Here is a 72,089-nt window from a genome sequence, read left to right as displayed (position 1 = left end):
CTGTTATTTGGAGGTTGGAGTTCTCCCTTTTGAAATGGCCTAGAGATATCATGATCTTTCCTGGTTAGAGCAAGACAAGACGTGGACAAAAGAACCATAAAGACCTTCATCGTGTAAGAATTAGGAAAAAGATGGTCAAGAGAGGAAAAGAGGAATGGAAAGAAACTTTCTTGATCTGATCTTGGGATGAAGCAATTTACCTTAATATCAGTTACTTCTCTTCCTAGTTAATTTGATGTTTAGGTTTCCAGTTGGTGTGTAGTTTCTAAAGCTTGAAAGAGCCCTTTTTAATTGGGGGATGTGAACCGAAGGTTCTAGTCCTTGAAGTTTGCTGCCACCTGGAGAGTGAGGTGGACCTGGCATAGTCCCTTCCAAGGGGATCGAAGGTCAGTCTTGGTTCTTAGTGATTCCAAATCAGAAGAGTAGGAGGAAACTGGAAACATTAGTTTGGAGAGTCATGCCAGATATTAGAGAAACCCAGAAGTGTTCAGGGTCCCGTACAGTTTACAGGTGTATAACAAAACCTCAAAGGCAGTTAGCAGAATCAGAATCTAATATCTACAGATATGCAAACATCATTCTTCTCTCTACAATCACCTCCATTTTTTTAATCAAAGATAATGACAGTAAAACGAATTTGTTTGTCTTAAAGTTGGCCTCATTATTTGCATAACTGCAGCAAGAATAGTGATTAACCATAGAAGCTCTTTTTAAGACTGTTTTGCCTGAACTTTTCATAAGGAATCTGAGATTGAGCTCTTAAAAGCCTCTGAGGCCAGGAAGCCAAGCCAAGATTTTTCCAGCAAAACATATAGTTTGAGTAAATTCCTCTCTTCTAGATGTATGCCCAAATTTTCTGAGGTTCCTGAGCCTGCCAGGAGGTGACCTTCCTTCCTTGTCTGGTAAGGCTGTGGGAACCATATAAGCAAGGTACCAAGCCAATTTTTCCAAGAGGCTTTATTGGTTCCTTAAAGTCAACCTTAGTTCCTCAAAACTGTCTGGTCATGTCTGAGTCTATGTATATCTCTCTCAAATATTACATTCCAGGGCCGGCCCCGTGGCTTGGTGGTTAAGTGAGCGCACTCCACTGCTGGCGACCCGGGTTCGGATCCTGGGCTCGCACCGACATGCTGCTTCTCCGGCCATGCTGAGGCTGCGTCCCACATACAGCAACTAGAAGGATGTGCAGCTATGACACACAACTATCTACTGGGGCTTTGGGGGGAAAAATAAATAAATAAAATCCTTAAAAAAAATATTACATTCCAATCAAAGCCTTGTTAATGTAACCAGCGTTTTCAGTTGTGTCCTGTTACAAGGAGAACAGATTCTTATTGAACTTATGCAAATAACTAACTCTATTTCCATGAAAAGAATACTCAAGAGTTCCAAATTCTGGTGGGATCAGGTAGGGAGAAAAAGTAAATGTTCCATCTTTGTTTACAAAGGTACACTTTTACCAAGTTGCTGTAAGTCATAGATAGCTTAAAAGAAAAGGCTTCTTTAAATCTGGAAAAATAAAACACTAAGAAACCAGCAAAGTTTCAAACAAAAGGTCATAAAAAATTATAATTATCCTCTTCAATTCATTCAATCCCATGTAATTAATACTTCTTATGTTTGAATCAGGTTTTTCATGAGTACTGGAAAATCTTACCCAGTTCAGTTTTATGATCTTAAAGTTATCATACATCTGTATTTGTCAAAGTCCTTTCCATGAATCTCCTTGAAGATGAAACGATTTGCAGGAATGCTTTTGCAAGTGCATCAGAATAAAACAATAACCTATAAATTATAAAAGACTTAAAAATGGCCATGGTTAACAATCTGATGAAAGTTCATTATAATGCAATTGACAAAGAAATATGGTTACTTCTGTGACATACAACATTTTAAGATAATATCTAAAATTATGACTGATAACATTATACCAGGACAAATCAGAATTTTAGGAATTTCATACAATTTGTGGGACACATTAACATATATGTATAGAAATATAAGGTAAAGAAGATTTAATATTATTTATAATTTGACTATGCTTCCCACGTCATTTAACATATCAAATAAACCAAATTAGTTTACCATTTCTCTTTTTATAAGGAGAGAAAAAAACAATTTCAAATGTTTCAATGGGCCCTCTGGAAAGTCCTAAAGTTTGTTTAAGGTCAAGAAAACTCTATTTAGAATCTTATTTTGGGGAAGATTATCAAAAATATCAAAAAGTTTAAAAACACTTGCCCAAATAAGATCATAGTTCACTGTGAAACAATACTTAGTTAACCATTTAACCAAAGTTACAATTAAGAACTTCACTGGCAAGTGCAGAAACTTACATAGTCTTAAAAACAAAAAAACAACTTAGCTTTTTTAATAGAGAAGAATCAGTTTTCTTAAGTAATCAAAGACCCGATAAAGACAACAGGAAACAGAAAGTTTTTTAAAGTCTTTAAAGGCACACATCTACGTGTACAAACAGAATGGAAGAGGAGACGACAGCAACAGCATTTTGGAAACTGGAAGATGGACAGAACAATGGCCATTGCTTTTTGAGCAGAGAAAATAACAGACAATGCACAGAGAGGAGGGAGTCACCAGAGACATGGATTCAAGGTTGAGGCAGTAGAAAACTCTCTGAATTTAGAGCTACCAGGTACCTGTGAAAGTGGGGTGCAGATGTCCCCCACGTATGCACATGGTGAGTGCAGCTCTCCCCTCTGAGATGCACCCTGAAGCCAAATTGCCCACACATGCTCTGCCTCTGCCAGTCCTAGAACTGGATTGAATCCGGGGAATCTGATCACCTGATTACAACAGAGCATCAGAAGGCACTTGGCAGCACCAACATCATGTGATTTCTGTCCAGAGATCTGAGTGTCAAAAGAAGTTCCCTGAAGTTCAAGGAAATGGCTGCAGTGACAGTGACTCTTGAAGAAGCCAATGCCTGATCACCTAGCTAGTGGTCATGATGGTGGACAAGGTTGTCCCTGCCCTTATATTACTGACCATCAGTGGTCCACTTTTCCCATAAAGTATCTTATTTTCAGGAATGCAATTTTGTAAATCAATTGTTGCACATAGTAAAACTAAGCAAAGAAATATACAGTAATTAATAAGAATAAAAGTGTAGCAATCCTTCAGAAAATACCACGTGTTGACAATGATACAGAATAGCCAGAAATCTCTTACTCTGCTGGTAGGAGGGAAAATTTGTACTACTACCTTGCACAACTTTTTGGAGTATCTGCTAAAGTTGACATATGCAACCCCTGGGGGCCGGCCCCATGGCTTAGCGGTTAAGTGCGCGCGCTCTGCTACTGGCGGCCCGGGTTCGGATCCCTGGGGCGCAGCGATGCACGGCGTTTCCAGCCATGCTGAAGCCACATCCCACATACAGAAACTAGAAGGATGTGCAACTATGACATACAACTATCTACTGGGGCTTTGGGGAAAACAAAAAAAGGAGGAGGATTGGCAATAGATGTTAGCTCAGAGCCGGCCTTCCTCAGCAAAAAGAGGAGGATTAGCATGGATGTTAGCTCAGGGCTGATCTTCCTCACAAAAAAATACATAAATAAAGCATTGTTAAAAAAAAAAAAAAACACTTCTGGGGCCAAATTCAGGCTATGAGCTGAAGATCTCTGACCCAGAAAACTCTGTCACTGACATCTCAGAAACCCTCCTGTTCTGTGCTCCTCAGGTATAGTCTTGAAGCAACCACAAAGAAAAACTAATTACCCTGGTAAATTATATGGACATAATATGAATGATATGGATATAATAGTTATTATATGGATATAATGGGGACTATACGGATGTAATATGGATCATATGGTTATAATGGGAATTATATGGTTATAGTATGGATTATACAGATATAAAAAGTAGAAGTGCATCCTTTGAATGATGGTATGTACAATAGTCTCCCTACTTATCATCTGCTTAACTTTAATTTATCCTTTCTTAATGTAAATATTATTTCTCCAGAGAGAATCTCCTAAACCTTCAATCTTGTAATCTATGCAGAAATAGAAGTATAATGATGTACACATGAAATTTTATACAATGTTATAAACCAATGTTACTACAATAAAAAAAAAACACTTCAATCTAAATTGGGTTTCCCTGTTACACTTTCTCAAAACACCTTACTTTTCCTGAATGAACGTATCAAATTTACATCACAAGATAGTCAATTGCATGAATGTTTCCCTACTGTCTGCTTGCTCACCATTTGGTGGAGAGCATTTCTTTACTCACCATTGTATCCCCACTGGGGATATGCCTGGTACATACCAGGCACCTGATGTAGATTTATTGCATGAAGGATTAACACCGACCCCATCAGGGAAACATCTTTTGTCCTCAGTGAACTTGCTGCCTGGTAGTTCACTTCCAGGATCCTGACCTTCCAGGACATCTGGCTTCTATGGCTGAGAAGGAGGCTCACCAGCATGCCACCGTCCCCCACGTAACTCCTGTGCTAGAGAAAAGACTCAGCTCAAGCCAGTGACATTCAAGACATCCAAGCTTGGCTTGTGTCTGAAACCCACCTGGATTGGGTTTGAAAGACTCATATTTCTGAAACACACACAGACACTTTCTCTGATAGAAATCTACTTCATCCTGGATGCTGGGGGTAGGGTGGAGGGAGAGTTTCAGCACAGGATTAAATTCTATCCCCTGTGCATATTTTACATTCTGATTTTATTTCCTATGAGTGACGAGATCATTATTATGCCCACTAATAGGCCAGCCCTCCTGCAGATTTATTGAAGAATCTGATTTCCAGGTTACCAAGGCAAACTGCATTTTTTGATGTTGGAAAGAATTCCCAAAAGATCATCCTCAAGTTCATAAAACATCAGCAAAAGCAGCTGATTCCACAAAGTAGCCAAACACAGGATGAAACTAATGATTTCCAGAGAAATTGCAGAAGGAGAAAGAAAACTGAAGTCACACAGAGGTAACTTCTCAAGGAGCAAAAGAGAAAAAGACAGGCAGGAGCAGAGAAAGGAAGATTAAGGAGGAAAGGGCTGAGGAGCGCTCCAGAAGTGGACATTATCACGGGGAGGGTATCCACCCAACACGCCACGTCCAGCTCCTTCAGACTCTGTCCCAGGCTCATGTTCAAGTCCAGCTGCAGGTACTGCTCGGTCTGGTTGTGGGCTGGCCGCAGAGGCAGACCTTCCCCGTTAGGATCGCTGGAAGTGAGAGCAGGAACAGGGGTGAGGTTCTCATCCTCAGACACCTGGTTGTGGGGGAAGCCGGGAGGTTTACTTACCCGGTCCGAGCAAAGTTAGCCCTGTATCTCCTCATCTTCCTGCTCAGCACTTTCTCCTCCTCTGTGGCTCCTTCTGAAGGAGATAATTGAAACTGAACACAAAACTCAGGTTCGTTGACCCAACACACAACAAAGACAATCACCAAAAACACCAGGATTGCAGCACGGAAAGAGGTTTATTATCAAAAGGCAGCCAGACAAGGAGATAGGAGTGAAAAACTCCAATCCACCTCCTGAAGGGAAAAAGGTAAGGGATTTTATCTAGGGTTCTAGGCAGGGGAAGGGGAGCATGTGTCCCTGCTGGCTGTTGCCTTTGCATGAGGTTTATCTTGAGTCTCTGGTGTCACCTTCAGCCTATGTTTGGCCTTGTGAGATTGAATCTCTTTTTCCTTGACTGTGTGGACTTTTCTGGTTAGTTTTCATCTTCAGCTTGCATTTGGCCTGTGAGACTGAATCTCCTTTCTTCTTGACCATCTGGGCCTTGACTTCCTAGAAAAAACAATGCACTTATCCAGTAGCTGAGTATGGGCATGCACAGCTGCAGTTAGCAAAGCTTATCTCAATTTTTTTTTCTCTCTTTGTTTTTTTTTTTTTGCTTTAACCCAGGGAAAATTTTAACTCATTCCTTCTTGGTTTCATAATCACCAAATCTGGCTCTCACAATGATTTGCCAGAGGCCCTAGCTCCCTTACATTTGATGAGTCACTTTCACACTCTCCCTCCCTTGGATTCTCCCCAGACTATCAAGCCATAAGCCCATTTTGTACATGCAGATACTGAGGCTCTGAGCAGCTGTGACTTGCCCAAGGAATCCTGGCGTCCAAATGGCAGATGAGGCTGAACACACATCTTCCCTGTCACCCATTCCCAAGAGGCTGCAAGTTCCTTGGGGGAAAGGGACCACTTCTCTCCCACTCTCTCTGGTTGTCTGTCTGTCTGTCTCTCAAATAATTAATTGGTTATTCTACTTCTTTCTTTGAAAAACTAATACCTCTCCAAAGTACAAAATCCAAATTGCAGGAAGTGTGTGTAATGAAAATAAGTTTCCTTCTCCTCTATTCCCCCTAGACACTCATTACCAGCCTCAGAGGCAACCATTTTTGGCAGCTTAGTGAGCGCCCTCTGAAGGCAGCTGAGATATATGCAAGCGTTTAAGCAGACTTTTTTTTTCTTAATTTCTTTTATATTATTTTATTGAAGTCATATTGGCTTACAACATTGTGTAAAGTTCAGGTGTACATTATTATATTTCAGCTTCTGTGTAGACTGCATCCTGTTCACCACCAATAGGCTAGTTTTTATCCATCACCAGGCATATGTGCTCCTTTATCCCTTTAGCTCTCTCCTCATCCCCTTTCCCTCTGGTAACCACCAATCTGTTCTCCTTATCCAGGAGTTTGTTTATCTTCCACATATGAGTGAAATCACATGGTGTTTGTCTTTCTCCGTCTGGCTTACTTCACTTAGCATAAAATTCTCAAGGCCCATCCATGTTGTCACAAATGGCATGATTTTGTCTTTCTTTTATGGCTGAGTAGTTGTCTATCGTATACATATACCACATCTTCTTTATCCAGTTATCCATTGATGGGCATTTTGGTTGCTTCCATGCCTTGCCTCTTGTGAATAATGCTGTGATAAACATAAGGGTGCATATATCTTTTCGAATTAGTGATTTCCATGTTCTTTGGATACATACCCAGAAGTGGAATAGCAGGATCATATGATATTCCTATTTTTAACTTTTTGAGAAATCTCCATACTGTTCTCCATAGTGGCTGCACCAGTTTACGTTCCCACCAGCAGTGTACAAGGGTTCTCTTTTCTCCACATCCTCTCCAACATTTGTTATTTCTTGCTTTATTAATTAAATCCATTCTGACGAGTGTGAGGTGATGTCTCATTGTAGTTTTGATTTGCATTTCCCTAATAATTAGTGATGTTAAACATCTTTTCATGTGCCTGTCGGCCATCTGCATACTTTTTTTGCAAAAATGTCTCTTCCTATCCTCTGCCCATTTTTTGATCAGGTTGTTCATTGTTTTTCTTGTTGAGTTGTATGAGTTCATTATATATTTTAGAAATTAACCTCTTATTAGATATATGATTTTCAAATATTTTCTCCCAGTTGGTGGGTTGTCTTTTTGTCTTATTGATGATTTCCTTTGTTGTGCAGAAGTTTTTTAGTCTTATGTAGTCCCATTTTTTAGTTTTTTCTTTTGTTTCCCTTGCCTGAGTAGACATAGTATTCAAAAAAATAATAAGATTGATGCTACAGAGTATACTGCCTATATATTCATCTAAGGATTTTATGGTTTCAGATCTTACATTCAAGTGTTTAATCCATTTGAGTTACTTTTTTTGTGTGGTGTAAGACGATGGTTTACTTTCATTCTTTTGCGTGTGGCTGTCCAGTTTTCCCAACACCATTTACTGAAGAGACTTTCCTTTCTCCATTTATGTTCTTGGCTCCTTTGTCAAAAATTAGCTATCTATAGATGTTAAGGTTTATTTCTGGGTTCCAAATTCTGTTCCATTGATCTATGTGTCTGTTTTTGTGCCAGTACCATGCTGTTTTGATTACTATAGCTTTGTAGTATATTTTGAACTCAGGGATTGTGATGCCTCCAGCTTTGTTCTTTTTCTCAGAATTGCTTTGGCTATTCGGGGTCTTTTGTTGTTCCATATAAATTTTAAGATTCTTTGTTCTATTTCAGTGAAGAATGTCGTTGGGATTCTGATTGGGATTGCATTGAATCTATAGATTGCTTTAGGTAATATGGTGATTTTAACTATGTTTATTCTTCCAATCCATGAGCATTGAATATTTTTTCATTTCTTTATGTCTTCAATTTCTTTCAATAATGTCTTACAGTTTTCAGTGTATACGTCTTTCACCCCCTTAGTTAAATTTATTCCTAGGTATTTTATTATTTTTGTTGTGACTGTAAAAGGATTGTATGCTTGATTTCTCTTTCTGCTAGTTCATTATTAGTGTACAGAAATGCACCTGATTTTTTATTTTTATTTTTTAATTTAATTTTATTTATTTATTTTTTGTGAGGAAGATCAGCCTTAAGCTGACATCTGTTGCCAATCCTCCTCTTTTTGCTGTGGAAGATTGGCCCTGGGATAACATCCATGCCCATCTTCCTCTACTTCATACAGAACTCCGCTACAGCATTGCTTGACAAATGCTGCACCAGTCTGTCCCCGGGATCCAAACCTCCAAACCCCAGGCTGCCGCAGCTGAGCACACGAACTTAACTGCTATGCCATCAAGGTGGCTCAGAAATGCAACTGTTTTTTGTATGTTGATTTACTGCAACTTTACAATATTTGTTAATTATTTCTAATAGGTTTTTGGTGGATTCTTTAGGATTTTCTATATATAGAGTCATGTCACCTGCAAATAGTGATATTTTTACTTCTTCTTTTCTAATTTGATTCTCTTTTATTTCTTTTTCTTGCCTAATTGCTCAGGCCAAAATCTCCAGTACTATGTTGAATAAGAGTGGAAAGAGTGGGTACCCTTGTCGTCTTCCTGTTCTCAGAGGGATGGCTTTCAGTTTTTCACTACCGAGTATGATGTTGGCTGTGGGTTTGTCATATATGGTCTTTATTATGTTGAGGTACTTTCCTTCTATAGCCATTTTATTGAGAGTTTTTATCATAAAGGATGTTGGATCTATTGATTTGTGGATGTTGAACCACCCTTGCACCCCTGGAATAAATCCCACTTGATTGTGTTGTGTGATCTTTTTAATGTGCTATTGTTTGATTTGCTAATATTTTGTTGAGGATTTTTACATCTTTGTTCATCAGTGATATTGGCCTATAATTTTCCTTTTTTGTGTTGTCTTTGTCTGGTGTTGGTATCAGGGTAATGTCGGCCTTGTAAAATGAGTTAGGAAGTGTCCCATCCTCTTCAATTTATCAAAAGTGTTTCACAAAGATAGATATTAAATGTTCTTTGGATGTTAGGTAGAATTCACCGGAGAAGCCATCTGGTCCTGGATTTTTGGTTTTTGGGAGGTTTTTAATTACTCTTTCAATTTCTTTACTTGTAATCAGTCTATTCAAATTCTCTATTTCTTCTTGATTCAGTTTTTTGAGGTTGTATGATTCTAAGAATTTAACCATTTCTTTTAGATTATCCAGTTTGTTGGTGTATATGTTTTCATGGTCTTTGCTTATAATCCTTTGGATTTCTATCATGTCCGTTGTAATTTCTCCTCTTTTGTTTCTGATTTATTTGAGCCTTCTCTTTTTTTCTTAGTGAATTTTGCTAAAAGTTTGTCTATTCTGTTTATCTTTTCAAAGAATCAGCTCTTAGTTTTATTGATTTTTTAAATTTCTATTTCATTTATTTCTGCTCAGATCTCTATAATTTCTTTCCTTCTGCTGACTTTGGGCCTTGTTTGTTCTTCTTTTTCTGGTTGCTTTCGGTGTACTGCTAAATTGTTTATTTGAGATATTTTCTTGTTTCATAAGGGAGGCTTGTATTGCTATAATTTTCCCTCTTAGAACCACTTTTGCTGCATCTCTTGAGAGTTGGTATGTTGTATTTTCATTTTCATTTGTCTGAAGTATTTTTTGATTTCTCCCTTGATTTCTTCATTGATCCAATGGTTGTTCTGTAGCATGTTTTTTAGTCTCCACATATTGGTGACTTTCCCAGCTTTTTTCTTATAGTTAATTTCTAGTTTCATAGCACTGTGGTCAGAAAAGATGCTTGATATGATTTCAGTCTTCCTAAATTTGTTGAGGCTTGCCTCAGTTTCCCAACATATGGTCTATCTTTGAGAATGTCCCATGTGCACTTGAGAAGAATGTGTATTCCACTGTTTTGGGATCGAATGTTCTATATACATCTATTAAATCCATCTGGTTTAATGTTTCATTTAAGGCCACTGTTTCCTTGTTGACTTTCTGTCTGGACAATCGATCCATTGACATAAGTGGGGTGTTGAGGTCCCCTACTATTATTGTGTTGCAGTCAATTTCTCTTCTCAGGTTAATATTTGCTTTATATACTTTGGTGCTCCTGTGTTAGGTGCATGTATATCCATAAGTGTTATGTTCTCCTGGTGGAATTTCACTTTTATCATTATATACTGCCCCTCTTTGTCTCTCATTGCCTTTTTAAATCTTGAAGTCTACTCAGTCTGATATAAGTATGGTAACACCAGCTTTCTTTGCTTGCCATTTGCTTGGACTATCATCTTCTGTCCCTTCGCTCTGAGCCTGTGTTTGTTTTTAGAGCTGAGATGTGTTTCCTGGAGGCAGCATATTGTTGGATCTTGTTTTTTAATTCATCCAGCTACTCTGTGTCTTTTGATTGGAGAATTCAATCCATTTATGTTTACAATGATTATTGATATATGAGGGCTTAATACTTCCATTTTATCTCTTGTTTTCTAGTTATTCTAAATTTCCGTTGTTTCTCTTCCCTTATATCTCTGACTGTCATTTCAGTTTGGTGGTTTTCTGTGATATTTTTCTCCATTGTCTCTTTACTTATGAATTGTGGCTCTACTCTGATTTTTGGTCTAGTGGTTACCATGAGGTTTGTATAAAAGATCTCACAGATGAGATACTCCATTTTCTGATAGCCTCTTATCACCATTAGCCTAAGTATGTTCCATCCCTTTCCTCCTCCCCTCTGGAGTTGTTGTTATCACAATTATCCTGTCTTGTGTTGTGAATTTGTGACTACATAAAGTATTTATAGTTATTTTTGATGCTTTCCTTCCCTTTATCTTTTATGTTATAATTAAATGTTTGTTAACCTGTTCCAATAGAGAGCTGCAATTTTCTGATTTTGTCTGTCTATTTATCTCCTTGATCAAAGCTTTTTAAACCTTTGTCTTTTTGTTTCAGGTAGGAGGGCTTCTTTCATCATTTCTTGTAAGGGAGGTTTAGCAGTGATGAACTCCCTCAGCTTCTGTTTATCTGGGAAAGCTTTTATTTCTCTATCAGCTCTGAAAGACAGTTTCACTGGATAGAGTATTCTGGGCTGAAAGTTTTTGTCTTTCAGTGTTCTGAATATTTCATTCCACTCTTTCCTAGCCTGTAGGATTTCTGCTGAGAAATCTGCTGAAAGCCTGATAGGGGCCCCTTTATAGATTATTTTCTTCTTCCTTGATGCCCTTAATATTTTTTTCTTTGTCATTAACTTTTGCTGGTTTTACTAGTACATGCCTTGGAGAAGGTATTTTTGCATTTATGTAATTAGGAGTTCTATTGGCTTCATGTACTTGTAAGACCAGTTTCTTCCCCAGGTTTAGGAAGTTTTCAGCTATTATTTCTTTGAGCAAGCTCTCTGCTCCTTTCTTCCCCTCTTCTCTCTCTGGAATACTTATAATCCTTATTTTTCTTTTTTTAATTGAGTTAGATATTTGTTGAAGAATTCCTTCATTTTAAAAAAATCTTAGTTCTCTTTCCTCCTCCACCTGAAGCATTTCGATATTTCTATCCTCTAAATCACTAATTCTTTTCCTCCATAATCTCAGCTCTATTTTTTAAGGATGGTAGATTATTTTTTATCTCATTAATTGTGTTTTTCATATCCAAAATTTCTGTTTTTATTTTTTTTTTAGAGTTTCAATGTCTTTGGTGAAGTATTACTTCTGCTCATTTATTTTTTTCCTGAGATCCTTGAACTGTCTTTCTCAGTTTTCTTGTAACTCATCGAGTTTCTTTATGACAAGTATTTCAAATTCTCTGTCATTTAGATTGTTAATTTCTGTGACCTCAGGATTGGTTTCTGGAGACTTGTCATTTTCCTTCTGCTCTGAAGTGTTATTGTAATTCTTCATGGTGTTTGATGAAGTGATCCTTTGCCATTGCATTTGTGGTAGTATCAGGTCGCAGATTCCACCTGCCACCGCTGGGGGAAGCTGGAGCCATGTTTCTGATCCTGCCCTGTCTGCTGGAAGTTGTAAGGGTAGGGCTGCTCTGCGTTTGTGTGGGTTAGCCACAGCTGCTCGGCAGGTTGCTCTCATGGGGGTGGGGCCTCTGAACCTCTGTGCTCAATGGGCAAGTTGTGTAGGCATGGGCTGGCACTGTGCTTGCTGGTTGTTTGGGTGAGCCACTGTGCTTGGTGTGTGGGGCACCTTTGCGGGGCTGAGCTGCAGGAGCTCAGTGGGGACTGTTCCCTCTGATGGGCCACCAGGGCATGCTGGTCACTCCTACAGGAAAGGTTACCCCTCTGAAGGCATTTGCATGCAGGCTGGGCTGCCCCACCTCCTCCTACAGTCACACTGGATGCTGTGCTTGGTGGGTGGGTCCCCGTTGTGGAGGCTGAGCCACAGCCACAGAGTGGGGAGTGTCCCACTAGCAGGGCCTATGTGGCCTGGTGATAACTCTGGTAGGCTGAGCTACCTCTCAAATGGCGTTTGTGCGCAGGCTGGGCTGCCCCTACCTCCTCTTAGAGTTGAGTTGGCTGCTGTGTGAGGCTCTGTGACCTGGCTCACTGCTTCCAGGGAGGGAGAGGGTGTGCTGACCTAGTTCCACTGTTTCCTGGGTATCCAGTCCATCCACCTTTAGATATATAGCTGCTTGGGTCTTTCAGACATACTGTTGTGCTGTGTGTGTGTCCTCTGCTGGTTAATGAATGCCTGTTTAGTTGTAACTTAGAGGAAGAGAGACAGAGGGAACAAGTCATTGTGGCATGTTGCTGATGTCCTGAGTCAGAATTTTTAGAGTGTGAATCTGGTCACGAGAGAAGATCCCAGTTTCCAGCTGGCCTGATTATTTACATAAATACAGCAAGAATAGCGATTGCCCATATAAGCTCTTTTTTAAAAATTGCTTTGCTGGAACCTTGCAAGCAAGGTACCAGACTAATTTTTCCAATCAATTCTTGAAAGCTGTCTGGTCATCTCTGAGTCTAGGTACATCTCTCTTGAATCTGATAATCTGGTCAAGACTTGGTAATATTAGCCAATATTTCCAATTGTGTCCTTTATAAGGAGAACAGATTCTCATTGAATTTGTGTGGATACATATATTGTCACGGGAAAAACACTGAAGAGTTTCCAAATTCTGGAGGGATCAGGTAGGGAGAAAAATAAATGCTTCAACCTTTGTTACAATGATACACTTTACCAAATTGCTATAAGTTACAGATAGCTTAAAGGAGAGGAGAAAAAGGAATTCTTTACATCTGGAAAACAAAACATTAAAACAATCATTTTTCCATTTGCGTTTTAGAAATTTGTACCCAGTTCAGTGTTATGATTTTAAAGTTATTAAAAATCTATATTCTAGAGTTCTTATCAAAGATTTTTCCAGGAATCTCTTTGAAGATGAAACACATTTGTAAAATCATCAGAGTAAAACAGTAACAATCTGTAAATGATAAACAGCTATTAAAAAGGCACTGGATAAGGATCAGAAGAGGATTCGTTATAGTGTAATTGACAAGGAAATTTGGAAATTTTTGAGACATACGTATTTAGATAATAACTAGAATTACAATTGATATCATTATATCTATCTGACCAAAGTATCAGTAAAACCTTTGAAAGGCAAATACTAAAGGTTACATAGATGTACGCAACACTTAACTCCTCTAAGTTAAGACTCAGTTTTTCTAAGTAAAGAGACCTGATACAAAGCAACACAGGAAATTATTTTGATAAAACACAAAATCTCTGCCCTTTGGGCATATTACTTAAATGGTAAAGAAGCTTTCATAGTCTCATAGCAGAAGCAGATCAATAGCTCAAGAAAATCTAGTCCCTTTAACAGAAAAGAAAGCCAGATTTTAATTTTTCAACAGCTTACTTTTGACAGTAAAACTCATTCATTCCAATTGTAGCTAGTCCTGACCATGCATAAAATTCCTTTCCCAAGATTCCTTTCCATAAACCTCCTAAAACTTTCTTTTTACATTCTAATTTTGTCCTATGTTTTCCTTTTTCTCATTACAAAATAACCAGACTTTCTTTAGGATAAATTGTTTTCTTTTCCCTCAGCAAAATGCATTCCCCTTCCTCATGCTTTCTTTTACTGAAACACATATCTTGCATTCCTTGCATATGGATGTTTCACTTTTTTATTTCCAGTAGCTTTAGTTACATATTTTAGAATTCTTAACTCTTAGAATCTTTAATTCCTAGTGAAAACTACGAATTAAGCAATTGTGGATTGGCAAATTTATAAATATATTTCATAATTTCTAGAAGTATATGCCCTTTTTTTCCCCCAAAGTCCCAGTAGATAGTTGTATGTCATAGCTGCACATCCTTCTAGTTGCTGTACGTGGGACGTGGCATCAGCATGGCCCGAGAAGCGGTGCGTTGGTGCGCGCCAGAGATCCGAACCAAAGACCGCCAGCAGCAGAACGCCCGCACTTAACTGCTAAGCCACGGGGCTGGCCCCTATATGCCCTTTTAAATAGTGCAGTCATTCAGTGTGGCACAAGACCTGGCTACTAACAGACCCGAATTTATCTTTAGTTTCTTGACAATGAGAAGCTGGAATTAGAGAACCATATGTGCAGTAATTAATGTTTTAGTATTAACTTGTTTGGAAAATGATCCAGATATTCAAGTAAATTCCATCACTTAATTTAACTTAGCAAAATTCGAATGTTTCAAAGTTACCAAAAAGAATTTGGAAACTACTTTTTCAGGAACACATGCCATAAAACACAATTATTGCACCCCAAAACACTTATCCCTTTTTCACCTATCTAAAGTGTTTTTACCCAACAATTAATCACAAAAATTTCAAGTGACATTAAAGCAGTTAGCCATCATCTTAAATTATTTTTTTCTGGCTGAAAAATTTTGTAACACAGATACATGAACTTAAAAAACCCAGGTAAATGAAAGTTGTGTGTCTGCATTATGTTCGGTGTTGTTAACTCTAAAGACATGCCTGTTTCAATTAAGGCAACAATCTTAAGCCAGCTTTTATTTGCTAAAGATTAATCCTGGATCATGTAAACTTGATAAGCATTTGGGTTAGTTTCTATTATATTTCTGAGATTTAGGCATACGTAGTTTGTTAAGTGCTTAATGTCAAGTCAATTAAAGAGAGCTTTTTTACAAATTAAGTTTTGATAATACCATCTGGATACCACGCATCTACAACACACGTATAGACACATGTAAACATCTAGACACAACAGAGGACTAATAGCTTTCATTCAAAAACTTTAGCGATGTCTGGCGTATTGTCATACAAAACGCAAAAGAATAGTTGGATCCAAATTGTGTTTCTGGCAGATGGAGCAAGTTAACGGTTATTTGCTCAGATGGCCAAACTTTTTTATTAAAGATGTTTTTCGTCTATAAGGATCCTTTTAGAGCTGTTTTTGGAGTCATTTTGTCCTTTAGAAACTTCTGCATACCAATCAAAGAATGCATTCCGTTGTCTCCCTAGAGGTGTGGAATCCTCTCTTCTAAGAACACCCTTTAAGTTGGACATATTCAAAACAAAGTTTCCCCAGAATGACCATTATAATTCTAAATTATCCAAAGGCTCACCCCTTTTTCCACAAGGGCATTAGAACCGGGCCAATAAGCCAAATGAAACCTATCTTGCCTTTGGATTTCCTAAAATGTCTTAACTATGAGGGACTCTGTTTTCCAACAGCTGTTCCAAAAAAACCCAGCAATCACATGATCGTTTTTCCCTTTTTGAACAGAATGGGTGACTTGTCAAGAAGTTTCAACAGACAGACAGAAACAGAAAGTAAGTTTTCTCCTGGGAGTTTTGGAGTATACTTGTCTATTATCAAAAGTCTAGGATAATTGCTATTTATTTTTTTCTTTCTAGTTGTTTATTTGCTCTGGTTAACTTAGAAATAGTAATTACGGGTTTAGCATTTGAATCCTCTGAGGATCTGATTTTAATGGGGCAGCTTTTCACAGTGGGGAAGAGAGGAATATGGGGCTGGAGGTGAAGCCTGAGACAGAGGAGCTGGGGGAGAAAAAAACGACAGTGCCTGAGATAAAAAAGCCAGGGGAGGGAAACATGAGGCTTCAAGCCATTGTGACTTCTTTCAATTGCTTATTTGCCTTGGTTAAGTTAGAAGTGATATTTCTCAAAGAGGAGATTTTAGAGTCTTGGATATGTTTGGCTGTCTCCAGGTACCAATTAAAATAGGCACATCATTCAGTTTGTTTTATTTTAGTGCCTTTGTTTTCTGATCTAGTTCTCAGAAAAGTAAATTTGGGGAGATCAAAAATTCCCCATATTGGTCTTTGGTGTTCTCAATTATTTTTGGTTCAATCAGTCCATTTAGTTAATAATGTTCAAGAGAAGAGATCATCGTTTTTAAACATAAAACTGATTGAGGTCCCTGAAGGAAGGCTGGCTTTCGATCATTAGATGACTGGGGTCCTATTTCTCAAATTTATCCAAGAACAAAAGAAAATTCCTAACTAGTCTGATTCCAAAAGCAATCTTACCATTTGTGCACTTCTGAAAACAAAATAACTGAGTACTCGACAAGGATGAAGCCTTGACACCAAGGATGAAGATTTGAAGCAGAAATGGCAAGCCTTTCACGATCCTGAATAAAGTTAGAGAGCTCAGAACGCAAGGAGAGTGGAGCTTGGACTCTGAGAAGACTTAAGCTCAGAACGCAAGGAGAGTGGAGCTTGGACTCTGAGAAGACTTACTAAACCAAAAGTAGTTGGTGACTCATGGAAGAGATGATACAAGGGGCTCGGTGTGGGTACCTTGCTCGATTCTGGAGATCTCTGTCTCTCAGCGTCCACCTCCTTTGGATCCCACTTCTGACACCGTCTATAGCCAACTTTAAAATAAAATAGCCAGTTACCTTACCAGCAAAAGGAGTTTATTCAGGAATAGTCAGAGGAATTGCAATTTGGGACAAGTAAGCTACAGCAAAAACAACATACAGGTCCAGACAACAAAGGAAAGGAGCTTGTTTTATAGATAAAAACAAGAGTTGGGAGGAGCTCTTCTAAATGAAAGTTCATTGGCAGAGAGTAAGAGTATGGGGTGGAGACAGCTCCTCGTTGGCTGAGCTGCAGCATTTTCCATTGGCTGGGTTTGTTGCTGGGCAGGAGGAATCTCTTCATTCTCCCTGCTGGGTAGTAAAGTAGTAGCCAATTTCCTGTTGGAGATGTAAGGTACATCTCTTCCTGTTTGGGATAATTGATGAAGAGTGGTAGGGTGTGAGAGCTCCCTCTACAGGCCTTCTTGACTCCAATTTTAGTTGAGGTTTCATTTACTAATTTTCATGTAGTGATGACAAGTATCATCAACTTCAAGCCACTCACCCATGATGACTACATCTTCCTGCTCAGGGCCAACTGGTTCAAGGGGGGCTTTGCGCTCTTCTCCATGGCTCTGGTGCCTGCCTACATTTTCTACAAGTTCCTCAGCACATGGGGCACCCTTCAGGAGGTGAGCTCTAGGCCAGCCAAGGGAAGTGCAGGGGGATCAGGATGGGAGGGTGCCTTCTGAGTTATTCCTTTTGGGGTGAGAGAGGACAGATAGAAGGACACAGACACTAGACCCACCAAACCAGCCAAGTTATTTACCCTCCTGAGTCTCAGATTCCATATTTGTAGCCTGGGGATAATAATATGCTCTTGAAAAGGAAAAAGAGATGCTTAGCACAGTGCCTGGCACATGCTAGATGTTCAACACGTGTTACCTGTTATTATGTTACATGTCATATGCAATAAATGCCCCTACTGCTGTTCCTGCTGTTATTGATGGGAGAAGGTGATGCTCAGCCCTTGAGGACTCTAAGAATGAGTTAGACAGACTGCCTTCATTTGGGCTCATTCCCATGTACCCTTTTAAGGTTTGTCAAGTCCCCAGATGTCTCAATTTTCCCCATCCAAGCTCACAGTGACCTGGTAACTTTGCTTTTACCTGCTTCTTCCATGAACCTGAAGCTGATCAGCCTAAACCAGAGATTTCCAAAACATGTTTTCTTCTTTTACCTGTATGCGTTACGTGAACATATATACTAAGATAAGGATTTGGGAGATAATGCTCTTTATTCTGAAATTATGTCTTTCCTATTCTTTGGTTATTACAATGCCCTTTCTTCTATAAATAATAATGATAATCTTTTCCTCATGTCCTTACTTTGCAAGGTAGGTAGAGATTTCATTGCTTCATTCCTTTATCCACTCACTTCACAGACATTTACTGAGAATCTATATGGGCAACACAGTCTTCTCAGCACCAGACAAAACTTCCTGGGGCTCACATTCTGATGAGGGGAAGATGGATGAATGAGGACATAAGGGAGTGAGCCACACAAGAACTTACAGAAGAGGTTCCAAGGCAGGGCTGTGTCTGCCTTCTCCCCCAGTTCCTTGTGACATGTTTCCTGTGCATGGAATCCCCAAGTCTGGTAGCCTCTTGGCCATTGGGAGCGTACACGTTCTGTGAGCTCATCCTGGACATGGGAACCAGGTCCTGCTTTGAGCATTTTATTGTTCATACTTTGGGAGTGGGGAGGACTTCTACCATCTAGTGATCAGTCATTTATTCCAAATACATTCCCTGAGTCCCTGCCCTGTGTCTACACCCAGGGAGGCTGGCCCTGATCCCCAGGCAGGGCCAGTGCCATCTTCTGTGCTCTTACTGCACTCTGAGCCTGTCCTCTGCAGCGCTTACTCCAATAATGGTTTTAAAATTGCCTGTGTGTTTATTTGTTCAATTGCAGTCGCTTCCATGAGCTGTAAGCTCCCCAGAGCAGAGACTGTGTGGGTCTCCCTCAACTCTGGATCCCCAGGGCCTCTCCCAGTGGTCAGACAGTTGGCTCAGTAAACATTCACTGGATGAATGACTCAAAGTGAATTGAGCAGCTCTACTAACAACAGTGGGGAGTGTTTTGTACGAACTTCATACACTGTCCATGTGGGACTTCAGGGCGAAAAACCAGGTGACCCTTATCTGGGGGTATCTGCTGGACTACTGGGAGGGTGTCCCTGGGCCCAGCTGAGGCCTCCTCCTCTTCTCCATCCTCTCACAGAGACTGGTCTATCACATCATGCTGGAGAATGAGCATCACCTGGTGGCCCAGAGCGATGTGAGGCAGTTCAAGTAGGTGTAGCCTGGACCATTCTGGGTGAGGGCTGTGGGGTGAGCCCTACCTGCTCCCTGCTGTGTGCTGGTTGCCCAGGACAGGACCACACACCACACGCCAGAAAACTCAGAGCAGCTGTGGGCTGTAGCCCATGGGCACGTGGTCTTAGGATCAGAGGAGATGGGCCTGTACTCGCCTTCTACCTGCCTCCACCTGCTTCTCTGCTCCTTGGTCCTGTGTTGCCAAATGCCCAGACTCTCCTAAATTCTATTCTCACTCTGTGAGTTGTCACCAGGGAGTGTCACCCAACTAGGCTGAACTCAGAGCTGTAGTAACACGTTGACCTGAGTCCTACTTCTTTCCCCTAAAAACACTGGGGTGTTTAATTGGGGAGAATGGAGGTAGGTCTCAGTAAGCCCCTGTTTCAGACTTGCTGTGTGACTGTGAGAAGCTCCTTTGCCCTTTCTGGGCTGCAGTGACAATGAGGGAATCAGACTGCATCTGCTCAGGGTCTATGAAGGGAGGGAGTGTATTTTAGTCCTCCTCTGTGCTTTTTGCTGCCCTTCTCAGCTGGCCTATGATCTTCTTGGTCCTTGCCTGCCATGACCCAGGCATAAAGGCCTCATTGTCATGTGTCCCAAGGGTGAATCAGACATGTGGTGTAGCTGAACCAACACCAAACCAATGCCATGGTGCTGCCTTGCAGTGGAATTTGGCTTCTGAGCCTGGGGTCGGGGAACTGTATCCAAGCCCAGGATCCCTGGTGGGACAGGAGGGACTCTGGAAGCCCTTGGAAGTCCTAGTTCTGGCTGACCTTCAGTGTTCACCTTCCACCCACACTTAATGGAGAGGGAGTAAGTGCTTTATCATAAATGATGTTAGATTTCTTTTTCGTGGCCCTTCTTTGACAGCAGAGGTTACCCAGGATAAGCGTGCTCCTGTGTACTCTATATGACAACTTTGATATTTAAAGTGTTGTTATTTTCCGTGAAATGTCAGATATCTGTTTAAGACCATCACATTAACATCTACTCAATGTCTAGTTATTTATCTTCCACCTGTTAGTTGAGCTTCATTCTAGACACAAATGAGACAAAGGAGAAGGGGAACTGACAGCTCTTGCCAAATATGCTGCTGATTAAATGTCCCCAAAAGTTGCCCTAATTCTCAGAGGGGGTTCCTTCCCAGGTGGGAGCCAGTCTCTTCCTGTGTGATCCATTTTGCAGTCCTGACAATGTAAGACTGAAGCATTCTCACCAACGAAGTTATTTCTTAGTAAAGAAGCCCACTGAGCTCATTTCATCTGTTTGTTTATTTCGTGTGAAAGCCAGGGAAGGGAGATGAACAGAGAGGGAGTGTGGTGCAGTGGAAACACCACAGCATTTGGAGTTGCACAGACCTGGGTTTGCAGCTGACTAGCTGGGTGGCCTGGGGAGAGTGGCTTCACCTCCTGGGCTTCAGAGTTCTTTGTCTGAAAAAGCAAGGGTTGGATCAGATAATCAAAGGTCCCATCCAATTAAAAAAATTCCCTGTCTCTATAACAATGTTCTTGTGCTAAATTTACAATGAAGGAAGCACATCACTTACTGTTGGACTTTCCAGAATGACCTAGTGATCAATAACCTGTTGAGCAGAGAAATGTCAGATTTCTGGCTTCCAGAACTTTGATTTTTCTTGACTTTCAGTAGTTCCTCTTTCTCTAGTATTTCTTCGACTGATGCCAGAAACACTTGGTATTTAAAGAAAATCCAGCCTTTTGTTTTGAGGATTTTCATGGTAACATGTCATGCCCTTGTAAGTTCAGGATGCACAGCTCTGCAGATATTCAGCATAGCAATTGCTGCAATAGCAGAAGTCACAGCAACACTGGTGAAGTTGCTTCTGGGGTGTCCGCCCTCATCCCTCTGTTTCTCCACTTCTGTGTAAAAAAGCACTGTTTCAGTGGTGCCCTCTCTGTGTTATGGACTGTTCCAATGTCATGCAGATTTCTACGTCCGGGGTGGATTTATTTTAAAAGCTGTTCTCTTCACGGAAAAACAAGTATAAAGAATAATAAAGAACATTTCCTGTGGCATGTATCTGGTAGTGGATTCTTTCTGCCATGAAGATAAAATGCTATGAATTGTGTAAGGCAAATGGGTTTGCCTGTGATCAGCCCCTAGCTAGTAAAGAAGAGCTTCTGGTCATAGTGGCCCACCTTTCACCGAAATACCTCTTTTTATAACTTGTGGACCAGGAGACTGGAGGGGGTAAATCTGTAATCCTAGCTCTGAGATTGACATATATTTTTATTTATATTGAAAATGGATACCAAGTGATACAAGGCTAGTTATATAGTTTTGCTTTTTCATTTCTAAGGTTTAATTTCAAGGGGATCAGAACCTCCAGTTGGATTTAATGCCAGTCACAATTTACTGCATGTGTGCAGTTTTCTGGGGAGAGAGGTACATTAATACTTAGACTTTAGCGCTAAGTACTGTCATTGTTTGGGGAAGGCGTAAACTTACATCATCCTACTCCTCCTCCTCATCATCATCATTACCATCATCATCATCATCATCATCATCATCATCATCATCATCATTATTGGTGAGGAAGATTCACCCTGAGCTAACATCTGTTGCCAATCTTCTTTTTGTACGTGAGCCATTGCCACACCATGGCTACTGACAGACGAGTGGGGAAGGTCCATGCCTGGGAACCCAACAGGGGCTGCTGAAGTGGAGCATGCTGAACTTAACCACTAGGCCAACCAGGGGTGACCCCTACATTATTATTTTTAATGCAAGTCATCAAATAGACAATGACACTAGTATAAAGGAGGTATTGACAAATAACAATTCAGTCTATGTCTTCAAATATGTAAAGGCTGTCAGGGAGTGGGTGGTGGGCCCAAGGGCTGAATTGGGCCAGTGATAGGCAGTCCAAGAAGACAGTGTGCAAGAAGACTAGACCAGGACAGAGAAAGGGCTGATGCTGGAAGTGGTGAGCTCCCCAGCTCTGGAGATATGCAAGCAGACAGCAGGCAATGTCTCTTGGGGAGTTTGTAGAGGAGACTCAATGTCAGGTGAGCTGGGGGAGGGAGGTTGCACAACCTCTAAAGTCCCTTCTATTTGGAGCTTCTGAGATTCTTTTTGGGCAGCCACGGGCTTAGTCTTGAGCAGCAGCTCTGGGACATGCAAATACACTTATGCCAAAGAGGCCGGGTGGGAGTGGTTTGGCCTGTGGAGTGGAGTTGAGCAGACATCCCACAGAGGGTATTAGCATCCTGATCATTTTGTTTTAACTCGAGAATTGGAGTTAGGGTTTGTTATAATAAATCAAACAAAAGGTGGCCATGTTTCCAGCCTTCTCTTCATGCCTGCTGACATTTAATGAGTAAGTGGCCCTGAGGAAGTGGAGGAGGCTGGGCCAGAAGGGGAATGGGCAGCCTTTCTGGGAGTGATGGGGGATCTGGCTCCATCCTGGCCCCTAGGCTGACAAATGTGGTGGAGAAGCCCCACAGGTGAGCCTCACTCGAGGCAACTGGAGGCTTTTGAATGTCCTACCTTTGGAGAAATATTGCATCATTTCTATCTCCTTCCAAAGTCACTGTTGTGTGCAGGTTCTCTCTAGGCATCAATTTGTTCACCTGTACAATGAGTCAGGAGTTTCTAAAAAAAATTTTCATGAATGGGATTCAAAAAATTTCAGAGTCTTCTGAAACTAAATGCATATTTTGGAGGGCATGAGTTCATGTTTAATTTTTTGGGAGAGAGAATCCATACAATCATCAGATTCTAAAATGTTTAAGACTCACAGATATATATATATATTACCTTTGAGGGCCTCTCTCTTCTGATGATACTTAGTGTCGGTCTCTGTTCTCCACCCAACATAAGTGAGGATGACAACAGAGCTTATTTCTAAATTTCCATCACCCCATATAATGTTTACTTTTCATTTTAAATGGAGTTCTCCTGTCTCCCAGGGAAAATACATTTGCTGGCTTTCTCCAAGCACACCCAGTCTCATGTTCTCTGGTTCATTATGCCAGATACAGGTTCTATCTGGGCTCACTATCAGGAAGCAAAAAGATTACACATACGGTGTATGGGTGTTAGGATGACGAATGGCTTCATGTGTCAGATCTAACTATAGTCTCTTAACAAAGGAGGTTTTCTTATTCTCTCATAACAAATAGGCAATGTGTCAGGGAGAGAGGTGGTCTTCATCAGAAAGAAGATGAAGAAGTGTCCTTGGTTCCGGAGAAAAACTTTCTTCACCTGGACATGCCCAAAAACCAAGGAAGTTTCTGGAGATGCTTAAGTCATCAAAGATTTGAACTCCTTCTAGCTTCCTTTTTGGTATACCATCCATAGCATGTGGTTCTCATGCTTATGGATAAAAAGCGGCTAATCCACCTGCAGACATCTTGCCCACCGTTCAGCCAGGAGGCAGGGAAATAAAGAGAGAGGGCAAAAGGCAGAGACCAGCTGAGTCTGTGTAGCTTTGTTCTGGAGAAGAGTAGAATTTCTAAAACACCATCCGATGTCTGCCTGTATCTCACTGGCCAGATCCGTGTAGCATGGCAACTTCTTTCTGCAAGGGATTCTTGGGGGGCAGTTCAGAGTTTGTAACTGAGTACATTGCTTCTCTGGACAGAATCTGGGTTCTCTTAGGAAGAGGACAAGAAGGATATAGGGAGGATGCTGGTCATTGCCTCCCTTCCTGTGGCTTCCTCACCCTGGATTCCATCATCTGCTGAGAAAGGTGGGGAGGGGTGTTGTAGAAATCACCATTGTCTGAGCAGCCATAGATAAGGGCTTCTCTGTCCCATGGGCTCAGATCATTATTCTATTGGGCTCCAGTTATGGGAACTCAGGACTCAGGTCTTGTAGGTTAAAGACAGACAGACCTGGGGTTGGCATTTCCAGAGATACCTATAGTCTGGCTGAGAGGGTGGATATGTCTGCTGAGCAGAGCATTTCTCCTCATTCCAGGTTCCCTCTCCCCTTCTCTGGCCACACAGGGAACCTTACAATGGAGGAAGCTGATTAAAACAGAATATGGCACTGTGGCCACCAGATGGTACCAACACAGGCTCCCACTGCCAAGCGGAGGCTGAGGGAAGACAGAAGGACTAAGGGTCTTCATCTCTGGACCCAACTCAGAGACTATTTGAGCCCTCAACCAGGGAGTTAAATGTGGTTCTTGTTTGGATGAGACGATCCATTTGGTTTTGTATTGTTATAACTTGGGTGGATTCATTCATTCATTCACTAATTCATTCATTCATTGATCAGAGTCATACCCAGTCCTACTATGTAGGAGGAGGGAACTAGAGAACACAAAGATCAAATAACCAGGTCCTCAAGGAACTCTCAGTCTGACGGAGGACACAAATAGTGTGCTGATCAGGGAACACATATTGAGCACCTACTGCATGCTTATTTAAAGGCCTCCGGTGTCTCCTCTTTGCCTTCAATGTGAATCCAAGTTCCTCATCCTGCCCGTCCTCATCTCAACCCACCTCTCTTCTCCAATCACCCTAGACTAGCTGCAGGTGTGACCTCAAGCACACCCTGTCCCCCTGGGCCTCATCCCTGGGCCTTTCCCTCTCTCTCTGACACTGGAAACATCCTATCTGTTCCTCAAGACGTCACCCCTAAAAAAGCCTTTCCTAACCTTCCCCTGTTACTGCACTTACCTCAATTTGTTGACATAATTTTTCAGGGGGCCAGCAACTTGGGGCAGGAGGCACAACATCTCCAGTGCCTAGACGAGTATCTAGCACATGGCCGGCCCTCAGTGGGTGGTTGCATTACAGAGATGAATGAGACAAGGCCATCTTACAACCTCCCAGGGAAATCATGCACAGAACCCCCCAAGGGACATCAGGGAGGGCTCCCCACAACAGGTGTCCCTTGAGCTGAGTTGTGAGGGAAATTCCAGGCCATGAGATAGCAAAAGCAAGAGCACAGAGGCATGAAGCAGTACAGGCAGTACAAGGGTCTGCAGAAATTTGCAGGGTTCAAATGGACGGGCTGCAGAGGAAAGTAAACCAGAAGATGAGGGCCCTCCTATGCTGGGATAAGGAGGTGGAACTTTTTCCAGGGGCCCTGGGGAGCCAGTTGGAAGTTTTCGATTGGTGCCGTGATGTGATCATACTTGGGTGTTATATAGTGTATCAGTGGGCAATTGCTGGGTAACAAACCACCCCAGATCTTAAAATAACAACCATGTATGTAGCTCATGAGTCTGTGGACCACCTATCTCCCGTCAAGACAAGGCTCAGCTGATGTCGATCAGGCTCACACATGTGTCTCCAGCTGTGGTTCAGCTGGAGCCTGTCCTGGAATGGCTCCCCTCGATGTGGTGTCTCACTCTCCAGCAGGCTAGCCGGGGCTTGCAGACACAGCAGTCATGTGGGCTCAAGACAGCGAGTGGACACGTTCAAGTCATCTTGAGTCCATAGCAGAGAACTGGAACACCATCGCTTTTGCTATATTTTACTGTGAAAGCGAGTCAAGAGGCCAGCCTGGGCTCTGAATGAGTGGACCTGCAGAATCGCGCGGCAAAGGGTGCGTGTACAGAGAGGTGAAAACAGTTGTGGACATTCAGATGCATCACTGTGGCTCTGTAGGGAGGAGAATAGTGGCAGGGAGACTAGATAGGCGTCTTAGACCAGCCCAGATTACAGGCAAAGATAGATTCTTTGCAGAGAAATGCTAGGTGAGTGGTTTCCTGAGCACTTCCGAGGTGCCGGGAACTAGATTAGTTCTGTCTTAGAGGCTGGGGAGACCACCTGGGCCAGAAGGCGTTTAATCTCAGTTTGAAGGAGGAATAAGATTTGAGAAGATCCCACCCAAGCACCCCCTGCGTGGGTAGGATCTAGAGGCTTCAAGAGCCAGGGCACCAGTCTGAATGCTGCTCCTGGATGTGTCAGCTCAGGCTCGGTCACGACTATTTGGGGACATTGTGGGAAGTCTTGTCCTGGGGTGGCAGTCCTGGCTCCATCCCTGAAGCAGCTGTGGATGTATGGCAACTGCCCACAAGACGGCTCAGAGAATCATCAAATGGATGCCTTTGGCCGGAATCGGTTGATGAAGTTAGAGATGAGGACAAGCCCAGGTAAGGATTTTACACACTGTCCTGTGTAGGAAGGAAGGATTGCTTTGCACTTAAGGACTCTGGATCTGCAGCCAGACTGCCGAGGTTCGTATTCATCTCTGTCACCACGGCCGGCTTCACGGGCATGAGACCAGTGCAGTCACATAGAGCCCGGCCCTCAGAAGGCCTCCAGGCTCCACGGTGGCTTTAATGCTCTGCTGTCACCATCCTGAAATTCTTAATTTTTAAAATAGGGAGTTATATTTATTTTGCATAACAAAATTATGCAAATTACACATTTCTGTTTTGCACAATCAATTATGTAGCTAGTCTTGTCTTTCACTCACTAATTGAGTTTTCTTGGGCCTTGTGTTAACCTCACAGGGCTGCTGTGAAGATTATTTGAATTAATATGGAAAGTATTTTATTATGAAGACACATCATAAATATTCAATAACTTTTAGTTACCATTATTAGTATAGAGTTCGAAGATATAATCAACAGGTCACTGAAGCTGATGTCCACTTCCACCTTGTAAAGATCCATCTGGCTGGCCATCTGTCAGTCTGTCCATCTAGTCCCACTGCCAAGCACTTGCTAGGGACCCTGAAAATGAATCTGACCCTGGTCCTGACACCGAGGAGCCCACAGTCTAACAGGAATGCCTTTGGTCACTAGCAACTTTGCCTTAGTTTTTATTCCTGGTGCCAATGTACAGATGAAGCTGATGGCCACAAGGACTGAATGGACAGGGCCACATTCGCTGATCCTTGTTTAATGGTCCACTCCTTCATTCAGCCTCTTGCCTCCTGAACTGACCAGGTGAAGCTCTGGGCAGGGCCTGCAGTTACGAGGGACCAACCTCAGAAGGCTGCCCTTCCCACAGTGCCCTTCTGAAGGGTGAGATGTGGGTTGATCTGCTGGACCCCGTGGGTGTGGGCACAGCTGAGCAGTCCAGGGCAGGACCCAGACCAAGAAGGACTAGTGGGTGGATCCACACCCTGGTCAGGGAGGATCTCTACTGGAGGGTGACTGAGACAACCCATCAGACCTCCTCTCTCAGGAAGTTTGAACTGAAACTGTGCAGAGAAAGCCCGAGGTCAGGAGAGGGGGCAGAGTGTAATGCGAGGTAACAGTGAGCAGAAGCCCTGAGCAAACAGACCCAGAGGACATTGGCAGGACCTGTAGAAGCTGAGGCTCAGAGGGGCTGAGTGGCCATGAATGGGATGTCCAGGTCAGGGGGTGGTGGGGGCCACTGCAGGGAATTGACACAATGACCATGTTGTTATAGCTTCCTCAGGTTCATCTCCCAGACAACATCCATGTCCCCACAAGGCCTGGTCAATGAATTGTATTCCTTCTTGCTTCCTTTATTCTTACCACAATCCCCCGATCACTGAAGAAATCCTAGGTGGGCCTACATTTTCTACAATCTCCGGGAACCTGGCAAACAACTCCTTTACTCACCTGCTTGGGCCTTCAGCCATGCAGGCATGCACGCATTCTGCACACACTCTGTGCAGGGCATTGGAGATGAAGAGACCTGTAGAAAGGGTCTCTGCCTCCAGGAACAGACTGAGCAGATCAGTGGTTCTCCACTCTGCTTGCACACCATCTTCAAACAGGGAGCTTTTAAAAAATCCTGATGCCCAGGCATCTCCCCAGGCAAAAGAAATCAGGATCAGGAGGGGGCCTGGGTTTGGCATTTTTTAGAAGCTGCTCCGGTGATTCCAATGGGCAGGCAGGAGGGAGAACCTCTCATCTAACGGATTTCTTTCAGCCTCTGCAGGTTTTGCTTCTTTAATTCTTCCTTCATTTTCTTATCTCTTTCTTTTTCAAGTTTTTCTCTGCTTTCTTTTTCTGCTTTCCCTGTCTCTCTTTTAGGTCATGACTTGAACTAGATGAGGCATCAGCTTAGGCCTCCATTTCCCCCAAAGACTAGTTAGTCATAATTTTTCAAGGGAAATGTCCATTCATGGAACTTTCAAAGCCCCAGACCTCTCACAGCTGCCCGGAATGTTGAGGAACCCTGTTTGATAGAGTCAATTTCTGTTGGAGGAGGTAGTCAAGAGGATATGACCACTATTGACCCTCAAACTGGACCCGTGCAATCAGAGGCTTCTCACCCCCAATCCTGTTCTTGGCATATACATTCTGCCTACTGTTTCCACAGTGGGAGCTGCTCCAAGGACATAACCTGGAGAAAGTAAGCTTTTGTTGACACCATCTGGACTGAATACATGACTAAACCCGGTTAAGGCCTCTATGCAAATTTTGAAGATTCTGGCAGGCAAGTACAGAGGTCTGCTTGTTTTGGCAGCCATCCAAGACAGGCCTCATAAGTAAGTTCCTTTGCTTATGAAAAGAGCCACCTCCAATCTGGAGTGGTCTGTCTCTTTCTTCAGTCTCTTCTTGCCTTCTACGTTTGGGGGCTGGTTTTAGATTACACCCAGGATGCTCCTCAGGTTATGAACCAACATCTGGTGAGCCAGCCCGGAGACAGAAGAAATGGGCCTTGGGCAAGAGGCATCTGTGGGGAAATCCCAAGCTGGCCGTCGACCAGGTGGGACAGGTGGCCCATATGTTAGCTGCTTGTGGACCAGTGGATGAATGTGGGAATGCCCCCCTGTGCCAGCAGCTCTAATGTGCTTCTTAGCGGAACTGCATGGAGCACACTATGGCAGAGAAGGGAAACGAATGGCTTTTGCAGTGAGCTGGCCTCTCCTGTGGGCAGTTCAGCTGGCCGCTGTTGTCCCAAGAGGGGCTGAAGCTTGAGTTAGCCCGTTGGAAGAGGAGCTGGACTTAGAGAAGGCCGTGCACGTGTCCACTACTCCACTAGCTTCAGGGCTGGCAGACACGGTGGAAGAACCAAACAGTACATTGGAAATCGTAGCCTGCCACTGTGCAAAGCTGGGCGGGCACCAGCTGTCTGAGCGCTGGCGACAGCCTGATTAGGATGCAGAGAGGAAGAATCCCTGGGAAAGTGAGGGGAGCAAAGGGGAGGATGTCGTGGCAATTGACAATGAAACAGACAGAGTGCCTCATGCCATCTGGCCTCTAATACAAAGGAATTAAAAATAGCAATTCCCTAGACTTCTGATAATAGAGAAATATAACCTAAAACCCACAGGAGAAAACTTGCATTCTTTCTCTGACCCCTGAGGTTGTAAATCATATCATGTCTTTGAGATATAAACACCACGGGAGATAACTAAAACACTGCCCACAGAAACTGAAAAAAAGAAAGGAAGGAAAGAAGCTTTTTAAAATACAGACTGCTATAGACGCTCCCTTGCCCAAATTTTAATCCACAGCCTTCACAAGATTGTTAATCAAGGGCAAATACAAATCTTAAAAATCTTCTCCACAAATATTAGTAAAAAGCTTTAGCCGTATGAGTGGATACCTGATTCACGGGTAAAGTTTTGGAATAACAGCTATGGGGTCTCTGTGTCTGTCTGTATGTTTACGTATGTCTATGATATATGTTATGTATGTGTGATATTTTCTACCTCTGGAGTGTATTGACAAACTTTTTGTAAAAGAGCTCTATTTAATTGTCCTAAAGAAAAAATAAACTTTAATATCGATGATGTATTTATGTAAAACTGAAACTTAATTTTCTTTCATCTGCTGAAAGGAGAAAGTTTTTTCGGACTATTGGTCTTTTCTTGATGAGATTGTGAAAGGTTTGTCTTTACCTCATAAGTGATTTGCCTAGAATAAAAATGTATATTCTGTGTTTTATCAAAATAATTTCTTCTACTTCATGTTGTTTTGTCAGGTCTTTAATTACTTAAGAAAACGGCATCTTCTCTACTAATGAACTAAGTTTTTTTTACAACTAAGTAATTTCCTGTATTTGCCTTTGAGGTCTTTATCCTCACTTTGGTTAAATGGATAACTAAGTGTTGCGGTGCAGTGACCTATGATCCTATTTAATCAAGTTTTTTAAACATATTGATATTTTTGACAAACCTTCCAAAAATCAAATACTAAATAAAGGTATTGACCTTGAACTAACTTTGGGATTTTCCAGAGGGTCTCCGAAACATCTCAAAAGATGTGTTCTCTCTCCTAATAAGAGATATTAAACTAATTAGGCTTATTTGATATGTCAAATAACATGGGAAGCATTGTCAAATAAAAAGTGATGCTAAACTATCTTTATTATCTTGTATAAATGTATGATATTATTATAAGTGTTCCTTCCAAAGCGCATCTTCAAGGAAATTCATGGAAAAGACCGACAATTACAGGTTTCTGATAACTAAGATCACTTTGCCTTCATGTGGGAAGGACTTTCAAGTGCTTCCCAAGGCTACCTGCACAGCCTACAATGTCATGGACAGTAGCCCAAGACCTGTCCCTGTTCTCTGTCCCCATATCAGTAAAATGGTCCTATTTCATTGATGCTATAATGTTAACATGTGAAGACTTGCCTCTGCTGCAGTACACCTCAGCAGACTTCCCTGGAATATCTGTGACGGAGAGGATCAGTGGTGAACCCACAGAAAATTCAAGGCCCAGGCACTGCAGTAAAGTTTTTGGGAGTCATTTGATCAAGTAAGACCTGAATTGTCTCAGAAGCTGTGACTGATAAGGTGCAAGCCAATCCAACCCCTAAGAACAGGAAAGAGGTACAAGGCTTTGCAGGGATTTTGGGGTTTTGGTGAACTTTTATTCACCACCTGGCACAATGCCTCTGTCTCTTATACTGCCTGTTGAATATAGCATGCGTGTGGAACTGGGAATCAGAGCAGCAAGCCACCTTTGAGGAGGCGACAATACTAGTGAAACAGATTAAAGCTCTGGGCATCACCCAAGCAGGGATACAATTTCAGTTGATGTGTCTGTGATTCTGGAAGATATGGGTTGGACACTGTGGCAGAGAACAGAAGGACAGCATACCCCTAGGGCTTTGATCCCAGCTCTGGAAGGGGGCAGAAACCCAACATGCCTCCATAGAGCAACAGCTCCCAGCAGTGTACACAGTGCTCCTCCAGGTAGAGCTCCTATGTAGGAACAGCATATCATGGTAAGAACTTCCCTTCCTCTCAGGGGGTGAGTTGAGAATATGTTCCATCTACCCACCTCTGCCATGGCTCAAACTCCCACTTTGACTAAGTGGCATGCCTATTTGCAGCAGAGGAACACCCTGTCCACCAGCCCACTGTCTCTAGAAATGTGGGTGCTACTAGCCCTGCAGAGTATGTAGAGCCTCCTAATGCCCACCCCTATTCCCGTGGTGGCCCCTGTGTCCTGTAGAGGGGCAATGGGGGAAATTATTACTGATGCCTGGTATACAAATACCTAGAAACAGGAATAAACCACAGCAGCCAGTGGGCAGAAGTCAGAGTGGTTTGGCTGGTGATCACTCATGAGCCCTGGCTGTTAACACTTTGCACTGATACTTGGGCTGTTCCAAAGGGATTAATCCTATGGCTTAGACAAGGGAAGCTGAAGGGATCATGAATTAGCCCTTGTGGTGTCAGGATATGTAGAAATATATTTGGCTTTACCTGTAAGAGCCTGAGGCAGTTCTCAATGTCTTCTGTATTCCAGCTCCTAAGGTGCTGACACCCCCTGGCAATCAGGGAGCTGATGCACTAGCCCAGGTATGAGCCCTAGCATCTGACCTTCAGTAGATACAGCAGATAGGGTGCATAGAAAGAGCGGCCACCATAATGCCCAGGTGGGATGGCATATTGCCCAAGATGCCAGATTGCCCTTGAAATACAATGACTTGGTTAATGCAATAATAGTATGTCCTGTGTGGTTTAAACAACACCAAAGGCAATTGCCAAAGGAGTCTGGGGCCATCCACCAGATCCCTGCCATTGAGTGATGGGCAAATTGGTTATATTGCTACTCTTCTTCTGAGTGAGGGTTCTAAATATGCTTTGGTTTGCGTGGACACGGCATCTGGCCTAACCCAAGCTTTTCCCTGTCATCAAGCAAACCAAACTGCCACCATTAAGGGATTAGAGAAGGTAAGTACCATGTATAGATACCCTCATCAAATAGACAGTGATCAGGGGTCACATGTCAAAAATCATGACATATAAGATTGGGCAAAAGTACATGACATTGAATAGAGGTTCCATCTCCCCTATCAACTACAAGCAGCAGGGTTGGTAAAAAGGAAGAATGGAATATTAAAGCATCAGATTAAATTACTAATGGGTAAAATCACCTTGGCCAGGTGGACTAAAGTACTGTCTCAGGTCCCCAGTAGGGCCTTTTGCCCCCTATGCCAGACTGGGAATCCCTGCCAAGATACCTAATAGCATAAAGGTATGGAAGTTACAGGAAACAGCCATTGCTACGACTCTCACTATAGATCTGTGTGCTATGCAGTTGAGGACGTCAAGCCCCATCATGCCTAGGAAAGGAGTTATCTATTGAAATTTGCAATGGGACACCCCACCAGGATGGGTGAGTTACTTCACACCTCTGAGTGAGGGGGCACTGCTCAATCTCCACTGGGATCTGGTTGTCCTGCTGTAGGCTGCACCTTCTGAAATGCACTATACCCAGAATGGAACACCCACCATTGAAAGAGAGGAGAAGAGGGGTGTTCTAGTCTGGCATACACCATCCCCAGTCTGTCTCCTCATGTCTGACAGTGCTGCCTCTCCTGGCCAACATGTACGATATGCACAACCAGGTCAAGATCCTAAAGCCGCCAACCTCCCTGTCTTCAAGGCCAGGCAGGCACATTCTGTTTTCCACTGGTGATATCATTTGGCTGCCATCTTTGTTTCCTCCATTGACCTGGGGGACATTATAGCACATATAAAGGCCTTTACTAAATTCACCCAGCAAGCCTTAAATGATAGCGAACAAAGTCTGCTCTTACAGAACACTGAAATGTCTCTAATGAGAAAAGCTGTCCTTCAAAATAGAAAGGCATTGGATGTTATTATTGCCTCACGAGGATGCACCTGTGCCATAATACAGACAGAATGTTGTATGTTCACACCTGATGAGTCTCCTGATGTATCATCTTTATTAAATCACATGAGGGCCAAGTGAATGCCCTGAGTGATTCAACCCCCAGCCTAGGGGACTTAATAAATCAGCAGTTTGGATCATGGGGCTCTTGGTGAAGAAAATTGTTTTGGGAATCATTATCTTAATCTGTATGTTCTCTTGCAACAACCTATACTGTTGTTATGGTATCTGCCTCCAGTGCAGCCAGATAGCTGCCAAATGAGCTGCCTCCATGCTAGTGAAACTCCTTGCCGACTTCTCAGGGTACATTGCGGACGAGGGGTGTGTGAGATTGTAAGAGCCAGTCACGAGCGGTGGAGTGTTGGAAGAGGTGATCAAAAGGATGTGACCACTGGCTGACACTGAAGCTGGGCCTGGGCACACAGAGGCTCTTTACCTGACCCCCATCCTTGGAATGTACGCTCCGCCTACCATTCCCACAGTGGGGGCTGTTCCAAGGACACAGCCTGGAGAGACTAAGGTGTTGTCGAGACCATCTGGATGGCATCCCTGACTGAACCTACTTAAGGTCTCTATATAAACTTTTAAGATTCTGGTGGGTGGGTATGAGATCTACGCACATTGCAGCCACCCAAGACAAGCCTTATAAGTAAGTTCCCTTGCTTATTAAAACTGCCGCCTGCCAATCTGGAGTGATCTGTCTCTTTCTTCGGTCTCTCCTTGCCCTCCATGAACAGGGGCCTGCTTCAGATTACACCAGGGAAGCTCCTGAGGTTGCAAACCCTGGAGCTGTGGGGAGGGGGAGCAGCTGCTGGCAGATGCAGAAGGACAGGGAATAGAGAGTGTGCTTAAGAGGAAAAGAGCCAGTCCTGAGTGGAGGAGGTGAATCTGGGGTGGCCAGGCAGTGAAGTTGAAAGACCCCAGCTTAGGGGCAAAGTGGTCTCAGCGTGGCTCCAGTAGTTTTGTCAATGTTGTCTGTGTGACTTTGAGGCAGTTCCTTCCCCTCCATTTGTCCATATATAGGGGTGGTCATGTGTCTTCCCTGGAGCCCTTCTAACTTAAATGTGGTAGTGGACACTACTGATGCACTGCTCATACCCACTGTAAACTCACTGATCCCATAACCCTGGTGGCTTCCCTCCACAGGCACCTGTGACTCTTCCTGAGGGTTTTCTCCGTGGACCAGGTCTTGGTGCTGAGAAGGAGAAGCCCTTGATGATTGACAGCTGGGAGATGGCGTGTAAATATCCCACTTTCTCACTCTTCTGGAGGAGCTGTCCCAGCACTTCCTGGGGTCACTGACCTCCCAAATAAACTACTGCACTCAGATCCTAGTCTCAGGGTCTGCTCTCAGGAGGATCAAACCCAAGACATATGCTGGGCCTCCGTGATTCTGTTATTAGGTGCAGACACATTGAGGATTGTTATGTCTTCTTGTGTATTGAACCCTTTGTCATTATGTGATGCCCCTCCTTTATTTTTCCTGTAATATTCCTTCATCTAATATTAATATAGTCACCTCAACTTTCTTTTGATTAGTATTTGTATGGTATATCTTTTTCCTTCCTTTTACTTTTAACTTATCTGTTTCTTTATATTTAAAATGTGTTTCTTGTGGATAGCATGTTATGAATCACCCTGCAAATACAGGAGGCCTCCTCTCCCTCAAAGTTTGGATAATATGTTGAGACTGGTGATGCTACACACACACCAAGAAAGCATGAGAAGTTTTATCACTTATTAGTTGAGGTCTCTGGGGAGAGCAGGGTGACCTCTCAAGAGGTTCTGAAATGGCTCCACAGAGCAAGGAAGGAGACAGGTTTGGGATTTACTGTGGTTAGGGCCTGGGCCTGTGGTGAGAATTCCCACATGGGCAGGATGTTCCATGGTTTGAGTCTTCTGCCTGCAACAGAGGAGGAAGCATCCGGGCTTTCTCATCAGCTCGTCCACACGTGGGGAGACAGGGGAGACGGAGGGATGAGGCTTTTCTCCACTGGAAAAATGGAGTCAGACTCCTCTTTACAGAGGATTCAGTTGGGTCGTGCTTATTTTTTTTGTCTAATCCGGCAATGTTTGTCTTTTAATTGGTGTGTTTAAAACACTTTCAGTTAACATAATTACAGATGTGGTTTGGATCACAATCTGTCATCTTGGTAGTTCTTTTCTACTTGTTCACGTCTCCTGTGTCACTCTTTTCCTCTTTGCTTGCTTTTCGATTGAGTATCTTTTATGATTCCATGTTGTCTCCACTATTGCGTCATTGTTCATATCTCTTTTGAGAAATCATTAGTAGTGGCCCTGGTATACAATGCACATCTCTGATTAATCACATTCTACCTTCAAACAATCTAATACCTAATACTTCACGTGAAGGGTAAGAACCTCACAAGAGTGAACTTTAACTTCTCTCTTCCTATCTTTTATGCTATTTTTGCCGTGTATTTTGCTTTTACATACGCTCTAAACCCACAGTTCATCGGTGCTATGTTTGCTTTAGACAGTGATTAAAAAGAACAAAAAGAAATTTTAATTTCCCTATATTTTAAAGATTTCTGTACGTTTTCACTTCTTTGATCTTCATTTGTTTTTCTGACAAGCTTTTGTTTCGTATCATATTTCTTCTGCATGAACAACTTCCTTTAACATTTCTTGTAGCATGGGTATGCTTATAAAATCTCTCCGTTGTTTTTCTCAAGTCTATTTTCCTTCCCTTATTTTTGAAAAATATTTTCACTTGATACAGAAATCTGGGTTGAAAGTTTTTTCTTGCAGTGCTATTTAAAGAAGCCACTCCATTATTTTCTGGTTTGCGTAGTTACCAATAAGAAATCTGCTATTTTTCTTTTCTTTGTTTCTCTGGATATAATACCTTTTTCCTCTGGTTGCCCTCAATATTTTCTCATTATGCTTCTAGATGTGTATGCTGTTGTTTAATCCTGCTTGGAGTTTACTGATCTTCCTGGATCTTTGCTTTGATGTCTTTCATTATTTTTGGTAACTTCTCAGCCATTATGTTTTCAAATATCTTTTCTGCTACTTCTTTCCTTCTGGGATTCTACTTACACGTATGTTGGACCATGACATATTGTCCCACATCTCTTAGATCCTCTGTCCTGGGTTTTTTTTCACTCTCTTTTTTGATTTTTTTTATTTAAATGGGTAATTTATATTGACCTCTCTTCACGTTCCCTCATTCTTTCCTCAGCCATGTCAAGTGTACTGATAAACCCATGGAAGGTATTCTTCATCTTTGTTATTATGTTTGAAAAGTTTCTAACATTTCCATTTGCTCTTTGTTAAATAGTTTTTATCTCTCCAGGGATGCTACCCATCTGTTCATTTATGTTTTCCATATAATTATTGTAGATTGCTAGTTTGTATGTTCTAACACCTGAATGTGGATCTGTTGACTGCTTTTTCTTTTGTTAGTGGAAATTTTTTTTCTTGCTTTTTAGTGTGTTTGTAGTTTTGGATGAAGAATCTAGAGTCCTCCTCAACAGCATATGTAGGAGAACAGAATCTGAAGTAAATATTATTTAAGACTGGAAATGAGCATGCATCTTCTTTTGTGAGACTAATTGTGTGTTTGTGTGTTGGGAGAATTGCGTTAATTCATCAGGAGTTGAGCAGGGCTTGGGTTTCATCGTAGCTATGGTCATCTTCAGTGCACCACCTGATTCAGATTCTTCTAGGGTTACCTTGTGCTTTGGCAAGGGCTGCTGAAAGGTTTCCCTCAATGTTCCAGTTCAACCCTCAGCTTTAGCCCTGCCCTGTGCACCCGCCCCTCAGAGAGGGTCTCTCTCCACACTTTCTCCTCCCTCAGTGGTAGATTTCTGCTGCTCAGTACTTGGTGTGTGCTAAGTCTAGGGGGTATCCAGGAGTGGTTTCTCTTTTCTTGGTCCAGCCTCAACCTTAGGCAGACCCTATGTCCCCTGGTTGTGGAGAGTGGGCTTTCTCAGTGATTCTGCCCCTCCCCAGGAGTAAAAGGCCTCTGATGACCAGGACCCAGGATGATCTCCTGTCCCTCTCCCAGGGGCAGATTGTTTTTAAATTTTCCTTTTCCTCAGCCTCAATAAGTCTTCCCCAGGACCTGAGAGAGGTGAGTTTGCTGCCCTTTTCCCAGTGGTTTAGGGTTTTCCTTCCTTAAGGGAGAAGTCTCTGAGCAGAGCTCCATGCCTGTACCCCTGAGACAGGCTTTCTCTTGTCTTAGTATCTGCTCCCTGTCTTTCTCAGGATCCCCTGATGGAGGTCCTTGGAGAAGAGTCTGTGTAATCTCCCCCATGGGTCTGAGGCTCCGGAAGATCTTGTACTCTCATACTAGCCCACAATTGGCCTTTAGCACTTGATTAGAATTTTTAGAGTAATTCTACTCACATCTATGGTGACCCCATCTTCTGCCTGTAGCAGATGGTAAGTCAGCATTCGCATCCCATCTCTCCTCCAAAGTCCCTGTCTTCCTGAGATTTCAGGATAATTGTTCATCTGCAATCTCAGCTCTTTGAATGGTGCAGGAAAAGTCATGATTTTGAGGATAATCCAGCTTTTTCTTGCTGTTAGAGTGGGAGTGACACTACTTAGAACTTTCTACATCCCAGCAGAAGCGAGACGTCACCCCAGGGATTCTGAAAGAGGCAGTATTAGGGCAACAGGTTAGCAGCTCACTCCAAGGTGGTCACTGCTTGGACCTGAAGTGGTCCAGGCTACAGAAGAGGATCAGATGAGTTGTTGGAAGAGATATCCACTCAGAGGGGCCTGGGAGGATACTGTGTATGTTGAAGAAAGAATTATAGACCTGTGGAAGGGTCAGTAGGGGCCACACAACAGTGCCACAGGGTCACCATGGCACATCCCCCCTCTCCTTCTCCAGGTACATCCTCAGTCTGTGCCACCTCCACCTCTACATTTAGCACCACATGGAAAGAGGGACACCGTACTCTGGCCACCCCACATCCTGTTGTTGGAAGTTGTTGTGGGGCCATAGACGTGGAGCAGATGCATAGTCCACCTTGGCAGCCGCCAGGGCCTAGCCTGCTAGACTCTGTTTGTCAAGAGGCCAAGACAGACTCACCAGAGGCACCTTCCTGCTGATGGTGCCCTCTCTCTTCATCCTCCTCTCTCTAAGGAGGATGGCTTAATCTCCAGCCCAAGACACAGACACTAACTTGGTCTCTAAAAAAACATTTATTCCCAAAATTGAGGCCACAGATACAGATATTCTCCCTCACAGGCCTCTGCTTACTCCCACCAGACAATTCCCAAGCCTCCACAATAAGATGCCTCTTTGGCCCATAAACATCTTCTGTAGAATACCTCTGTCTGTGTTCTCCCAGGCCTCTGAAGCCAGGTGGTCTTCCCGTTCACATTTCAGTGTCTTTCTGGGGTGGCTCTTCTGTTGCCTTCTTGACCAAGAGCTCTGTCCAGAAAGCCACTTCCTTGTCTTTCAGCTTCTGGCCTGCCTGGGTGGTGATGCCAATCTGAAGGTACCCTTCCTTCTGGTCGTACATCGGCCAAGGGGGCAGTCCCTCCCCATTGGGGTTCCTGAGAATAGAATCATATAGAAATTCCCCAAAGCTACTGTGTGCTCTCAAACAACCTTTTGAGATTTTCAAGGAACCCCTGGCTTCATCTCTTCCAAGAGGCTCATATGCCTCCAGAGACAGGGAGCTCACCATCTCCTGGGCAGCCTGTCCATTTTTAGAGAGCTCTCACATTAGAGGCCAGAGGGCCGAGAGTTTGACCATCAAACATCAGAAGCTGCCCCTTCCGGATAGATATGCCCTACTCCTTCCCAACCAACCCTGCTCCATCTTTTCCACCAGTCTCACCCATTCCGTGCAAAGTTGGCCCAGAATTTCATCACCATCTTGCTGAGTTCAATCTCCTCTTCCGAGGCACCCTCTGTTGGGAAGAAGACAAAAAGCCTTTGCAATTCAAAGTGTGGGTCATGGACCTGCAGCAGCAGCACCACTTCAGAGCTTGGTAGAAATTCATAATCTGAGCCATTTCTCCAGATCTACTGAGTCATAAGTTGCATTTTAATAAGATCCTGGGCAATTTATGTGCATTTTAAGCTGGAGAGTTACTGATCAAGGACACAGTGAAGGGCTGCAGTCAGTCCCTGAGTGAGCTGCCTTTGTCTTCTGTGCCGACCAGCCCCGCCTCTCTCCCCTTCAGGGTGGCAATGCCACACCTCAGGGTTTCCACTACAGTGACCTCACTTCCCAGGACTGCTCTCCTTTGCGTCTTTTCTCAGTATCTTCCATCTACCCACATATACATAGAATCTGAAAAATAACAGAGCTGCAACGGCTGTAAGGAGTCACCAACCAGGAAATGCCTTGAGGTGGGTCACACACGAGTTGTCTTTAATTGCATTTACTTAAGGAATTGAAGACATTTGTGAAAGTAATTTTTTTAATGTCATATTTCTAAATATATTAAATTTAATAAGATATGAGTTTTAGATAGATAGATAGATGGTTGGATAGATAGACAGACACACATTAGCCCTGATTCAGGGTCAACACCCACTTTAACGTTACTCTCACTCACATTCTGATATGCTCTTGTGAGTGGGAAGTAGACGGTGGCATCCTAGCCCTGGAGCAGGGCCCTGCAGATGACCCACTACCTGTGATATTGATGCCCGGGTATGGATCCTTGTAGTGACCATGAATGAGGGCACATGGATACACATTCTCTATCATACATCTTAGAGCAATAGAAAGGTGGGAACATTTGTAGTTCAACCCTGTTATGGTGAATTTGGGACACTAAGACCTGGAGAGATGGAGGAACTTGCCCAAAGCTACCAGACTGAGAACTGAACCCAAATTTCCTAATCCCGAGTTTGTAGACACCAAAGGGCCATCACCTTTTAAAAATGGTGCCCCGAAGACTGAGAAGATCTCATCCCCGTGGTCTCCTATCACCGTCTTGGGTCTCATGTCTGATGAGAAGCTTGGGCGATACTGAAACTCATACACATAGGTGGGGGCTCCGGCATCTGAGAAGACATGGATTCATGCACAGTTCATTTTACCTCACACACACCTGGATGGTATCAAGGTCTCCAGGGGCCTTGAGCACTCAGGGAATTGGTGGCAAACCTGGAGCCTGAGTACACAACAACAACAATATTAATAACAGCTGCCATTGTGAGTGCCAACTGTGTGCTGGACACCGTGTGGCTCTGTGGGAAACCTCTAGTTATCAGCATAATAGAGAAATAGTGTTTCAGAAAAGTTCCATGACTTGCTTAAGGGCACATAGCTGGTGGAGGTGAACTTGGATTTGAGCCAAGTGTTTGTTGAATGAATGAATATTGAATGAATGAATGAATGAATTTTGAAACCTTCGGTAAATCCATTCAAAATAACTATCATTTTGGGGGCACTGGATCAATTCACATGAACTTTTTTGCCTACTGATGCATTCACACTCAAGTACATCTACATACATACAGTTTACACCACTGTATTTCATTGATAATAGGCTAGTTTTCATTCTCTTGGAGAATATCTGCAGCTCACTCTGTGTCTTCAATTCTGCCCAGTTTTGAGTGTTTCCAGTGTTTTTCTCACTATTCTGAGAAGAGTGAAGCAAATCCAAGTTGCTGGCCTAAAAGTGCAGATATTTAAATACAAACATATGCAGAGGGGGGACAATCTGTCTCTTGTGTCTCAGGAAACCACAAATTCAGCCTTTCCTATTTCCCTGTCACCTCACATGTCTTGCCTCCTGCTTGGCCTGGGCAGTGTTGAGGTGGTGAACAGAGAAGAGGGGCTGAGGAAGGAGAAAGTTGCCTCTCTCCTGCCTCTCTCCTCCTCCCCCTGCCTCCTCTCTCACCTCCTCCCTCCAAGCCCCAGAGATGTCAGCTTTCCTGCTGATGCTTCCCCGGAGCTGCCATCCCTGCTCCTTCATGGCTAACTCATGGGCAACCCGGCCATGGAGATGGGCACTTTGTGTGGATCATGAGGCCCACAGTGAGTGACTCCAACGGAGGAAGGGTCAGGCCTCAAGTCAGCTGGCGGAGAAATGTTACAACTTTTTCACCCCTTGGGTACAGTAACAAATTTGGAAAAATGAAGAAAAAAGAGAAATGACCTCAAAGATCACTTAAAATCCACCACTTAGAGAGAACTCAGTTAATAATTTATCATATATTCCTTTTATATTTATAAAATTGGGACAACATTGTATATGTTATGATTACAATCATTTCTTCACATCATAGAATATCCATCCACAAAATGGTTTAACGATATATTCCATCCTGGCATGAGGATGTAGAATAATTCATTTAATTACCTCCCTCATTCCCATCATTGCACCCTTGGTTTAGCAAGGGGAGTTGTTTTGAATAAGCAATGCTCTGTGGTTCTGTAATCCACTTGTTAATCCTCCTGCAAGCTCAAGTAGAACTCACTGAAAGGAGAGGGTTTAACCTTACATCTGCCACTGAGAAGTTTTAGAAAGGAACTCAGAAGCCAACCACAGAGGAAAGACCTTTTTTCTGTAAGCTAGAGAACTTATTTTTGGCAGGGTGCTGCCCAAAATATATTCTTCCTCTTCTTTTTTTTTTTTTTTTTTAACATTCTGCCTAAAACTCTTGAGATTTATAAAATTCCTACAATCACAACACAAGTCTTCAAAAGAAAGTAGGGCACAGATTTGGATAATGACAATTAGGAACAACAAGAGAAGGAGAGGGAGGGAGAACAGTAGTAATCAAAAATACACAAATTGAAAATGTGATTTTCTTTTTAGATGAGGAAGGGCTTATGAAATTGGCAGCATTATTTTTATTTTTTAATCTGAGTATCCCAAGTGGGAGAATTAAGGAATCCACACTCTTAAACACTGGAAACCAATTTCACAAGCAGTATCAAGAACTTAAAATACTCCTACTTCCAAGCCTAGTAATTTCATTTCTAAAAACCAATCCTAAGAAATTTATTAGAGACTAGATTAAAGATTTGTGCAAATAAGACTGACCATAATGTTTTTGCACCAATAAAATATGAGCAGCCACACTAAATATCCAATAAAACAGGAATAAGAAAAGTTTAATGCATCATTGCATGAAATAATGGATGTTTTTGATGAGTTTTTATTGACATTGAGGAAATGCCTGCAATATAGTGTTCTATGAGCAATAAATTAATTTTTAAATTATATGTAAGATTTGGAAATATTATTAGAAGAAAATATATCAAAAATTTATAGCAAATACTTGTAGGTGAAGGAGTTATGAGCAATATCTGGTTTCTTCTGTATGTGTTCCCAGATTTCAAAACTTTCTACCACTATAAGATATTATTATATATTATTATACAGTAATTTTATATTCAGAAAAGTTCTTTTTTCTCAAAAAGTGAGTGAGAAAAATATGAATGAAAGAATAACCTTGATAAAATCTGTGTAGTCCTGTCAAAAGACCTTGAACTCAAGTCATGAGAGATCAGATAAAAACACACAAGTCCAGTATGGCTGGACAGGAGGATGATGCAGCCAGGGATACCACAAATCAGACACATAGAAAGGGGAAAGACCAAGTTTATGAAAGAATACATTTGACCCCAGGTGGCCCCTGGCTGAAGAGTTTCATCAGGACACTCTGGAGGAGGACGTGTTAACCAGCACCTGTACTTTACTGTCCTGAGTGCTTTGGCATATAGTAGGTCAGCTGTAGATACTTTTTATCATTCTTATAACATCCCGAATTTATAACCCTTCCAGCATGGTTAGAAAGAGATGTCTGGACCAGGGAACCATTTCCTGGCTTGCAGACTAGGTGAAGGAGGGCTCCTAGAAAAGGAAGTGTCCTATGAGGACCTCAAAAAGACAGCCAGAAGGGACACCTCCTCTCTAGGTGAACTCATCCACCCCTGAAGTCACACCCCACCTACACACCTCAGGTCAATGTTGGAAGGCCCTGTGGTAGACCCAGCACACACTGGGATGGACAAAAGTCATCTGGAGATACTGAGATTCTCCAGACCACCTGTCTTCTCACCTCTCACTGCTCACTCCTTTTGTTTCCCTTGGTCTCTGGCAACCCTTCTGATCCTGTGTTTTGCGTCACTGTACCACAGCTTCCCCAGTTAACAAATTAGTTTGAAGCTAGCTCTGATCTTGGAAGTCTTCCCAGAAACGTCTTCCAAGATGTACTCTCTAGCCCCACAGGCCACAAAAACTTCAGTTGAGGAGTCACTGTAGCAGATGCTGTGGGTGCCTTGCCACATGCCCTACTTCTGGGCATGACTTCCATCTCTGGCATCCGTAGCTCTTTGCCTGAGGTCTTTGGCCATCATAGACCACTCTGTCCATGTGTATAGCAGGTCAAAGCACCAGAGAATTAACAACCCCTTGGGAACAGCCTTCAACCAATGACTAGTGGGAGTTGGAGGATAAATACCCCAGCTCCCATGCTGCTAACTTGGGATAAGCCTGAGGCTTATGTAGTTTCTGTACATCTTCTGTACAGAAGCCTTCTGTAGTTTTCCCAGATCTCCCCAGCTACAGTATCCACAGTGGATACTAGCTTGAGACTGCAGCATAGATTGGCTTCCTTCTCCTTCCTGTGTCACTTCTGCACTCCTCTACTGGTGTTTCCTGGGATCACCTCTCAAATAAACCACTTGCATTCAGGACCTTTTCCCAGAGTCAGCTTCTGGCATAAACTGACATAGGACGACATCCCACCCTAAGCCATATGGAATCAGCCTTGGAGGCTCGACTCTCAGCAGTCTCCACATATCTGTCTATGCTGAGGGGTGGGCAGGATAGACAGCAAAGCTGGTGAGATCAGTGTCCCTTTCCTGCCCAACCTCTGGGACTCACTTCTGTGGAGACGGGCCACAGTCACAGATGGGACACAAAACATCGCATCTCCGATCAAGTCCAGGAAGAGGTCTTTCTTTTTGACAGGGTCATCGGTCCCTCCTAAGTACTTCTCAGTGGCTGCTGGAGTCAGTTCCTCAGGGATGTTCTGAAATGGATCAAGAGTGAAAGTGACCACCACCCCTGGTGATTGACACGGCTTCTCTTCTTGTGTTAATGGTGAACCTCTTGATTCCTGTGCAACCACCCACTACCCTAGGGTAGCTGATGAAAAAGGAAGAAAAATGGGAGCAGAACCCTCCAGCACCAGTCCTCATTCTGCATTTAGTTGCTTTGTGATTTTGGGCAAGCCCCTCCCCTCTTTGGGTCTCTGTCAGTTTCTGTGATTCCCTAGACTCTTACAAGGATGGGGTAGGACTTCCACAAGAGTGACGTGGCCGTTTTCTGGTCCAGCTTGCCTTCAGAGAGTGGGTAGCCCATCATCTGTTAAAAAAATGGTTAAACAATTGTGAATCATTTGGAAATAGCAGAAGAACAAAACTGACCAACTGACTAAACCAATGCAGGCTGAAGGTAACCTTGTCATGGCTTGACGGGCATGGGTCTTTGATGAGTTGGGCAAACTCAATGAATCAAATGGACTTATTATATCCAGAAACTCAAGGAGTGAAAAGAGGATAAAGTAAATGTTAAGACAAGCTGTCCCAGTCCTTTGCAGTATGTATGTGTATATATATTTCAGGCTAGAGTCCCCACAATGGTCATCAAGACAGTGAGGAAGGATTTAAGCCAGGCTAGAGTTGAAGTAAAGGGCTCTGAGTAGAGGACACAGACTCACAAATGCCCTCCCAGTCTCAGTTGACTGAGGAAGCCCCAAATCCTGCCATATGGCTCTGGTCCTTCAGAATAACCTCAAATTGTTCTGAAGTGAGAACTGCAGAGCTATGCACGTAACAGCTCCATCCAAACCTCTGGACTAAGGGACTTGACCAAACTCTGACAAGGTTTCTATCAGCTTAAGGCCCTGTCCCTAGGATGACCCAGCTTCTCTTAAAATGCCTGCCTGAGAAAGCTCCCTGCTGTCAGGAGAATTTACTGTTTGTTCCAGCCAAAACCTGGTGATAGGTTGATGGATTCCTGAACATCTTCTTAGAGCAGTTCCTTTAGAAATCTTGTAATTACAAATCCTTTCTCTGCCCTTTGAGATGTAAATCTACATCCTAAACTGTTTCCTCAAGGACCTGAGAGTCATCCCTTTGAAATGCAAACCATCAGGGGATGAATCTTGTTCTCTCTCAGTCCCTGTGGGAGGATAAAGACCTAACTTCTTTGGGAACTTTGCTTCAATTTATACAACTGCCTCCTGTCATGAGACAGGAGAGTTTGTTTCTCCTCTGGATAGGTACCAATTAACAAATCCAGGTGGAACAGTCACATGGACAAACCCCCCTCCCACCCCACAGCCTTTCCCTGAGCACAGCCAGCCTTTAAATAGGCTCCAGGCTTCTGTTTCAGGGACTTGAGCTCAGTTCACCCTGGACTCTTTTCCCTACTGCAGTGGTTAACTGAATAAAACCTGTCCTCACCACTTCCACTAGTGTCGGCTTTGTCTATCTTTGGCAGAAGGGGAAGCCCTTCCTAGCTTTTAGCAGTCAATTTTAACTCAAGAGGAAGCAGGCTCCTCTCAACTTTTCCACTTAGATGACTAGGATCATGTGTGGGATTTATGGAGAATCTATGAAAGCACCAAGCCCAAGAAGAGAGGCTGCAGGATCCCAGGGCTCACTCTCCTTAACTCCTGAGCTCCTTCCCCTGTCCAGGCCTCGGTTCTCTTATTTGCCCAGTGATTGTCTCTACAGACCCCCCTGCATCGATATTTCAGGATTCTTGGATTGGGAGACAATCAGAGAGCGTTTGGGGAGAGGACCGTCCAGGGCCCCACACCCAGGTGACAACTGGGCCATCGCTGAGAAGGTTTCTAGGGAAATATCTACTTGTGTGAAGGGGTCAGTTGCTCTGGACCCCAATGGGTGTCTAGAGAAGGAGGAGCTACTGAGACCCGAGATCAGAGAGGTGATGTGAGGGGCAGGGGAGGTGAGTCTGATTCCAGCACATCCTCACCGTTGGAAGAAACCAGCCAAACTCTTGCTTGTTGATTCCGATGATGTAGGGAACAGTGTGAAATGTCTTTTCAGCCAGGATCTCTTCAGGCATCTTTGGCAGCACCACTCCATCAACCACAGTGGGCAGGAAGGGGTGGCTCTGGGGAAGAGGGATCATAGTATCTGCGCTTCCCCTCTTGAGGAAATGCTCGCCTCCCTGTCTCCGCCTGTCTAAGCGAGAGGCCAGCACCATAAATCTGCACGGATTTCATCTGTTTAGCTTGTTTATTGACTCTTCCCTCACTCCAGGAGGACAGAGATTGTGTCTGTTTTGCCTGTTTCACTGCTATATCCCTAGCTTCTGAATCAGGTCCTGACTCATAGTAAGTGCTAATTAAATCTTTGCTGAATGATTGAATGGATCTCATTTAATCCTCACAACACCTTTTAAGGTAATTGCTACTATCCCCAGGGAGAGAGCAGAAAGGACAGGATTGTGAGACATTACAGAGGTAATGCCATTGGAACCTGGCAATGCCTTGGAATGTAGGAGGGGAGGAGGACAGAGATGGGGAGGATGCCATTGGAGAAATGCGACTGGGAGGAGGGTGCTGTCCTCAGGACTGAGACTCTGGGCTCCCTTCCTGACGGCCCTGCACACAGTGCAGCTTGTACAGATAATCAACCCTGCAGCCTCTGGGAGGAGATCTGGGCCCCTCACTGAAGGCTCCTGAAGAAATCGCTTATCTAATAATCTCTACCTCACCATATTGGAAGTTTCTAGTCAAGCCTTCTCCCTTGGGGGCATTTTTGGGAGCAGGAAATGTAAACAAGAAGAAGGTAGGCTGAGTCCAAGTGACACAGTGTTGATGACTGGGAACACTGGACTGGGAGTCCAGGGAACGGGTTCCAGTCCTACATCTGGTCCTCCTGGCTGTGTTATCCAGGGAAGTCACCTCCCCTCTCTGGGCCTCAGCAATATGAACACAAGGAGTTACTCTGAGTCCACAGGGAGAATTTTTTCATTCACATTTAACTGGAGCTAAGATGTCAGGACTCAAAACCTGTAACCAAGAAACCAAAGGACCTTACCTCTCTGGGGTCTCCAAGTAAATCAAGAGTGAAAAATTTCTGTGAAGACAAAGGCAGAGGATGTGGGTGAGGAGCTTCCTTGGAGTAAAGCTAGACACTGGCTCCCGCGGGCGCAAGCACAGGGTGTGGGTGTAGGACGGGGAGGGGAGGCCTGGAGATGATGTCTGTGGTTGTGCCTGTCCCGCCCTCCATCCATTTCCGCTTCATATTCTCCCAGGAAACAACACCCTAATTTTCTTTTGAGGGACCTGCCTCTTCCGCACTCTCTGTCCATGAAGCCAGGCATCTGTATGTAACCTGTGGTATGCCATCTCCCTGACCACAGAGATGAGCACATGCCCTTGTTGGTCTAATAGAGTTTACCCCAAAACTTTAGCTGGAATTATTGGGAAAGAGGGTTTCTAAGTGGAAAGAATGTAAGTCTAGAGTGCTGTTGTTGTCTTTAACCTCCCCAGGGGACTAACCTGCCTAAGGGCGAAGCCAACACTGAGAGGTAAAAAGCTGAGGGATAGAGACAGATTCTTAATAATATCATAAGTGCATCTGGATTCAGCCATCCCTGAAGCCATCTACTCCTGAAATGTAGTTTAGTTTTGAGTTAGTTACTTGAAAATTCTGTAACAACACAATCCTTTGTCTGCTTTAGGCACTTTGAGATGAGACTTCTCATCTTGCATTAGAAAGTCCTGACTCATTCAATCTCAGAGAAATTCATCCCACACTAGTTTCTTCTGTGTTCACTAAGATTGCACTGATTGTAATGTTGCACTAGAGTTAATAGGTGTGATCGTATGTAGCAAATAATCAGTAAGGGTCCCACCGTTATGGGTTGTAGCCCTACTAGCCAGGTAAGGGTGTGTGTGTGTGTGTGTGTGTGTGTGTGTGTGTGTGTTTGAATTGGGAAAAGTGGATAATCATGGAAACACTTTCATATGATCTCAGAAAATTTCAGAAAAATAACATGTGCTCTTAGTTTTTTTGGGTTGTCCAAAAGTCACCAACTCTCCCCTTAAAGGCTGGGTTCTCTTGTGCTGCATGAAGAATTATTGAAATCTTTGCCTACCAGGCATCAGAAAAAATTTGCCTTTTAATTGTTTGAACACATTGGTCACCTTATTTGAGCCTGAGAAACCAGGATCCAAGCCCCAAGGCTGCACTGGCTTCAACCCATGGAAATAGAGCAGAGTCCTGTGCTAATGGCCTGTCCCTGAGGGTCCAGGAGTATCTTCAGGAGACCAGGGTCCAGACAGAGAGTCCAGGGGCTCAGGCCCTTGACTCACATTCACACCCTCCCCCAACAAAGAGAATAGTTGTCATTGGCTCTAGATGTTGTGTTCTCTAGGTCTCTGTCCTGCTGTAGCTTCCCAGTGATGATCCACTGCCATAGCCATCCATCAATCCTCAAATATCATCTTTTCTGTGAAGTATCCTTGTGACTATCATGAATGCTTCCCTTCTCTGTACTCCCAACAAACTTAACCCACGACGTATATGAGTACATTTACCTTCAATTTTTCCTTGTGAGCAGGGACTGTATCCAATCCATGTCTGCATCAACCTTCCTGTTACCCACACATACATTTAGAACAGTTGGATGGGTGGATAGATGGATGGAAGGATGGATGGATACGTGGATGAATGGAGGGAGTTGGTCAATCCATGTAGTACGGGAGTATTGGATGGATAAGCAGATAGATGGATGATAACTAGCATATTGATGATGGATGGATCACTGATTTTAGAGGGATGGATGACCGAGTGAAGATATATGGTGGCTGGATGGTGAATGAATGATTGATAATAGATGAAGGAAAGTTATGGATGGACTGATACTAAATTGATGAAATGCCATTGATGAACTTCATAGATTGGTGGATGGATAGATGGATACTAAGATGATGAATGCGTAAATGGATGAATGAATGAATGAACGTGTGTTTATCCTAGAATCATAATTGAGGTAGAGTCTCGGAAAATCTAGAAAATTGAGCCACCACTGGGTTATAATTGAAGAAGTTTCTAAATTAGCCAAGATAAATTGTGACAACCTTTCTGAAATATTCCTTAATATCCTCATCACCCAAATTCAGGATGGTAGTTACCTCTGGGAATATGTAATCTTTAATTTTTTAAAAATATATCTGAAAACAAGAAGGGCAAAATACTAAGTTTCAAAAGAGCTGGGGGATTATTACAGAATTATTCATTAAGTTATTTTTTGACTTCGCTAACATTTGAGATATTTCATAATAAAAAAGAAAAAAAAAAGAAATTTCCCATTAAGATCCAGAGGCTGACACTGCTCCTGAGAGGTGACACACTATCCTGGGTAGTTTTTCCGGGGCAACGGGACAGCTGAAATGATGAAGTCTGCGGCCAAGTTTACGGGGTCGGGGGGGGTAGTTTGTGTGGACATGAGAACAGATGCACCTACCATCTTCTGCGACGTCTCCAGGAGCTCGTCTTCTGTCTTCCGGCACAGGCACTGAACAATGACAGCCGAGGTGGTGGTGTTACACCCAGCAAAGACAGCAATTTTCTGCAGAGATCACAGGGGACAGCAAAATTCAAGAGCTGTGTCCTTTCCCTCAGTCAATAAAGAAATGTTCTATGCCAAGCTCAATTTCTAATTGCAGCAGGGGGTTGGCAGAAAATGCTCTAGACCAGCAGGTGTGGGTCCTGGTTCCAGTCATGACAATGACACCACCTCTGTCTCTGTCACCTTATCCCTGTTAAAATGAGCACAGTGATCTCAGAGCTGAACATCTAAGGAGAGGCAGCATGGAGTGGGGTTTAAGAGCATGAAGTCCAGAATCACACTGTCTGGTTTCAAATCTCTGCTCATCCACTTACTAGTCATTTGACCACGGGCAATTCACTTGCAAAGTGACCAGAGGAGAAGATGCAGATGGAGAGAAGGCAGCCTCCATGATGGTGGGGCCATGGAGAGTGTGTAGGGCTCCCCAGAGCCTAGGACAGTGTCTGACGCAGAATCAATGCTCAGTATGTACTTGCTCAATAAATAAAAAGGCATAGAGAAAAATAGAGAAGAGAGAGAGAGAATGAATGAGAGAGAGAGAAAAGAGCAAGAATGAGTCTTAGATTCCCTTCATTCTGCCAATTTCTGGTTCTAGTTTGATAGAGAAATCCAGCCCCATCTCTGCCACCTCTGTTTCCTTTAAATAAATTCCCAGTCTTGACTTACGCCTAGTCAAGTGGGCTTCTGTTGTTTATAACCAAGGAATTCTGAAGAACAGTCTGAAAACTCTAAAAATTCCTGGTATCTTCTTTTCCTCTCCTCCTACTTTCCAGCCCCTTTAAGTCTGGCTGCAGCCCCCACCACTCCAGGAAGCCAGCTCTCACAGCCCTACCAAATGCCCCACATCACTGACTCCAGTGGGCGCTCCTCAGCAGAGCCTCCTGTTGCTCACACTCTTCCTTGGCTTCCTAACAGCCTCCAGATAAAGACAAAGTCCTCACAGGGTCCTGTGCAGCATGGTCCCTGCAGTGTCCCCACCCTCAGCTCACTCCAGGTCCCCTCTGCTCCTTCTGCTTCATCCACATCACCCTTTTTCACCTTCTCTCACTGGAGATACTTCCTCCTGAGGCAGGACATTTGCACATATTGTTCCTTCTTTCTGGAATATTCTTTTCTCACCAAGCAAATACCTTCTCATCCTTTTCCTCTCAACTCATTGATCGCTTTTTTCAGGAAGAATTTCCTGATAACCTCCCCCTACACGCGGGACTAAGAGCTACTTTTGGATTCTGTTATGACATCAGGTACCTCTGCCTTATTGCTCTTGTCACTGCTGATAATTTATAATTTGTGTGAGTATGTAATCATTAATCTGACTCCTCCATTAGGATGGAAGCTTCATGAGGTTGCTAGACATCTGGCTCTATCAAAATTATTTGTTGAGTCAATGAATGAATCAGTGAATCAGTTCTCCAGGAACCACCCCCAGTCACAATGCCCTCAGGGAGGGACCCCATGGGGCCCACATGCTGCAAGTGGGTTCACCAGAACTCAGACTCTGAGAGAGACAACACACAGTGACACTCCACTGCCCACTGTCTGGCCTGGCCCTCACCTTGGCACACATTGAGAAGTATGGTCAGCGGACAGTGCCCGGCACTGGCAGTCCAGAATCATGAACTTGAGTCCCAGCTCTGCCCTGATCATCCTCTGACCTTGACAATCCGCTGCTACTCTCTGCCCAGTTTGCTCAGCTGGATAACTGGGAGGTTGGGTGAGGGGCCTCCTTGCCCTTCCCACTAAGCCATTCTCACTTCTGTGATTCTTTGAAGATATTAGCTGGATCCCACGGCAAGAAAGGCCCCTGAAGACTCCAGGAGAGCAGAGCAAAGGGTGCAGGGGTCGTGCAATGTGAGACCTACCTGAGCTGTAGCCTTCGAGTCATTCTTGACGACGGCAGTAATGAGGGCCACTCCACTCTCAGAGATGGCCCGGTGGAAAAGGTTCTTGGCCAGTGGAGATAATACCTGGGAGGAGAGGGAGAGGAAGAGAGTTTATGCTTACAGGGAGGGGTCTTCAAGAGCTACCCCCATCCACAGCTCTGCCCTGGACCATACCCCTGGAGACTCTGGGCTCAGTGGACAAGACCGGTCTTTACCTGGCCTGGCCTGTTCCCCAGGCTGACTCTGGGACCCAGCTTCTCCAAGAAAACCTCCTTCAGCTGGGGGGAGCCAGGAGCACAGAGTGAGGGACAGACAGGACATGCGTGGCATGTGCTGATTATAACAATCAAAAGCATCTGAAAGATGCTTAGAAATTCCTAGCAACACTTTAAAGACACAGTTCTGATTCTGCATTTCCATTACTCAGAATATTTCCTAAGAAATAAGATCATGGACACACACGGATTTTAAGAATGTTCATGCTGTTTATAAGAATAAAAATTGGAAATAATTCAAAGTTCCAATATTATGATAATGGGTAAGTAGCTATTTTTCATTCTTACCATGGAACACTATATGACTTTAAAAAATAAAATTATGAAAGAGTACTTAATATTTATGGAAATAGTTATGGTGTATTTTAATGTTAATGAAGGTTTTTTTTTTGTTGTTGTTTAAAAATCCTAGATAGATAGATAGATAGATAGATAGATAGATAGATAGATAGATAGATAGGGTGAGCTATGTAAAAAAGTCTAGAAAAATACGTGTCCAACTGTCCATGGTGAGTATCCCTGGATAGTGGGATTATGGCTTTTCTCTTTTCTGGGGTTATCTGTACTTTTTACTGTAGCTTCACTTAATAAGACATAAAAAATATTTCCCTCTGAGTATTCAACTATGAAACCAACACAGGTTTTGAAAATACACTAATAGCGCTGACCCTCTGCTCAACTCTGAGGCAGCTGGAGGGTTCCGTACAACTCCTGGCATCTTCTAATCTGGTTTTCCATCTTTGCTTCCCTCAGTGTATCCCTCAGCCCCATTCCCCACACCAGGATCCCAGGTCATGACTTTGTCCCACATCCACAGTCCCATCTCTCCCCATCCCACCTTCCAACCCCTCCTCCCTCCCACCCACGTTCCCCAGCCCAGCTCCATCCATCAGTCCCAGAGACTACCTCCCTCCCTCTTGGCCATGGACATACATTCAGACCATCTCAGAGGAGGCCTCTGACCTGTTCTTAGTGCTCATGTCCCTCTGACATGAAGATCCGGCTTCAAGCCAAACATGACACTGCCCAAATCTCATGATTGACTCCTCTTATTCATAACTTATACCCACCACTACTTCCCAAGAGAAGTGAGGTGAGTTTTATGTCAAAACGATTAGGAGGGAGAGACAGATCTCAACCAAGTAAGAAGAGGAGGAAGGCTACTGTTGCAGCTGCAGCTGGAGTTTCTTATGGTCCCAGGATGCTAAGCTGAGCTCTGAGCTTCGTGGATGTCAAGGAGAGCTTGGCCATTATCTCTCCACAATCTGATGCTGTGCAGGGTGGGGTCAGCCTTGAATCCAGATCTTGTAAGTAATGGAGCCCATGGCTAGATTGGTCTCCAAGCGGTCCCATCAGGAGCCACATCAGCCACAGGAATACTTACAAGAACAGAGACACTTTCACCTCCCGCCGACTCTCCAAAGATGGTCACGGAGCCTGGGTCCCCTCCAAAGTTGGCAATGTTCTCCTGGACCCAGTGCAGTGCGGCCACCTGGTCCAGATGACCCCAGTTTCCCCGGCTGTGCTCATCCCCTGTGCTGTGAGTAAGAGACCAGGGTGGAGTGGGAGCAGAGACGTCATGGCAGGGCTCTCAGGACCATAGATGGGGCTCTAGGTGAGCCTTCTGGAATGAGACAGGGCTTCCACAGCCCTGACACAGAGGTCTTCACCTGCCATCCTCTCCTGAGCATTGTTCTGTTTTGGGCTCTACAGTCCTTCATCCCCATGTGTCTATTGAGCATCTACCATGTGCAAACACTGTTCTAAGAGCCAGGAGACCATCTGAGAACAAAACAGGCAAACCTCTGACTACACAGAGCCCACACTACAGATCACAAACAAAGAAACAGATAAGTATAGAATAGCATGTCAGGTAGTGAATGTGCTTTCAGGAAAATAAAACCTGGTAAGAGGAAAGGCAGAGGTGGGACAGTGGGGCCCTATTTCAGACCACATGAACAGAGAAGACCTCTTAGAGGCTGTGGCATTTGAGTAGAGACCTGACTGAGTGAGCACAGAGCCTTGCAAATATTCAAAGAAGGGAATTCCAGGTGGAAGAAACAGAAAGTGCAAAGGCCCCAGGGTCCAGTGAATAAAATGAGTGCAGCACATACAGCTAGAGAAGACCCTGTGGGCCTTGGTGAGATGTCGATGTCATTGTAAGGAGGGAAACCAGCACAGGGGAAGGACATGACTCCCTTTATGTCTTAAATGATGACTCTGGCTACCGTAAGGATCAGACAAAGTATAAAAGTAGCAGGGTTATAGAAGTAGGAGGTTGTTACAATAATCCAGGCATGAGACAGAGGGCTTTGATTAGTGTGGGTGCAAGAGAGGAGGTAAGAAGTGGCTGGATTCTGAATACACTTTAAACGTGGAGCCAAGAGGATTTTCTGACCTACTGGATGTGGAGTGTAAGAAAAAGAGAATAGTCAAGGCTGACCACAAGACCTTTATCCTGACAACCAGAAGGTTGGAGCTGCCAGCAGCTGAGCAGGGGGCACTGTGGGGAAAGTAGGAGTGTTCTTTGGAATGAGGGGCAGTGGGAATCAAGGGTTAAGTTTGTCCCTGTGAAGTGTGAGGTGACCTTTAGATGTTCAGTGGAGACAGCAGGAGGTAGAAGGAGGTAGACAATGATGTGCATCCGGGTTTCAAAGAAGAAGATGTGGCTAAAAATAGCGAGATGTGAAAGTGCCCCCAGAGGTCACTTAGGGCACCAGTGGAGATGGAGAAGGAGACACACACAGAAGCCCAAGGATGGGGAGGAGGAGGGTCCAGTGAAGGGGCTGAGAAGGGGCAGTCTGTGAGGTAGGAGGTGGCCAGGAGCCAAAAGAAGGTAGCATTTTAAAAATATGTGAGTTATCATGTGTGGATGCTGCCAAAGTTGGGCCAAGAGCTGGTGGGTCATTGGTGACCTTGACCAGAACAGTCTCATGGCGTTGCTGGGGTCAATACCTGACTGGCATGGGTAGAGGGGAGGGTAGGAGGAGCGGAAGCATGGAGAGCTAATGTAGCAGTTTATCTGTGATGGGAATCAGAGGAATGGGCCGTGGGTGAAAGAGATGAGCAGTCTTAATGAAGGCTTTACATCCTGGGTCATGTCTCACCCGGAATAACTCTTCTCTGTCTCCATAGGTCTTTCCAGGGAGTAGCCCACCCCTTCCCCAGCCTGCCCATCAGCCATCTCAGGGTCAGAGATCCTGGGGCTGGTGCATTCAGAAAAGGCTCATAGTAACTGTGTCCTGCAGGAAACCTGGTTCTGTTTCCATGGAGACTAGATGGAGAAGACTCTAGCCTTGACTCATGAATGTGCCAAATACAGAAGGAAATGGGATGAGTGGACCTGACATTCCTTGGGAGGGTTGCCCATTGAGAACAGAGACTGTGACAACCTCCCTCCCAGCTTCCAGCCACCCCTTCCTTCACCCACAAGCATTCACTGAGCTCCCACCATGAGTCTGCTCCTTCCTTACGTTCCCACAAGTTAAGATGTGTAAGCCTCTGACTACTGTGCTGCATGCTAACTGGCATTTTAGAGGTTGCAACGTGCTGGGGCAGCATAGGAGAAAAAGAGATGAGCATTTCAGAGGAGGTAACGTTTGAGTTAGCCAGCCCTGGAAGACTAGTGGTTAAGATTCAGTGCTCTCACTGTCATGGCTCAAGTTCATTTCCTGGTCAGGGAACCATACCACCCGTCTGTCGGTTTTCCTACTGTGGTGGCTGCGTGTTGCAGTGATGCTGAAAGTTATGCCACCAGTATTTCAAAGACCAGCAGAGTCATCCACGGTGACAGATTTCAGCGGAGCTTCCAGACCAAGACAGACTAGGAAGACGTACCTGGCCACCCACTTCTGAAAAAATTGTTCATGAAAACTCTATGAATACCAGTGGAGCATTTTCATTTTCTGAAACAGCACTGGGAGATGAGAGTTTTATGCAAAAAGGACTCAGCAGGGTTCTGCTCTGCTGCACAAGGTCCCTAGGAGTCAGAATCAAACCGATGGCACTAAGACAAACAACATTTGGGTTGGGCCTTACAGGATGAATAAAAGTTTTTCAGGTAGAATAGGCGTTATAGGCAGAGGGAACAGCACATGCAAAAGCTCAGAAGCATGTAGGTCAGCGTGGCTGGGGAATGAGAGGCAGGTGGTACCCAATTATGAAGGGACTTAGGTGCCTTACCAGGGAATTTAACAAAGATCCCCTTGAAGACTGACATGACCAGAGGTGGGTCCTAGCACCCTTGCTTTGGGGACAAATGTGCAGTGAGAAAAGTCTAATATGTTACCTGAAGAATCCCCAGATGCCCAGGCGGTACTGAATGGTCACCACCACCACGTTTTCATGGGCAGAGAGAACCATCCCATCATAGGTTGATGCTCCACCTATCATCAGACCACCTCCATGGATCCACACCATCACCTGGACAGGGAGGAAGACACCATACTGGATACAGGAAGCAGAGCTGGGAAGGACCTCAAAAGGTTGTTTAGTTTGGTTGCTTACTTCTTGGCCATAACTCAAGGAGGCCACTACCCAAAGTCCACTAATCCCCAGCAAAGTTGGAGCAGGCAGTTGCCCTCATCCGCCACTCTGGGGCCCCGGCCACCACCCCATTCAATGCAATCTCATGGCCCCTGCCTGTCTCCCCAGCCTCAGTGCCACCTCCTCCCAGGCTCTTCATGCTGAGAACAGCATCATTGGCACATTCAAGGCTAAGGGTGTCATCTTCTCCCCAACACTCCCGTCATCCTCATGCCTGGACCCCTCCCCCAGCTCAGCATACTCTGCATGCTGCAGCCCTTGTCCTTCAGCTTCATCTAAGTTAAGCAGTGAATTAAACTTCTCTCATGTGTGAATGATTATCTCAAGAGGCACACACGCCCCCAGTGGTGTGTCTTCCTAATATACCTTCCTTCAGCCTCCTCCTGATTCCTCTACTCCCCAAATCCCGCTGATCCTCCAAAGCTCAGCCTAAAAGCCACCTCCTCCAAGAAGTACTCAATCCTTTGGCTAACATGATCTGAGAACTTACTGTGTGCCAGGGACTGTGATAGGAATTGAGGATCAGTGTGCACACAACAATTCACGACTCATGGTATTTAAAAGGCTCACACAGCAGGGAAGTGAGAAAGGATATAACAATAATACTGCCATAATTTTGTTAATTAAAAAAACTTGGAACATGAACTATGTGCTAAGTACTGTTCTAAGTATAAAAATAAACCATCCACAAGGTTGGGACTACTATTGTCCCATTTAACAGACAGGAAATCTGAGGCACTTAACCTGCCGGAGGTCATGCAGGTAACGAGCGGTGGAAGCAGGACTTGAACCCAGACAGTCAGGCTCCAGAGTCCACATGTTGAGCTGCCCAGCACACTGCAGCCAATGGCCATGGTGCAGTAGGTCAGCTGCTAGGGAAGGAGTAAGATCTTCCCTTCAACTCTAACTTACGTGTCAAGAGTAATGTCTTTGTATACTGTGAGAGGCACTGAGATACAGCTTGATATTCATCATTGAACCCTCATATGTGATTATTCTAGTTTTGAGGAAACAGAGCCAAGTCTCTCAGTTAGTAAGAGGAAGAACCAGGATTTAAACCCAGGCCCTGCAGTTCCAGAGCCTGTGCCCACAAGTAGAGGTTCTCCTGCCTCCAGGATCCAAGCATCCCTGTTCCTCCCACACGTCTGATCTCTGCCTACCTCTGGGTGGAGGGACTGAATTTGAGTCATCTCAGAGTGAAGGCTGAGCCAAGGTCGGGTCAGCAGTGATTTGCTGCAGTTAGTCCCTGTCTGTGCAGCCCAGATGGCGAGATCCTTGAAGGCAGGTGTTGCGTGTTAATGGTTTTATGTTCCTCCTTTCTCCTAATCCCCGATTCTAGCTAAGTATAGGGGATGCTGGGTTCTTAACAGAAGAATGAGTGAATGAATAAATGAAAGAATGAATGAATGAATGAGTGAACCCTTGTCCCCACTTCTTTGGGCCAAGCATGTACAGTGCTGCTTCTAGTTATAAGTTCACAGACACCTCCTCCACTCCTGGGCATCATGCCAGGTGTGTCCTGGGAGATGGCTGGGTGCTCACACCCCTCCCTTCTCCACCCCAGCCTCCCCTCCTTTTCCAGCAGACCCTCCCCACCCTCCAGCCAGGTCTGGAAGCCTGCCGCGTCTCTGGGCCTCCCTTTATTCAGGAAATGCTGACTCACTGGGTCATCAGCCCATGCCAAAGACAATTAGGGAGGGAAATGAGCTACAAGAAAGTCTCTGATAGTTGGCCAAAGGTAAAGGAAAGCGCTTCTTGGATTTACCCAGGCTCTGTCCCCCACACCTCCTACACAGAACTCTGAAGTTGTCAGGAATGGGCCTCTGTGTGCAGAGGAAAAACCACACACAGTCTCCTAGTCTGCGTAAAGAGCACTGCTTTGAAGATCAGAATTCTCGCCTGCTCTCATCCTGCCAGCCCTACTGTGTGACCTCGCCTTCCCTCTCTGGGCCTCAATTTCTCTATGTGTAAAGGAAGGGTTGTGTTGTCAGCTTATTCTAAGATCCCTTCAGTTCTAACCTTGTTAGAAATTATGTCCTAGCTGCTCTGGGTATCAGATTCCTAACCTATCAACTAAGGGTAATCATTCATCTTCTTCTATTAGCGTAAGAGAAGTTGAAAAATTAAAATGTACATTACAGATCTACAGCAACTCCCTCCGAGTCCCTACGTCTGTAACTAGGGAAAACTTAAGTATAGAGAACTTATGTTTCTTTTGAACCTGCTATCTGCCTGTGGTGGGAAAAGGAAGCCCTAGGGCCCCTGAAACACCCATGGCGGGTGATGCCCCCACCCCAAGCTGCCTTCATCCTGTTCCAGTCTCCACCAGAAGATCCCACAGCACTGGAACTCACTGCTTACTGGCAGCCTGCTTTTGTTCATCAAGTCAGCGGGAGTGTAAATATTTAGGTAAAGACAGTCTTCCGAAAACTGGAGAGAAATATTCTGCTTTCTGTTGGTAAATAGGTCTGAGAGCATCTTCCCTGCCACTGGGTCCTGGGAGCACCTAGGATCGACAGGGAGAAAGAAGAAGTCCTGAGGTTCAATCAGAGCTAAGCAAGGAGATGTCTCCTATGGTCAGGCCGGCTTTGGACTGGGAGTTTAGGCCTGTAATCGAGTTGTTCTTACCAAACTCGAGACACTGGAAAGGGCTGGAAGCTGTCTGGGGATCTAGGTGGGGGGCCCTGGGGCTTGATAAGGTCTTCCAGGACGGTATATAGTGAGGAGGCCTGGGCACCTGTCCCCTCCCAGACCCTTCGGGATGCCCTGGTCCAGGAGAGGAGGCTGCCTATGCACCTGGGAGAGGACCATTTCCTTCATGCCCTTGACACAGCCTGGCTCCCCTGGGCTCCATATGGTGGGCTGCAGGGTGAACATGTTCTCACCAGGTAAACCAGGTGTTCTCGTCCATGGGAGACTTCCATAAACCATGGGAAGTCACTCAAATGGCAGGCATTTAGGGCATACAACAGGTCAGGGGTGAAATAGTTTTGGGGCAACACCAGGATAACTGTGTTCTAGTCTGCTGCAGCCACCAATTTGCTATGTGACCTTGGGTAAATTCCTTCCCTGCTCTGGGCCTCCACCTGCCAGATCTAGGTGAGAGGAGTGATTTCTATCAGGGTCTACAGCCCTGACATGCTAAGATTCTATCATCACCCATCCCAGGCAAGCACTAATGGTTGCCCTAATAAAGAATTGTAAAGATCCAATATCGACCATAATTGTTAACATTTACTGAGTCCTCACAGCATATCAGGTGCTGTACTCCTTGTGTGTTAACTCATTTAATCCTCAGATCACTCCCATTACATAAGTTCTATTATTATCCCCATTTTACAGTTGAGAAAACTGATGCACAGAGAGGTTAGAGAACCTGCCCAAGGTCACACAGCCAGAAAGATTCATACTGTGGCGTTCTTATATTTCCAATGACATAATAAGCTACATTTCTGAATCTCAATGTACCCAGAAGGCAGGCGTCACTGGCCCCAGTGTGTAGATGAGGAAACTGAGGCACTAAGGTGCTTGGATGACACAGCTGTCAAGGGGCAGAGTCAGAGGCTACAAACACGACTTCCTGACTTCCATCCAGGGGGATCTTTGCTCAGATCACCAAGAACAAGGGGCATAATATTCATAAAACAAGAAATTCAAAAGTCAAAAATGGAAAAAGAGTTCAATGTCACTAGCATTCAAATAAATGCAGAATAAATAGCAAAATTACGCATATAATTATGATAATAATAATTATTATTCTTATTTTGCCTATCCAACAGCCAAAAAACATTTTTAATAACCCCAAGCATTGCCAAAGTTCCGGTGAATGGAAGTTTTCATATATTAGCAGAAGGAGAGTAGGTGGAATATTTCTGGAGGAAAATTTAATAAAAGGTGTATACACTTTGATTCAAAAAATCATTTCTTGTAACTTAGAAAACATTCATGAGTGTACATAAAGATTTAGCTGCAGGATGTTCATCAGAGTGGTATTTATATTATCAAAAACATTAAAGGCAACTTAATGGCCTCAAATAAGAGATTGGGTAAATAAATTATGATTCAATACCCAAGGTAATGCAGGTGTTAAATCGCAGGCTGTGATATTTAATGTCACAGAATGATGTTCACGATATACTTATAAGTGAGCAAAGCAGGCATCCAAACTATCTGTGCAGCATAATGGGCTATTGTGACTTATAATAAGAAATATATATTTGGTCTTCCTCCAGTTTCTGGCACAGGATCCTAAAACCCTTGGAACTTCCTAAGTGATGAGAGTGACAAAGATGTCTTTTGTTATATTAATGAGGTGACTTTTGGACCTCAGCTAAGGATGAGGCTGGTTGCCAGGAGAACCAACCAGTGATGAGAAGTTTGGAACTTTCAGTCCCATCCCCCTGACCTCTGGAGAAGGGAGAGGGGCTGGGAGTTGAATCAATGGTCAATGGTCAATGATTTAATCAACCGTGCCTATGTAATGAATCTACATAAAAAAGCCAAAGCACAGGGCTTCGGAGAGCTGACAGGTTGTGAACCAGAAGGCTTCCTCGTGTCACCCTGCAGGGTCCCCAACTCCATGAGGACAGAAACTCTTTTCTTCAGGACCCGCCATATGTATCTCTTCATCTGCTGTTGATTCGTATCCTTTAATATCCTTCGTAATAAACGGGTAATCTAATGAGTAAACTAATTTCCGGAGTTCTGTGAGCCACTTCAGAAAATAAATAGAGCCCAAGGAGGGGGTCATGGGAACCTCTGATGTATAGCTAGTGGGTCAGTGCCACAGGTAACAACCCAGCCTTGCGATGGGCAGCTGAAGCAAAGGGCAGTCTTGTGGGACTGAGCCCTTAGTCTGTGACATCTGATTCTATTTCATGGTAAATAGTGTCAGGATTAACTTAATTGTAGGACAGCCAGCTGGTGTCTGAGGATTGCTTGTTGGTGAGGAAAAAACCACTCACACTGGAATTTCATGCAGAATCTTATGTGATTCTTTTTATAAGGGAGTAAATATGCAACGGATAAAAGACTGGAAAAAAAGAAACTAAAATATGGAGAGCAGTTCTCTCCAGGGGGTGAAATCATATAGGATTTTCATTTTCTTACCTTTCTTTTTCCGTGCATCCTTGCTTTTCTGTAACAAGTATGTATTACACTTGCAATCAGGAAATAAAAACAGTGAATACTATTTTAAAAAGGAAGGATGAGTGGAAGGGGAGAAGAGGAGAGAAAAAGAAAAGAAAAGAGAGAAGAAAAGAAGGCAAGACGTGGGACCCTGGAAATCACCAGAATGCCTTTCTGGGAAGAATAAGGTCTGAAGGGATGCACATAGGCATCTGGATGCCATGAGGTGAGGCTGAGGGGCTTCTTTGCCCAATTTGGCCAGAGTGACTAGGACACACCAACCATTGATCTGCTCATGACTAGGTGGCTAGACACATTGGAGAGCTGAGAACTCGCCTGGTCAACACCCCAAAGCACTCCCCACACACAGCCTCCTGGCTCACCCTACTTGCCAACTATGGCAAAGTACGGACAGGAGAACAAACAGAACCACCACTTCTGATCCCCCTCACCTGCTCACTTTTTTATTTTCTTCAAAGCGCTTCTCATATTCCAACACATTACTTAATTCATGTATTAATTTGCATGTTGTTTATTATCTGTCCCCACTCCTAGAATGCATGCTCCATGAAGATGGGATCTTTGTTCTGTTTAATATTGGATCCCAGGAATCTAGAACATGCCTGGCACACAGTAGGTGCTCATAAATACTTGTTGAATAAAGGGCTCTAGAATGCTGTGAGAGTTTTGGAATGTCTCTAAGGATCTACATTCTGGAACAAAGGATAAGCCACTCAGAGGATCACCTTGGCTCCTTCCTGCATCACTTTGAGGCAAACGTCCCACTGAAAGACGCCAAAGCCACCCCCCGGCTTACATCGGAGGGTAGGAGGTGGTGTTCTTCACGAAGTGCCATGGTTCTGCAGGCTGTGGCGGAGTGAACCTCAGGGGTCCAAGAGGGGGCTTGGCAAAAGGGACGCCCAGGAAGACGGCCACGGGCTGTGCAAATCCTTCTAAGCTGACGTACTTCCCCAGGACCTTGCCCTGCACAGTGTCCACAACAGGCGGCGAGGATGGGAGCCCTGCTGGACATCGAGAGGAAATGAGGATGTGTCAGAGGTGGAAGGATGGAACTGGATCCAGGTGGATCTCCCACTTTCAGAACATGACCTTGAATGAGTGACCTCAACTCACTAGGCCTCAGTTTCTTCTTATGTAAAAGAGCAATAAGGTTAACTGTCCTTCCTAACTCATCGGGCTATCTTAAGGAGCAAATTGGAATTGGAGGTAAAACAACATCAAGTGAAAAGTAAATACAGGAAGGAGGGCTGCTGGGAGCGAACAGACACTGGGTTTCCACTCTCAGGAGCCTCTGGAAACAATTATCCACTAGGATCCTGGCGCTGAGCTGCATGCTGGATGGGAGGATGAACAAGAGGTGGCCCTTCTTCTCAGAAGCTCTGAACCTTGTAGGGAGAATGAGCCACACACATACTTGACCCTCCTGCTGGGAAGAAAGTGGTCAGTGTCCTGAGAGAGGCACCAGTAAGGTCCTACAGGAGTTAGAAGAGGGAGCGAGGGCTTCTATTGGTGGCATCATGAAGGCCGTGACGTTGGAGCTGGGACTTGCAGCAGGGGGAGGACTGAGCAAGGGGAGATGGAAGAGGGGGTATAAAGGTATAAAGTAGAGAAGAGAATGTGCTGAGGCTCTGAGACAGCAAAATGCAAGGCCTGCACGATGAAGAGTGATTGTCCATTTGAGCCAGAGAGAGTCTATGGGGAGGGGAAGATAATCCTGGGGTGAGAGGGGTTCATGTCTGGGAGGGCCTCGAATGCCAGGCTAAGGGTTTGGGCTTTACTTGGTTGGTAAATGAGCAGAGGGAACAGATCTGGAGTGCGGGTGAGTGACACAACCAGCTTGAAGAGGGTTCTTCTGGTGGCTCTGAGCAGGGTCGTCCAGAGGGGGAGAGACGGGGGTCAGATTCCTCTCTGTTCCATTCTTGTGGAGCAGACAGTGCTTCCTCACTGAGCTGAAATTCACCTCCCTGCAGCTGCCCCATCAGCCCTGGTTCTACCTGCTGTGGGACCATCCTGAGCTGTCGTGGGGCAGGAGGCCTTTCAGACACTTGATAGTGCCCATCCCTCAGGTCAGCTCTTGTGTGTCTTCAGTTTGTTTAAGCATTCCTCATAGGAAATGACGTCTGGTCTATTGTCCTCTCAACTGCTCTCTTTTTGATGTAGACATAAGGTTAACATCTCCCTCAAAGTGTGTGGGCAGAGCAAAAAGGGATGATGTAGATTTGTTCTTATACAAGAATATCTAATGCTCCACTTCAAGGGAAATTAAGTGGACAGAAGCCAGATGGCCAAGGGTGAGAAAGAGGGTGATGAGGTGAGAGGCATCAGCAATAATGGTGAGAGCAGCATTAACCACATATGTTATAGGTAATGTTTATATACTGAGAACTTCCTATGTGCCGGATGTACATTGCAGTTCATTTAAATTAATCTTCACAAGACCCTGGCTAGGTAGGTGTCCATATACCCATTTTACAGATGAGGAAACTGAGGAAATGGAGGCAGCCAGTGTGGACTTTCTGAATATGGAAATGGGATGGGCTTGCTAAAGGAGGACCAGTGGTAAAGGAATAATCCCTCCTAATTTTGCTTTTACTCCACCCTTACACTCAGTTCCAGGCCTCTCACAGTGTGATACCACCAGAAAGCAGATATAATCCAGATGGGCCTGGGCTGTCAGGACACTGACGGCCTCAGGACTCAGGAGTCACAGAGCGAGTCCAGATCATTATTTTCCAGCACCTTGGACAAGGCCATTTCCCTGTCTTAACCTCAGTTTCTCCAGCTATAAAGTGGCACAGATGCATTCTGAGGGCCCCTGATGTACCCTTGTATTAACGATGTCTTTAGTGTCTGTATTTGATGCTTTGACATCCGGGGCCTTGCCGACCCTGGAGGGACTGCCCCTCCCAGAGGCAGCCATTCCGAGAGGTGGGAATCAGCTTGTACTTCCAGCATGCCACAGCCCACACCCCAACCACCCTCTTTATCAGGATCCTGCCCTAATCACACAGGGCCAGGTATCTGACAAGTGCAGACAGCCCCGAGGCCCCAGAGCTTGTTGAAATTGTTTAGTTTGCCAACCCTGAACCTGCTTATCCTGCCTCACCCCTTCCTCCCACAGCAACCAGGATGAAGACTCTTGCCCCAAATTCCTCCTCCTCCCTCTGCCTCCTGACCCGCTGGGTTCTTCACCTTGTGGCCGACCATGGTGGTGACGTGACCCCTCCCCTTGGGAACTGTGAGTAACAGAGTATCTTTCCAATGGCAGTCAGCTCCTGGTCTGTTGGTCTTACCATGCCTCAGATTTTGACTAATACGCTATATTTTAAAACAATCCCTTTTATATATGAGTCTTTATTTTGCACTTTCTCCATATCAGGAACTATGCTCTTTAGAAAAAATGACCCATTTCCTCCTCACAACAGCTCAATGAGATAGGCACTGTCCTCATCCCTAGTTTAGAGGGGGAAACTGAGGCACAGAAAAGTGAAGTTCCTTGCCTAAGGATACACAGCTAGTAAGTGCTGGGCAGGAACTGGAACCCACGTACTCTGGCCCCAGAGTCCATATTAATATCTGCTAAGCCACTCTCCAAGATTTGGCCATATCCGGACTAATCATCAAGGGGAAATAAACTGAGCTCTCCAAAGTTCTCATCTGCAAGGTGTGAGGTTTGCTGGTTGTTCTCCTGTGCTGGGAGCGGGCAGCTGAGGTCTCAGTGTTCATCCACCTTAGCTGGGTGACTGGGCTGAGCGCTCCAAGTCTGGAGGGCACTCTGCTGCGGATCCAGACCTGTCATGTCTTTGTGTCATCAGCATCTCCCTCACTGGTCCCTGCACAAAGATTTCCAATGTGCTCCGCTATTTGTATTTCAGAAGAACTCACCCCAAGCCGTGGAAGCAGTGAGGGACACCAGGACCAGAGCGAAGAGCCACATGGTGGAAGGACAGCAGCTCCTTGGCCTGCAGATCTCAGTGCACCTGGGAGGGGCTGTGCAGTCCGGCCCCAGAGCCCCAGCTCCCACTCTGCCCATCAGCTTCCGCCCTCTCCCAGCTCCCGCCCCCTCCAGCTCCAGCACCCTAATTCTTCTCCCCTACGTCTCCTGCCTCCTCCAAACTCTCACCTCATTTCTCGCCCTATATCCTAATCAGGAGACAGCATAAAATCTCTCTTGCTTCCAAATTTTGCTCTGGGCGTCTTTTGGGGCCTCTAAGCCACGTCCACCCAGAGTTTACCCTCTTTTATCTAAACAGCCTGAACTAAACTCTCTGATTACAGATAGCCGCAGACTCTTCAAACAACTTGTTACATAAGGGTATCTCCCTTCCTGGACCTTAACCTCAGTGTGCAGTGAGCTTCCCAAAGACAGGCGCAGGAAGCAGATGCCTTTAGGCAGGGAGAGTTTTGGGTCTGGGGTCCCCAGAACAAGCTTGAAGACTTTTAGAGCAACTCCCAATCCTACAGCTGCTCAGCTGGGAAACTGAGGACAAATCTCTCAGCTTCCAGGGGCTTCTATTTCATAGACTTCTATGCTGCCAAGTTTGCAAGCATCTTAAATTGCATCCAGTCTCCCTTCTGATGCCTAAATTAACTTTACAATATTCCTGCCAATTGTGTCGGCCTCCTGTTGCACACCTCCAGGGTCACTATCTCTCCAGGCACGGATCTTTGGAGAGAATGTTCTTACATAAACTAACTCCAGCTCTCCATAGTCTCTGGCTCTAATCATCTATCCTTCCTTCCATTTATTCATTATTCCATTTATTCGCTCATTCTCCAAACATTTACTAAATGCTTTGCACTATGCTAGATGTTATGGATACAAAGAAGAATTCAAGGCACATTCTATCTTCTCGAGGAGCTCACTGTGTAATAGATAAGACAGATGGGGGAGGGGGGATTGCAATGCATTGTCAAAGCACCAGAATGCAGGGATATAAAGTGCTCTGGGAACACCTGGAAAAGTGTCCCTTACCTGCTGGGGACAGGAGGAAGATGCTCAAAGCCTATTTCATAGAATCATTAAATGTCCAACAATAGGGAATTCATTAAATACACTCTGGTACAGCTGGCTAAGGAAATACTCTACATTCACTCAAACTAATGATGCACACCTCTATTTATTGAAAAAGGAAAGACAGTCATGATCTACGTGAAGGGGAAAAAACAGGATATAAAACAGTTATGGCTGCTTTGGGATACAGTTTAGCAGTTCCTCAATAATTAAAAACATAGTTACTATATTTCTCATAAATTCCACTCCTAGATATGTACCCAAGGTAATTGAAAACATGTCCATACAAAATTTGTACACAAACAGCAGCAGCATTCATAATAGCTGAAAGTGGAACCAACCCAAATGTCCATCAACTGGTTAATGGGCAAATAAAATGTGATCTATCCATACAATGGAATGTTATTAGGCCATAAAAAGTAATAAATGATAGATACTTGTTACAACATGGATGAACTTTTAAAACATTATGCTAATGAAAGAAGATAGATACAAAAAGCCACATATTATATAATTCTATTTATAAGAGATGTCCAACATAAGCAAATCCATAGAGATAGAAAATAGATTAGAGGTTGCTAGGGGATGGGGAGATGAGAAATGACTACTAAAGGGTATGGGGTTTCTTTTTCGGGTGATGGAAACCTTCTGGGATTAGATAGTTGTGATAGTTACACAACTTTGTGAGTATACTAAAATCACTGAATTGTACACTTAAAAGTGGTGAATTTTATGATGTGTGAATTATATTTCAATAAAATAAGGAATTATTTTATAAAAATTCAGTCATGCATAGTATCCCATTTTATTAAAAATACATATATTTATTTATGTAGAAAAATTCTGGAAGGTTATATATATAATTCGTATTACATCAGCCATTTCCTGACTACAGTATTCTGTTTTTTCTTACTAGTATTTTCTACTTTTATTATTTCAGACATTCATGTGACTGTGTGGCAAACCCTGTGCTGAATGTTTTGTTTGCAGAATATCACTTAGTTCTCAAAGTAACCTCTTGAGTTGATACTGTTATCTCCTGGGGCTCAGCGTGGTCAAGGAACTTGCCCACTGTCACACAACCAGTATGAGGAAGGGCTGAGGATTGAGCAAAAGCTGCATAACGTTACAGGCCAGTCTGCTGCGGTGTCAAAACTTTCTGACAAACCGACTTTGTTGGTGCCCTAAGCACATGCTTGGTCCCCCTCTGGGTGAGCTCAGGTGGTCTCTCTTTTCTGGGATCTCCTCCACATTGGCCCCTTCAAAGTGCCGCACCTTCCTGGTGACCCCTCCTGGGTCTTCAGGCTGCCTGGAAGGATGGTTGGAAACAGGAGTGCTGGGTTCCTGGGAGAGGTAGTGACCAGCTGGTATAGGTGCTTGCTAATGTCTCTACCTGCATGGTTCCCTCTCCCAGTGTGGATTTTTCACTGAGAAAGCACTACCCAGCTAGGAACACATGCCCCAGTCCCCCTCACATTAACTGGAGTCATGAGATCTGTTCTTGCCAATGCAGAGGGGGAAGACATGAAGCATGGTTTTCTCCAGGCCAGCACAGCAAAGAGGCAGCTGTGCCTTCTCCACGCTCACACTGTTTTCCCAGTGTCATTGGCAAGCCTGCCTTTGTCCAGGCCAGACCAATATTGACATCAGAGAGAACTGGGCATCCAGCAACCATAAAGCACAGGACAATCCTAGAAAAGCTCATGGTTTCTTGTCCAAGGCCATAGATTGTAGCTGAAATAAAGCTTCTGGAGACCCAAAATTTAAAAAGGGATGCTCATTTGCATTCATTCTAGCCACTGTGGCAGGTGAGAGAGAGGGAGCCCTGTGGTGGGGTGAGGATTTTGTGACAGCATTAGGGTCGGTATCCAGAGGTGATCACTTCTGCAAAGATTGACCTGGGCTGAGGTTCCTTTCTTTTATCCTGGAAAAAACATGGGTCATTAGGTGCAGTGTAATAAAGAGCACCCCCATTTCTATCCCCATTGGACAATCTAGGTGGTCTTCCTAAGCAGACAACAAGGTTATTTCTAATCACTTAGCACACCACACACACACACCTACCTGTTAAGGCATAACCATCCTGACTTTTGCCCTGGTTAGCTGACCTTTGCAACCTGGGAACACAGCCCTGGCTCTTAGCCTATGAAGACTGTAGGATGCTGACCTAGCACAGTATAAAAGGCAGAGAAGATTTATTCTCCAAATCACATTGTTTAATCACGTGCCTCCTTGTGATACCAATTAATTCCACAAACACAGGCAGCCACTCCCTGACCTCATCGTAGCTGGCTGCAGCCTTGAAGCCCCTTCCTGGCTCATGATGACTCTGCAGAAGTGATGGGGGAGGCTGGAGTCCATGAAGCCTAAAGCCAGACCTCAGTTGTGCTTGACGTGTATAATGTCTCTGCGTCACATTAGCGGTAGGCGATCCAGCTCTTCTTGTTTCAGTGGCAGTTGACTGGGATTATCGCTGTTCCCTCGGGGAACTCCCTGAGGTTTCCCGTGTGGAACTATGTGGTCTGAAGAGTAAACTCCTAGGAACTGGCCTTAACTCCTAAGTGGTTGGGCAGGTCTTAGGGGAGAAGACACCTCTGGGGGCTCCAAGTTAGCCCCCCAAACCTCTCCATGTCCATCAATTTACTCAACAGATTCATGGAGAGCTCATGCTAGAACAAGCACTGGACTAGTAGGAGCCCCTGTCCTACTGTGCCCTTCCCTTGACTTTGTCTATTAATCATGAGATTAATGAGGCAGAACCTTCATGGTGGGGAACACGGCACTGGGAAACCTGAGTTCTGGTAACCCCACTGGGTGATTTTGGGGGTCCTTTCTGGGAATGTAGTGGTGAGAGGCAGGGGGTGGCTATGGGTTGGTGATCTCTCATGCAAAGTCCAGCCTTGATTAATATTCTGTGAATCTAGAATTCTATGATATTTTCCAATGCAGCCTGGACATAGGCAGTGTTTCTGGAACCTTGGTCATTTTCCTTCTAATATCATGTATTGTTGCCATAACACCATACTGTCTGTACTATTATTAACAGTTTTCTTAAATCGATTAATTCTTTTTTACTTTATGACACTCATTCAAACAGTAAATTTACCCTATTTCCATAAATGGAAGACCTGAGTAACTTGCCATGAATTAAAGGTGTTAAGAAACAAAATTCAGCTCAGTAAATTTTAACGACCCTATTGGCTTTACTCACTGATGCATGAATTGGGCAGCATCCCATCTAGAAGACAGAAAGGATCTCCAAAGAGCCATACAAAATGAAAGACTTTTATAGGCAGAAGGGGTGGGACAAGGAAGTTGCTATCAAAGGTGTATTGCTTGTGGCAATGTCACTTTCGTTTGGGGGATGGCAGGCATCTTCTCAGGGAGATCACCTCAGTGGTGCTGCCCGGGTAATTCCAGATTGACAGGTTTGAGATTCCACTCCTGGGAGAGGTTGAAACTGCAATTAAGTTAGGTATTAAGTCTCAGTTTGGTAACATGGGCTTAGCACAGTGACCCCATGTTGGGCACCTTGTCTCCTTTTTAACAAATCTCCCTTCTGATCAGACTCTCAGCTTAACTGAGAGATGTGATCAAAATTTAAGGCATTAGTGTCACTCCCAGCTCCCACTCTGAAGTTCTCACAGTTTTTGCTGATCCTGCATGTGCTATTCATAGGTCATGACATTTTTTCTAAATCTCTGTGCTATCAAATGTCTTGACTTCAGGTTCACATTTTTTAAGTTGGTTATTCTCTTCAATAATTTTCTGATGTTCCAGTGTTAGGGAGATCATCTGTTTGGTGGTTAGTGGCTGCAAACATCCATTTATTGGGTTTTTCTTGGTTTTGATTTTTGATGAAGAAGATTGACCCTGAGCTAACATCCGTGCCCGTCTTCCTCTATTTTGTATGTGGGACTGCACCACAGCATGGCTTGATGAGTGGTGCGTAGGTCCTCACCCGGGAATTGAACCTGCGAACCCCGTGCTACCAAAGCAGAGCACACAAAATTAACCACTATGCCAATGGGCCAGCAACAGGCAAACGCCCATTTAAATGTTTTGAGAGAAGACAGTGTACCGGGGAGACTACTATGATTATTATAAGCAAGATAATTCATAGTATCTGAAGTGTGCTTTGGAGCCATGGTCCCCAAGACACAAACCAATCAAAATCAAATAAGTTGAAGAAAGGCCCCACTGAGGGAATCATTTTCTTAAGCCAAGTGTCTTGTTCAATACTCTTATGTAGCTGAGTCTCAACTTCCTTAGAAGTATTAATCTAGCTCCAGCAAATGGTGTTGACCACAGCATAGACACCTAGTTGTTCAGCAAAAAAGATAGTCAAGAGCAATCCTATTCTTAAGAGCAACCTTGGCCAGAAAGTCTAAACATTTTTGTTGGATGCTTTAGCAACATATTTTGCAATATCTTCAAGAGTTAAGGAGAGGTTCCTGATCATAGCCTCATCTGCAATTACTCCTAGCCAGGGAAGCAGTGATCTACCAAACGAAGCTAATTTTGAGTCATGAATGCCCCATGGTAATTCCTATTTGAGTGTGTGACTCAGGGCTGGAAAGGTGACAGTCAGGGTGGCCAGTAATATTTAAGAGTCTGTTGACTGCACAGGCAGTTTTATTCTGATTACCCTTGCCTAGTGTCCCTTTCTTTGTATAGAGCATGGACACAAGATGGTTCTGTAGTTTGGGATTGTTAACCAGAGCCAGGCAAATGGACCCCCAGAGTTAAGGAGTCTGACACAATAGAGAAGGGCCTGAGTTTGCTCCAGAGAGACAGAGGCATTAGAAATCACGGAGAAGTTTGTGATGGACAGAACTACAGAATCACCAGAAATGTGGCAAATCCAACAGTTGTTCTGAGGTTAGATTACCACCTTTTGCAGTGGCCTGAGATATCATTATCTTTCCAGGTCAGAGCAAGACAATACATGGACGAAAGAATCATAAAGACCTTCACAGTGTAAGAATTAGGAAAAAGATGGTCAGAGAGGAAACGAGGAATGGAAAGAAACTTTCTTCATCTGGTCTTGGGTTGTAGCAATTTACCTCAATGTCACTTACTTCTCTTCCTGGTCAAATTGACGCTTAGGTCTCCTGTTGGTGTGTAGTATCTAGAGTGTGAAGGAGCCCTTTTTAATTGGGAACTGTGAACCCAAGGTTCATGTCTCTGAGGTTTGGCTGCCATCTGGAGAGTGAGGTGGAGTTGGCATAGTCCCTTCCAAGGAGATCCAAGGTCAGTCTTGGTTCTTAGT

General features: G+C 44.1%; 1 protein-coding gene across 4 annotated transcripts; it reads right to left on the bottom strand.

The window, feature by feature from the left end:
- Positions 1–38,731: 38,731 nt before the first annotated feature.
- Positions 38,732–65,740, bottom strand: LOC101408130 (liver carboxylesterase-like). Of its 4 annotated transcripts, none has more exons than XM_087420348.1 (14): positions 65,689–65,740; positions 62,600–62,807; positions 59,017–59,161; positions 56,399–56,532; positions 53,495–53,648; positions 51,815–51,919; positions 49,848–49,952; positions 47,414–47,452; positions 46,341–46,481; positions 44,622–44,702; positions 44,220–44,367; positions 40,235–40,380; positions 39,200–39,270; positions 38,732–38,912 (listed from the first exon to the last, which is right to left on the bottom strand). In XM_087420348.1, exons 1-14 carry the CDS (start codon positions 65,738–65,740, stop codon positions 38,732–38,734), a joined length of 1,710 nt encoding a protein of 569 aa, XP_087276474.1. The 4 variants fall into 4 exon arrangements, with proteins under 4 accessions (XP_087276474.1, XP_087276476.1, XP_087276475.1 ...); XM_087420350.1 differs by having other exon boundaries at positions 39,200–39,272; positions 40,249–40,380; XM_087420349.1 differs by having other exon boundaries at positions 62,600–62,804.
- Between the last annotated feature and the right edge of the window lie 6,349 nt (positions 65,741–72,089).

The sequence above is a fragment of the Ceratotherium simum genome, chromosome 30 (assembly GCF_057802395.1).
Source record: "Ceratotherium simum simum isolate JZ-2026a chromosome 30, ASM5780239v1, whole genome shotgun sequence".
Lineage (NCBI taxonomy): Eukaryota > Metazoa > Chordata > Mammalia > Perissodactyla > Rhinocerotidae > Ceratotherium > Ceratotherium simum.
The sequence above is the reverse complement of the archived record's forward strand: the minus strand, read 5'-3'. Positions and strand labels throughout refer to the sequence as shown.

Coding starts and splice junctions, on each gene's coding strand:
- LOC101408130 (XM_087420348.1), bottom strand. CDS start 65,740: ATGTGGCTCTTCGCTCTGGTCCTGGTGTCCCTCACTGCTTCCACGGCT. Junction 53,649..56,398: donor GGCATCTGGGGATTCTTCAG/GTAACATATTAG, acceptor TCTTACTCACAG/CACAGGGGATGAGCACAGCC. Junction 46,482..47,413: donor TACTTGGAGACCCCAGAGAG/GTAAGGTCCTTT, acceptor CCTCTTCCCCAG/AGCCACCCCTTCCTGCCCAC.